Genomic DNA, 63233 nt, shown 5'->3' with positions numbered 1-63233 from the left:
AGTTTTGGTCGCCCTGATGTAAAAAAGACGTTGAGATTCTAGAAAAGAGTGCAGAGAAGAGCAACGAAGAGGATTAGGGGACTGGAGGCTGAAATACAAAGAATGGTTGCTATCTAGCTTAATGAAGAGAAGGACTAGAGGGGAACACGATAGCAGTCTTCCAATATCTCAGGGGCTGCCCCAAAGAAGAGGGAGTCAACTTTCCCCAAGCTTCTGAAGGCAAGGCAAGAAGCAATGGATGGAAACTAATCCAGGAGAGAAGCAACCTAGAACTAAGGAGAAAATTATTGATAGTGAGAACAATTCAGCAGTGGAACGATTTACCTCCAGAAGTTGTGGATGCTCCAGCACTGGAGGTCTTTAAGAAGAGACTGGATAGACATTTGTCTGAAATACGATAAGGGTTCCTGCCTAAGCAGGGGGTTGGACTAGAAGACCTCCAAAGTCCCTTCCAACTCTTCTATTCTGCATTCTATTCTAATCTTTACTTATTCTATTCTTTCCTTGTTCTGTTCTGTTCTATTTTATTCTTCATTCCATTATATATTCTATTCTGTTCTGTTCTATTCTATTCTATTCTATTCTATTCTATTCTATTCTATTCTATTCCATTCCATTCCATTCCCATTCCCATTCCCATTCCCATTCTAATACCATTGCTTATAAACGTCTTATTTGCCAATCCTTCCATTGATTTTTTAAAAAAAATTGTTATGGACTCTTGTCTTCATGATGGTTAAAGAGATTTGCTAGGAGTTCATCAGAAGTGGAGGCCCCAAATTCTCCAGAGCTTTCATCAACGATAGGAGAAAAACAAACAAACAGGAAAACGTTTCCATGATTCCAGAGATGAGACAATTGGTTAACTGTAGGCGTTAACTGCTATTAAACTGGGTTTACTACTTGGAGCAAAGAGAAAATAACTGATCTGCGGAGCTGATACCAACCCAGGCTTGTGACGCTTGGCAGAAATACAAGCTGGGAAATCTCCAGTTAATTTTTTTCCCTCCAGGCAGCTCGCTCTCTTCCCAATGTATTAGTGAGTAATCTGCGGGGGTGTGTGTGAACTGGATGGCTTGGATAGTAAAAAGCATTTACGCTGATCTAGAGAACATGAAAGAAAATCTCCTTGGAGTCAGCTCAATTTCCAGTGATGTTCTAGTTATGCCCCTAGTTATGTTTTCAAGCCAATTATACAAAATAATTACTCATGGTCTATTTTTCAAGAGCGACACCTGGCCTACAATGGCACTGGTATTTTTTTTTTTTTTTTCATGTTCTCCCATCCAAAGAGCCACCAAAGTAAAATCTGCTTAGCTGTTTGAGATCAGCCAAAATGCTGTAGGCTGCTCTGGGTTTGGCCTCTAGTTTGACAAAGAGAAGGACTAGGGAAGACATGCTAACAGTCTTCCAAAATCTCAGGGGCTGCCCCAAAGAAGAGGGAGTCAAGCTATTCTCCAAAGCCCCCGAGGGCAGGACAAGAAGCAATAGGTGGAAATGAATCAAGGAGAGAAGCAACTTAGAACTCAGGAGGAATTTCCTGACAACTAGGACAATTGATCAGTGGAACGACTTGCCTTCAGAAGTTGTGGATGCTCCAACACTGGAAGTTTTTAAGAAGAGATTGGATAACAATTTGTCTGAAGTGGTATAGGGTTTCCTGCCTAAGCAGGGGGTTGGACTAGAAAACCTCCAAGGTCCCTTCCAACTTTTCTATTCTATTCTATTCTATTCTATTCTATTCTATTCTATTCTATTCTATTCTATTCTATGGCAGGTGAGATGGTTAATTCAGTGGGCTTTTATCTCTGTTTTTTGGGGACAAGCCCTACTGTCTCACAAACGCTCAGCTAGGAATCACTATCAACCACATGCTTGCTGGTGGGAAATATTTTTAATATTTTTAATATTTAATATTTTTAATTTTGCTTTTCTGTTGAAGAAAGCACCCGAGGCAGCTGGGAATATTTAATATCTATTTCTGAAAATATTAAATAACACGAGATCAAGATTAAAATCGACAAGGTAAGCATTTGCAAGAGGAGAATGTGTCGGGGGCCTTTCTTTTGTGGGTGGAAAAATCTCAACATCTTGTTCTGTCTTGAATGAAAAGGTGTAAAATTAAATCCTGCCTAAAGCTGCAATCAAGTTTTGGGATTCCATCCATGTAGTTTTTTTCTCTTTCTATTTTTACTTTCTATCCTGGCGGCTGTTCCTGACATTTAATGGGTCTAAGCATTAGCTAGGTCTTTTGATGCTCACTTTTTCCAAATTATGATTTAAAATTGGGCTTTTAAATTATTACTGTCTGGTGACATATTTATTTTATTTATTTGAATTGTCAATCACTTACAAGATAATAGGTATGAATAAATGGGGACAACAGGAGAAGGGACGGTAGGCACAATGGTGCACTTATGCACACCCCTGACAGACCTCTTAGGAATGGGGTGAGGTCAATAGTGGTTAGTTTGAGGTTAAAGGAGTGGGGGTTAGAGGATGTAACAACAGAGTCAGGGAGTGCATTCCAGGCATTGACCACTCAGCTGCTGAAGTCGTACTTTCTGCAATCAAGTTTGGAGCGGTTAACATTGTGTTTGTATCTGTTGCGTGCTCTTGTGTTGTTGCGGTTGAAGCTGAAGTAGTCATTGACTGGTAGGACATTGTAGCAGATAATTTTGTGTGCTATGCTTAAGTCTAACCGTAAGTCTAACTGTAAGTTCAAGGTTGTCCAAGCCCAAAATCTCAAGCTTGGTGATGTAGGGTATTCTGTTGCGAGCATTGAGGCGCTTATTTCTCGCACTTGGATGGATTTGAGAAGCTATGGAATGGCATGAAATGTGGAACAGCATGAAGTGCCCATACAGGTAGCCCTTGATTTCATCACTAATGGCTAAGCGACCGTGGGAGGTCCTAGAAAGAGCACAGGAAGAGCAACTCAGATGGTAAGGAGTCTGGAGGCTAAGCCTTATGATTTATTTAACTAATAATTTATATTCTCTGAGTGATTCAGGGAACTAGGTACGTCTAGTCGAGTTGAGGGAGTCAACGTATTCTTCAAGGCACCAGAAGGCAGGAGAAGAAGAAAGGTGGAAAGGTGGAAGCTCCTTAAATCTCTTCCTTCCTTCCTTTTTGTTTCTTTCCTCCCCTCCCCCTTCCCTTCCTTCCTCCCTCTCTCCCTCCAATTGCTTTCCTCCCTTCACCTCCTCCCTCCCCTCCCCTTTTCATCTCTTTTCTCCCTTCCCTTCCCATTCCTTCCTTCCCTTTTTCATTTTCCTTCCTATCCCATTCTTTCCCCTTCCTTCCTTCCTCCCTTCCTTCCTTCCTTCCCTCATGTTCCCTCCCCAACTCCTGCACTCCTCCCTCCCTCTGTTCTCTCCCTCCCTTCCTTCCTCCCTCTCCTTCCTTCCTCCCCCCTCTCCTTCCTTCCTTCCTTTCACCCTTCCCTCATGTTCCCTCCTCAGCTCCTTCCTTCCTCTCTCTCCTTCCTCCCTCCCTCCCTTCCTTCCTTCCCTCATGTTCCTTCCTTCCTTCCTCCCTCTCCTTCCTTCCTTCCTTCCTTCCTTCCTTCCTTCCTTCCTTCCTTCCCTCCCTCCCTCCCCTCCCTCCCTTTTTCATTTCTTTCCTCCCTTCCCCCTCCCTTCCCATCCCTTCCTTCCTTCCTCCTTCCCTCCCTCTCTCCCAACCTAGAACTAAGGAGAAATTTTCCTACGATGAGGACAATCAATCAGTAGAACAACTTGCTTCCAGAAGTCATGGTTTGCTCCAATTCCCGGAGGTTTTCAAGAAGAGATTGGACAGAATGGAATGGGGTCTTCTCCTTGGGCAGAAAGTTGGAAGTTATTCTGTTCTATTAATCTTCCTATGGTCCATCTCACCAAGCCCAAAGAAAGTCTGGAATGGTGTAGGGATCTCCTACCATGGGCGGGGGGTGGGGGTGGGGTGGGGGGTTGGACTAGAAGACCTCCAAGGTCCCTTCCAGCCCTATTATTCTACACACTGGGAGAGGAATCAGGTTGCTGGCATGCCTCTTTGTTACAAGCCAGTCAGATTGTTTCAGAATACATGGAATTTCCACCTTATTTTTCCTCTTTTAAATTAGCAATAAATAATAACTAAATAATAAATAGATTTGTTGATGCCTTTTTGAATTCTCTTTGCTTTTAGCAAGTATGAATGAAGACTCAACTCGGGAGCTTAGATCTATTCCACCAACTGAGGAAGATAGTCTTGCACAAGTAATTTATTCCTAGGATTAAAATACAGATATCCTTAGGGGAAAACTTATTTATTTACCCTACTTACAAAAGTTGTTGCTAATTCTGTTACAATACTGCTCTCTGCTGGTCAACCCAAAGAATCTTCAAATTTATTTTTTTCTACTCTGTTCTAACTCAGTTAAAAGTATTATATGTAAGCGTGTAAGTGTGGATATATGCTTAACAATGCCCGACTGTTAGAATAGAGCAAGTTCAGAATAGCAAACAAACAGTGGGGGTGCAGAGAATTAAACCTGGCTCTGCTTTTTTATTTCCTTTTTTAAAAGTTGTCTTATTTTTTATTTTTACAAACATTCCATCCTTTCTTTAAACAGTGTGTCGTCTGGGTACCGATATCTTGTGCTACAATATTTATGGTTAATACAGTTTCCTTGCTGTAACAACAAGAATTACATTATGTTCTTATTTTAACTTACTATACATATCTTTATCGTTGTAATCACCCCTTTCCTAATTCCTTCCCCTCTATTTTCATACATTCTTATATGTGTTCTCTCTCTCTCTGTATTCAGCATATATATATATATGTGTGTGTGTATGTGTGTGTATGTATGTATGTATGTATATATATATATATATGGTGTTCAGCTTTGTTCGGGTATTTTCCCACGTCATTATAGTTGTGCTTTTAAAGTTATAACAACATTTTGGCAGAATCTCATCTGCCATCATCAGGCTTCTGTGGCAGATGAGATTCTGCTGAAACGTTGCTACAACTTTAAAAGCACAACTATAATGACGTGGGAAAATACTCAAACAAAGCTGAATACCATACATGTAAGTACCCACAAAAACTTAAGAAAACAAACATATACATACATATATATATGTATGTATGTATGTATGTATCTATTTTCTCAAGTTTTCGCGAGTACTTACATGTATGGCATTCAGCTTTGTTTGGGTATTTTCCCACATCGTTGTAGTTGTGCTTTTAAAGTTGTAGCAACATTTCGGCAGAATCTCATCTGGCATCATCATACAGAAGCCCAAAACGTTGCTACAACTTTAAAAGCACAACTACAATGACATGGGAAAATACCCAAACAAAGCTGAATGCCATACATGTAAGTACCCGCGAAAACTTAAGAATATGAATATATATATACACACACACACACACACATATATATATCTTCTAAGTTCATATATTTAATTTCTAATTTCCATTTTTCTTTTCCAACCATTGATAAAACAATTCCCATATCATACAATATTCAGTTTGTTCTTTTTGTTTATTGCAATGTTAGTCTATTCATTTCTGCACGTTATAATATTTTCCTGATCACATTCTCTTCTATCAGAATCTTTTCAAGCTTTTTTTTTTTTATTTCCGACCCACTTTACTTTTCTCTCGTTGCCTTCCAGATGTTAATTTTCCACCACTGCATGGCTTACAGCTGGAAAATTCTCAAGGTGCAGCAGAGAAGTGACAGATGGACACAGGCTGAAGGAAATCACACACAAAAACACAGACACACCCAGCTGCTTTTTAACTGCAGGGCCAACTTCCACTCATACACGGAGCGAATGCATTGCGGATGGAAAAGGCGCTAATGATTTCCCTGGGCTGAAGAACAGCCAAAGGTGCACAGGAAAGGTCAGAATAGTTAAGGGAATTAATTTTCCAGGAATAAAGTTTTGGCCTTGGAATTGAGGAAAAGCAAAAGGAAGGAGGGGCCAGGAGAGGTTTGTAACTCAAGGTTGAAATGAAGGGTCCCTGGTCTCTCTTGAGCTGGGTGTTTTCCTTGCAGACGTTTCGTGACCCAACTAGGTCACATCATCAGTGCTAGAAGGGAGTGGGGTTTGACGGGAGGAGGAGGAGGAGGGGGGAACTGTGGGGTCCTTGATGCTCACCAAGCCTTGCTCGGCTCAGCTTCCCCACATAGACTTAAAACTTAGAATAACTTATGCGTCCTTTTGAACATCCACTCCTCGGCCTATGTCCACGTGGCATTTCGTGGCGCACAGCACTCCAAGGGTCTCCCCCCCCCTAAGGCACACGGCATAAACATGGCAGAATACATAAATACACAAATCAAATCGATTAAATAAATCAAATCAATTAATTAAACTTAAATAAATAAAATAAAATAAATAAAATAATAGGAATAAAATAATATAAAATAGTAAAATACATTTTATGGGGGGGATAAGCATACAAAAGTATGCTTATTCCCCCCCCCCCATCTATTATATGGGATCTATCTATACATATGGGATCTATTATATGGGGAGGTGGGGCAGGCAGCCACGATGCTCCCGGACCCATCTGTCTGGAATGGTCTAGGGTGCCCTGCTGGAGCAGTGGGCTGGACTAGAAGACCTCTAAGGTCCCCTCCAGCTCCATCCCGGTCGATAGAGGCGATTCGAGCGCTGGGCTGGGATGCTCCTCCGCGGCGGGCGGAGGCAGGCAGGCGGGCGAGGCGGCTCGGCTCGGCCCCTCCAGGCGTGGCCAAAGCGGGCCCCGAGAGGCTTGTTTGCTCGGGCAGCAGGGCGGCGGCGGCGGCGGCGGCTCGCGGAAGACCCCCTCCACCCGTTTCCCGACGGCTTTCGTGCGCCCCCGAGCCGATGGGACGCCGGCCCCAAGCTTGACAAAAAGAAGCCCAGCCAACTTGGCGCAAAGTTGTCCCGTTCCCAGCAGACTGCTCCGGCGGTAAGGCGGGGGGCGGGGGGGGACCGTCTTTCTCCCCTCTTAGGGTCCTCTTTCTTTTGGGGGTCCCCTATCCCGAGTCGGGGGGTCCCTCCATCCTCCGCAGACCCTTCTCTTGAAGGCCAAACCTCTTCCAGGGTGGGGAAAAGGAGCTTCCCTTTGTTCCTCCCAGTCGCGCGATGGAGGGACTTTTTGGGGGGTTGTCCCCGGCTTTGTTCCCCCACCTCCCTTTCCAAGCCGGGACTGCAAGGCCCATGTGGCCCAGCCCATCGCCCGCTGGAAGCCCCCCGCCCCGCTCTTTCTGAAGGGAGCCGGCGGTTGGGAAGATACCTTCCGAAGTGGCCTTTGGGGTGGCGTGGGAACCGGGCTCCGTTTCGAGCCTCGGGTTCGGGTTCGGGTTCGGATCCGTTGCGGGCTCTGGGTTTCTTCTCTCGTTGCGCTCCTTGGCCTCCCCCTTCCCTTCCCTCCCCACCCCTCCCTTTTACCTTCAACAAACCTGAAACTTCCTCTTCCTGGATCCTTTGCTGGCTTGGATCTCTTGGTCGCCTTGTGGATCGTGGGAAAATCCTGCTTCCTTTCCCGCCCCCCCTCCCCCCACCCCTTTGAAGCATTTCCCCATTTCCTGAGTTTCGTCGAAATGTCGACCTGCCCGGTCCTGAACTCTTCCTGAACTCACCTGTTGGGATTCCCCAAGCGACTTTGGGGTAGAATAAAGGAGTTGGGGTTGGCAGAGATCTAAAAGGGACCGTGGCAAGGGTGTGTGTGGCTTCTTGCTCTGTATTTGCCTCTGAAATCCAACCAGTTTCCAGGAGGATCTTTGATCCCTCAACCACCTCCCCAACAAAGAGTAATCCTATGAGTTTGGGGTGGGGCTGAGCCAGAACCTCACAGGTAGGGAGTTCCTGCAACTAGAGTAAAATAACTCAAAACAAAAGGGCATTTTTTTAAAAAAATGTTGTGTTCTGGTCTGGTTCCAATCCGTTCTACGAGACCCTCCTTGGAGCCCCCTGTAAGTAGTAGCAGCAAGCAGCCTTTCTTGGGCTTTTGCTAGGACGCTGTAACGGTGGCTGCCAGGTAGGCTGTTCCTGGATGGGAAGGCTCGAGGGTCTAGGAAACATAGAGCAGCAGCAGCAGCAGCAGCCCCTCCTAGATAGTTAGGGCAGCCCCTTTGATTAGTCCAGGGGTCAGCAACCTGCTGCTCTGGAGCCACATGCGGCTCTTTTGGCCCTCGGCTGCGGCTCCCTGTTGGCTGATCCCACCCCTGACTGTAGGGTTTCCTGCTTGGGCAGGGGGTTGGACTAGATGACCTACAAGGTCCCTTCCAACTCTGGTATTCTGTATTCCAGCGGTGGCTAACCTTTTTAAGCTCCCGTGCTGACCTCTCACATGCCGCCAGAAGTGGCTCTGCATGCCCCATCACGGCTATATTCTATATTCATTCCATAAATCCACTCACTATTTCCGTTGCTGCAGTCGCGTGAGTAAGTCTAGTGGGAATTCGGAGGAGGTGTGTGTGGAGGAGAACGGACTAATTTCTTAGGCTGTGCAAACCCCCCCTCATGTTGGGGGTACTGCGGGGGGGGCTCATCTGCAGAAGTGGGCAAGGCGAAGGACAATGTTGAAGCTGTGTTTGATACGGTTCTGCCTGTTTGACCAGGGAGGGAAACCCTAGAGGGGGAAGACAGACTTGATCCGGGCCCTGGTGGTGGAAAAAGGGCTGTGTTGGCGGTCCTCAAACTTACGACGGCGGTTGATAAGCGACACGGTGTCTGAGTGGACTTTGCTCCAGTTTACTTGCTTCCATCGTTAAGTGAATCTGGCTGCCCGCATGGCCTTCGCTGGCTGGAAGGTTGTAAGAGGGGATCACATGACACCCCACCACCCCACCGGAACCGTCATAACTACGAATCAGTTGCCGAGCGTCTGAATTTTGATGACATGATCGTGGGGATACTGCAGCTAGTGAGAAAAACAGTCTTAAGAGCCATTTTTTCCCCCCAGTGCCATTGTAATCTTGGTCGCTAAATGAGCTGTCGTGAAGTCAAGGACTTCCGGTATTTTACAATTCAGGGAGTCCTCGACTTACAACGGCCGGGGGTGGTGGAAGGCAGGGCCTGCAGTTTCCCTTTTGTTGCAATCAATGCAATTGGGATTATAACAACTGCAGGTCGCTTGAGTTGAGGTCCCTTCATGCAAGTTCTCTGGGTGCCTGAATTAGCTTGAATGGGATCCTATCGGCTAAGATGTTGTGCCGATTCTGCTTGTGGGGTTGTTGTTCTCCTCCTCACAGTCTGCATGAAGGGGTTTTGTGCACATATGTTAAGCAGACAAGCAGATGTTTAATGCATTCATTGCCATCTGTCAGAAATGGTATAGGTAGGGCCTCCTGCTTAGGCGGGGGAGGGGGTTGGACTAGATGACCTGCAAGGTCCCTTCCAACCCTGTGGTTCTGTAAAAAGAAGACTGGGCAGCCACTTTGTCGGAAGTGGTGTAGGGTCTCTTGCTTGAGCAAGGGGTTGGACTAGATGACCAGAAGGTCCCAATAGGATGGGATCCTATTGGCTAAAGTGTTGTGCAGATGCTGCTTGTGGGTTGTTGTTGTTTTTTTCCTCACAGCCTGGACAAAGGGGTTTTGCGAACATACGTTAAACACACGGACATAGGTTTAATGGATTGCCGTTTGTCTGAAACGACACGGGGTCTCCTGCTTGAGCAGGGGTTGGACTGGATGACCTACATGGTCCTTTCCAACTCTGTTATTCTGTGAAAGAACATAGGGCATAAGGCTCCCCTTGAGTCGCGTTAAAAACACCTTGGATTTATCGTGTGGTTTGGGACTGATTATGCAGCCTTAGCACCACAAAATGTTGCGTCTCCTTGTAGATACAAAGCAGTTGTCGTACCGCAGTGTTTTTTTTTCCCCAAACGTGGCAACGTTCGGACTTCAACATCTAGAATTGGCTAGGGAATTCCGGGACCTGAAGTCTATACATCTTAAACTTGCCAACTTCGAAACAAATACTGATGCAGGGCCCTAATAACTCTTCCAGATAACCATAATCTTTGTTGTGGACGTTGTTGGAGAAGAAACAACCTTTCACATCTCTTCAATATCATCTTGTTTATACAGGACAGCACAACCAGAGAATTTCTTGAGCAGAGCTCAACTCCAGGAGATTTCATGGGTGGTCAGTTTATTGAGAATGGTATTGAATTGATGTGATTTTTTAAAAAGGATTTCCAGGCTAAACCGCAGATATGAGATCTCTTGGTGGTCTCCCATCCATGCACAAACCTAGGCCTGGGACTTCTTTTGTTTCATTTCCCAGTCTGGAGGGACTCCCAGCGGGTGCCACCTCATGCAAAGACTTTTGAAAGTTGTGATAACACATCGAGATATATTACCCAGGTTGTTTTTGTGGCGGTTTTTAAGGCATGAAGAGACGTGAATGATGTGGAGGTGACTTGAGCAGACTGGAAAGCAGACACGGGAAAATTTGTTTTCAGCTGAGCCCCAGATAGCAAATGTGTGAAATCTTTAAATTTTGGGTTGTTGAGTCCAGTTTAAATTCAAACTGCTCAAAAAAAAAAAAACCGTTCGGCCCTTTCTAATGTCAACCCCTTTACCCAAGACTCCACCCAACAATAGCAGGTTTGAAGAGGTCCCCCTGTTTACAACGAGAACAAAACATAAAGAACATTATTGTTTGATGTGCTAATTTTGTGCGGCAGGTACAAGGGCTCTGCAATTTGCACGCTTGTGGCTGAGGTTGGGCTTGGCTGGATAACGGCAAAGTTTCAATCCAGAGAAAGTTGCTCTCCATCAACATTTTTAAAGAGCAGAGAGGGAATGCCTTTATGGGTGCAGCGAACCTCTTCATGCATAATTCAGCTCTTTTTCTTCTTCTTTCTTTTCCTGAGATAAATATAGGTTTCATTTTGTGGCATCGTAAAGCATTGATTCGGGTTTTGTTATTTTTTTTTTCCCCGAGGCTAATTTTCCCCAAAGGTGTCTCTTTCGCAGCAGCCTGCTTTGCTAGTTTTCTCAGTTACTCTTAAAATAAATTTCTGCCAGAAATTCATGCCTCAAAATAGGGTAGAAGGCAGCTGCTCTCCTTAATACGAGTTTCACTTTCTGCTCCATTGTTTGGCCTCCAGGTTTGCCTCTGAAAGCCTTCTTCCACGCCATGCAATTCACCTTAGTAGACTTAGCCAAGAAGGTGACAATTCATTTGGGGGGATTTCCTGATGATTTGGCCCATTCAGGCGCTAACCAGCTTCTTGGATCAACCAAGGTTGGTTGGTTGACTTTGATTAGGTGCCACCAAGTCATGGCTGATAGCAATAGCCAGAGCCCTTAGACTTTTTCCCGCTTCACAATGCTTGTAAGGCCCTCTCTAAGCAGTTTGCAGAGTCAGCCACTTGACCCCAACAATCTGGGTCCTCATTTTACCCAGCTTGGAAGGATAGAAGGCTGAGTCAACCTAAGGAGGAAGGAAGGAAGGAAGGAAGGAAGGAAGGAAGGAAGGAAGGAAGGAAGGAAGGAAGGAAGGAAGGAAGGAAGGAAGGAAGGAGGAAGGAAGATAGCAATAGCATTTAGACTTATATACCGCTTTATAGTGCTTTTACAGCCCTCTCTAAGTAGTTTGCAGAGTCAGCCTTGTGCCCCCAATAATTTAGGTCCTCGTTTTACCGACCTCGGAAGGGTGGAAGGCTGAGCCAACCTTGAGCTGGTTAGGATCGAACTCCTGACCGTCAGCAGAATTGGCCTGCAATACTGCAGTCTCACCACTGAACCATCACGGTCCGTCTTTCCTTCTTTTTTTCCTTCCTTCCTTCCTTTTTTCCCCTTCCTTCCTTTCTTTTTTCCTTCCTTCCTTCCTTCCTTCCTTCCTTCCTTCCTTCCTTCCTTCCTTCCTTCCTTCCTTCCTTCCTTCCTTCCTTCCTTCCCAGTTAGCAAGATCACTTAGACTTATATACCACTTCACAAGTGCTTTGCAGCCCTCTCTAAGGGGTTTGCAAAGTCAGCCTCTTGCCCCCAACAATTTTGGCTCCTTATTTTATCCACCTTGGAAGGACGGAAGGCTGAGTCAATTGAGACTGGGTGACTTTGGGCCAGTCACACTGTCTCAGCCCACCACACAGGGTTGTTGTTGAGGGGAAAATAGGTGGAGGAAGTCATGTTGGATACGTTCACCACCTTCTGCTGTTTGTAAAAATAATAAAAATGGGATCCCAATAAATACAGTCAAATCCATCAGTTAGACAGGCAAGGATCCGCTTAAACTGAAATGCGTCTAATACACTTCTGCAAGTTTGCCCCTGAATTTCAACCTTTGGCAGGGAGCAATCGTTTATTGGCCTCTACTTATAAAAAGGTCAAAATCACTCGGGATTCCTTTGGAGAAATTCATATTGCTCAGTGTGAGTAATCCACTTCATTAATCAGTTTGAAAATTATGGAGAAAGAACAGTGCGCATTGAAATTTCTTGGAATTTGCTGTGTTCTGCTTGATTGGTGTTTCTAATATCTTCTGTCTGTTTTGTGGCTTTTTTTGTCTTGATTGCCTGGCAACATTGTGTTTCCTGTATTGGAGGCTTTTAGTGCGGCTTGGCTCCAAGTAAATGGACGGCTGTCATTTATTAGGAAGCTAGGTTTCATCTGGGTGCCTGGTTGGGGTGTGTTTGAGCTGGAGGTATCAGCGGGGAACTGTTTGTGCCCACGTGTTTGCCTGGCTTGTGATGTGGTGATTTTTTTGTTTGTGAGTGCAGGCTTCCAAATAATTGACAGTCTGGTGGAATCATCTCTTCTATTCATGCTTTCTGGTCTTTTTTCAATCTCTATGGCTTCTTTGATAATTCTGTGGCTGGGGTTTTCTATAGTGGCTAGGGTTTTATTATGCAAAAGTCAGAAATGTCTAGTGTATATTACTATTCAAAACATTGAGGTTTTGTGTTATCCTATTCTACTGCACCAAAGGAAGCTGGAAGTCAATGCTTTCCCCCACTTTATCCCTTCTATTGTACACTTTTCTCTCTATCTCTCCTCTTCCCCTCCCTTATTTTACCATTATTTTCATTTTTTTTCATTGTATTTTTGCATTTCATATTCATACTTCGACAAATGAATGAAAGCACATTTGAAATTTTAAAAAATGCAGTCAAAGGACAACTCAAACTGTATTGGAGAAGGAAATTGAAAGTAATGTAGTTAGCTGTGAAATTTCGACAAGAATATAACCAAAGGGCGAAAACTTAGATGATGAATTTCGGGAGATAAGCCTGAACATTCCTGCCTCGAAAGAGTTCTCACCACATCTGTGAATCATGACTTGATACTGACATTTCTGGGGAATAGTCATGCGTTTATTTCAGTGGCTCATCTTGTATTCAGGGCTGAAGGTTGACAATAGGCCGGAAGGGATGTGAGATTCCATAGGTGCTGCCATGGGCTTGGCTTCATTCGAGGCCTCGTTATCAGTGGTGGGCTTCAAAAATTTTATCAAGGGGTTCTCTGCCTGGTTGCTGGGTGGGTGTGGCCTAGTTGGCCTCCTGCAGTATGGTGTGTGGGGGTGTTTCTGCCCTCCCTGGGCTCTGGAGGCTTTCCTTGAGCCTCCAGGAGGGCAAAAATGGCCTCCCCGGGCTCCAGAGGCTCACTGGAAGCCAGAAAGGGGCCCATTTCTGGCCTTCCTGAACTCCTGGGAGGTCTGTTTTTCACCCTCCGTCAGCCTCTGTGCACGCCCTGCACTTACTTGCATCCAAAATGGGCTGCGTGGGGACTCCCGAGGTGGGTGGGGCCAGACAGGAGTGGGATTTAGGGGGTTCTCCAAAGTGCACAGAATCTCAGCTAGGGGCTCTCCTGAACCCCTGCGAGCCCCCAAGCAGCCCAGCCCTGTTCCTTATGGACTGGGATTACCCAAAAGTCCAAACTCTACAAGTAGTCCTTTGACTTAAGCACCACAATTGGCAACTGGAGCTTCCAATTGCTAAGCGGTGGGGTCATTAAGTGAGTTGCGTCTGATTTTATGACCTTTTTTTTTTTTTGGCTGACTTTGCTTCTTGCAAGCGCCCTGGTGGTTTTTTTGTGCGTTTGTGTGTTTGTGATAAATGGGGATTGTGTGTACCCAAGGATGCTGCAATGGTCATAAATAAATGCCAAAATTTTGATTCCCCCGACCGTGAAGATGCTGCGACAGTTGTAAGCCATGAGGACCAGACATATGTCTTTTTTGTTTTCAGCGCCATCATAACTTTGGTCATTAAATGAATGGTCGTAAGACAAGGACTGCCTTGCATGGCTTGCAAATCCCAGCAGCTGTGTTATGACTAAGAGAACCAGTGGGTGAGCGTTTGTTCTTTTGTTAGTAGCCTTTGGCGTTTTTTTCCTAAATTTGGGGCAGGTGCTGAGATAAGGACTTGAGCATCCAGAGCAATTCCCATGCTACAAGTCTAACCTGTGTTGAATACTTACTTTTAATTTCAGTTTCAAGAGAATGGCTCCATGGAGAGCAATGGGTAAGAGCTCTCGTATTCTTATTGTTGAAGGAGAACTTTCCGTTAGGTGCTTACATGCTTTTGGGGTTAGACTTCCGGTGAGTCTTTCCTAAAGATAATCCAAAGAACAGGTCATCCTCAACTTTTCCAAAAAGTCTGCCGGTGGTAGGCTATGCTTTAGGCCAGGGGTGTCCAACCTTGGCAAGATTTGTGGACTTCAATCCCAGAATTCCCCGGCCAGTGTATTGAAGTCCATGTTGGTCTTAAAGTTGCCAAGGTTGGGCACCGCTGCTCTAGGGGTGAAAAGGACAGGCGAATCCATCGAATTTGGCCATGTCTTCCTTCCTATATGTCCCCAATGCAGTAGACCTAAAGTTCACAGAAGGAAATTCTGAAGGAAACTCGGCAACGAAACTTCTGAAGGAAACTTTATAAGCTGGTTATTATTTGCATGATCTCTACTGGGCCTTTGGCTGTGGAGATTCTCCATCATCCAAGTCATAGTTGTCTCAAAGATGGTTTTTTTTTTCCTCCACAAAGGCAACTGGACTTTATTGGTTTTGTTCTCTGGAAACGTTTCACTTCTCATCCAAGAAGCTTCTTCAGGTTCTGAACTGAAGCAGCTTCTTATATGAGAAGTGAAATGTTTTCAAAGAAAGAAAAAAAATCCCCCAAGAAACTCCAGTTGCCTTTTTTGGGGGGAAAAACACCCCCATCTTTGGGATAGATTGGTTCTTCCCCAACCTGTTCTACTGATGAAGTGTTGGGAGCTGCTCTCCAAATGTATCGGGCTGAACCTTCCATCCACATCTTGTGTTCAGGTGTGTTGCTTAAGGAAGATGAATCAGTCCAAGAGTGGCGGAGCCTTATCTCTATTACAGCCCTTCCCTTGCAGCTTCACTACTCAGATAGCACAAGCATTGGGAGAACTTCAGTTGACTTGGCTGATCTCCAGAAGCCAAAAGCCAGGCTGAGAAAAGTCGTTGGACGCCATCAAAACCCAAGAACCAAAAACTGGGTTGGAAAGACAAGAAGACATCCCAGAAGAAGTCAGGGGCACAGCATTTATGCAGTGCTACCAGGACAATCGCATGGCTGTGTCCATGAAGTCCAGCTTCATTTGAAAGACCCTTTTGATGTTTGCCCACAAGGATCTAAAACTTGTTATGCTTCTCAGACTCCCAAAACTCTTTTCTTTGGAATTATGATGAAACCAACATCTATGTGGATCCTCACACTGTTTGGCTTTCTCTAGACCGGCCAATGTTTGTATGCTCAGTGTCTTAGCAGCTGCACAACTGTGTTTTAGATGGTATGGTGCCCTCCAATATCACACTGTGTATTTTTGTGTAAAAAAAAATCCTTTGTGGTCTAGCTCTACTCTGAAGTTAAATTCCTTAAATGAGGAGCTGCGTGTTGGCATGCTTTGACCAACCACAATTGGTGGACGACTTGAAGATTATCTATTTGTCTGCTCCCATTTTCATTGTCTCAGAGACTGTTAGGGATACACCCTAGCAGAATCTGCACGGCAGTCAGGCAGGCAGGCAAAATATGTGAGATAAACGTTTTTGTAGCTTACACTCAGTAAAAACAGATACACAGTGCTAGTTAAATAGTTTATTCCAGTAAGAGTTATAGCATAGTCAAACAGTCCATATATCATTCACTAGTTCAGTCCGTCCGGGGATTATTCAGTTGCAAATTCCAGTGTCAAAAAAGAGAGGTCAGTAAACTTACAAATATCAGTCCAGTAATATATCTCCTCGCAGTAGAGATATGAAGAAGTCAAAACTCCTCTCTTCCTTCAGCAACTCAGCAGTAGGGAAAACACGCAGTTAACAAACCATCAATCCATCAAACCAGTAATCGTCAGGAATCGTCAGCAATTGAGCAGGTTCTCTTGCTCCTTCTTATGGCGGTTTCACACTGCACCCAAAATTACAAGCTTTGCAGTTTAAAGTGACACACACTTAAACTTACTATCATAGTTTATATATATTATTTTACCCAAACTACGTTAGGTAACCTTGTTATTCCTAACAGAGACCATGCACCGAGTGGGAGAATTAGCAAGAACTTATCTGTGAACTTACATAAGGTTTCGAGAGGCACTTTCACAAGGTAGGGTTCATTTTAGAACTTCTTCTTCACATCCTTCAATTCTGTGAGTATTAAAGGGGAGTAGCATGGTCTGATCAACAGAATAACAGAGTTGGATCTTGGAGGATCTCGGAAGGGATTGGACTAGATGAAGAATTCTAAGACCTCTGTCTTCTACTCCAACCGCCCTGCTCAGGCAGGAGCCTGTACCATTTCAGACAAATAGTTATCCAATCTCTTCTTTAAAAACTTCCCATGTTGGAGCATTCACAACTTCTGGAGGAAAGTTCATTCCACTGATTGACTGTTCTTACTCTCAGGAAATTCCTCCTTACTTTTAGGTTGCTTCTTTCTTTGATGAGTTTCCATCCATGGCTTCTTGTCCTGCCTTCAGGGGCTTTGGACACTAGCTTGATCCCCTCCTCTTCTATGTGGCAACCTCTCAAATATTGGAACCCTGCTATCATGTCACCCCTAGTCCTTCCTTTCAATAAAGTAGACATAGCCAATTCCTCATTAACTCCCATTGACCCTAATTTTCCCTTACAACAATCCCTCAAAACCATATTGGTTTAACCAGGTTTCATTCCAGCTTCATACACATTAGAGGGACTGAATTAAATTGCAGTCTGTATGTCTGAATTGTGATACAGATAGCTTTATTCTATCAAGTTTATATAGCTTTGGGTTAAAAATCCAAATCGGACACATTTTTGTCATTTTCTTGCAGTCCTTAAAAACGTTCGTTTTGCCTGCAAATGCCTTTTTGTATCTCTTGCAAATACTTGGGCAGAGTGAAAGACCGAGAGCAAATCATACCGTTGTTGCTGGAATTACTAAAAATAATACTCTTGCAAACTGTGTTTTGGGACGAGTGGTGGAAGGTTATAATTTGGAGGCTCCGTTCAAAAAAAAAATTAAAAAAATCCTGCTGAACTCTTTAAGTCTAGCTAACAGATCAGGGGAGGGATGTGGAGTTCACCATGGCTCAAAGTTATGACAAAACACACACATTCGTGAAGTGTTCCATGTTTTTGAGAAGAGCAACGAAGAGGGGTAGCAGGCTGGAGGCTAAAACAAAACATGAACGGTTGCAAGAACTGGGTGTGTCTAGTCTAGAGAAAAGGGGGATTATGGGTGACATGATAGCAATATTCCAGTATTTGAGGAGCTGCCCCAAAGAAGAGAGAGTCAAATTATTCTCCAAAGCTCTGGAGGGCAGGACAAGAAACAAGGGATGGGAATTAATCAAGGAGAAGAGAACCAACCTGGAATTGAGGAGGAACTTCTGAGCAGCGAGGACAATTAACCAGCAATCAACCCATCAATCAGAATGGAGCTGGAAGGGGCCTTGGAGGTCTTCTAGTCCACCCCCCTGCTCAAGCAGGAGGCCCTATACCATTTCAGCAGAAGGGCTTCCCTCTTCATCACTGGAGGTTTTCAAGAAGAAACGAGGCAGCCATTTGTCCACCATAGTATAAGTTCTTCTGCTTGAGCAAAGGTGTTGGACTAGAAACAGGGTTGTCAAACTCGATTTCATTGAGGGCTTGTGTTTGATCTCGGGGGTGGGGTGGGTGGCCAGGGTGGGTGTGGCCAACTCAATGTCATTCATGTTTGGTGGAGCACTTATGGTGGCCAAGTGCTAAGGCAGGGTTCCCCTCAGACCCTTCCTCCCTCATTATAACCAACCTTCCTTCCTTCCTTCCTTCCTTCCTTCCTTCCTTCCTTCCTTCCTTCCTTCCTTCCTTCCTTCCTTCCCTCCTTCCTTCCTTTTTTTCTTTTTCTTTCCCTCTTCATTCTCCTTTCTTCCTTCCTCCCTTTCTTTCCTTTTTGCTCTCTTCCCCTCTTCCCTTCTTTTTCTTTCCTCTCTTCCTTTCTCCTTTCCTGTCCCTTCTTGCATGCTCAAATGCCAAAGAGGAAACATTTCTCCTTTGGTTTGGTTTGGTTGTTAGTTTGTTTTGCTGAGCCCTCTGCCTGGTGGGGATGCGCATGCCCTCCCTGAGCTCTGTTTTCTGCTGGCAGAGGCACCGGGGCTGATCCTTTAATGATTCCAGGGTGGCCCCACAGGCCAGATCTAACCAGTTCCGGCCCTTGGAGTCTTAAGTTTAACCTGGACTTGAAGAGCTCCGAGGTCCCTTCCAACCCTATTTATGCTACGTTTCATGAGAGGAATCCAGTTGCTGGCATGCACATTGGTTACAAGCCAGTCAGAATGTTACAGAATACGTGGAATGCTTGACTGAGGGTTGGACTAGAAGACCTCCAAGGTCCCCTCCAATTCTGTTATCCTGTTAAGTCATAATTAAAGTAGGCTTTGTAAACTTCAAGTTTTGGTGAACTTGTTAAGGCCAGCCAGTCTTTGTAGTCAATGCAAGACACGGTTGCAACACCAAGTGAGTCTAAGGATTGCATGTTATGCCTGGTTTTGCACATGAGTTCAATTCCTGTAAGTAGGGTACATCTCAATGAGATCATCATTTCTAGTCATGAGCTTCTAGTTCTTCTAGTAATCTTTCTTATTTGTTGCATTTCGGTCTTGAACATTTCTTTAACTTTATCAACCCTAATTATTTTTCCCCATCCAAGGTTCACATTTCGTGTCTAAAATATGCAAGTTCTTGATGCCTTTTGTGCACTCAGTAATGATTTGATACAGGACTAATTCATTCGTCGTTCTTCTCCAGTCCATGGTGTCTTTCAATCACCACCTCACAATATATAATAGAAAATTGCCTATTTTGTTTTCTTGTTTTTACAACAGAAAAGTTAAGCGATGGTCATTTCAATGGTAACTGAAGGCCGAGCTTCAGCTATCTTTAATTTGGATGAAACGCCATTGTGGATTTTCTGTGTGCTTCACTGGTTATTTTTTTGACATGCAATTCTTGACATGATATCTGAAACAAGGATTGTTCTCTCAGCCTGGCGAGAAAAATGTAACAAAAACCCTCTGATATACTGCATGCTTTTACATGTGCAAGCTACTTTGGGAGGCCAGACTGGTGAGGCCTTAGCACAGCTCATAATTTATTGTGGCAACATTCATGCAAGACTTTCTTTCATGTGAGCTGACTCAGCCCATGGATTAGTATTGTTCAGAAAATAGCCATACAGTGTGCTTTCGCCACTTAACCCCTTAGAGTGGATAGACTATAGCTTCTCTTTTTAAACTGAAGATGTTTTAGCCATTGTTTTGCAGAATAGTCCTGGAAGGGGTCTTGGAGGTCATCTAGTCTAGCCCCCTGCTCAAGCAGGAGACACTGTTATTCCAGACAAATTGTTGTCCAATCTCTTCTTAAAAACCTCCAGTGTTAGAGTACCTACAACTTCTGGAGGCAAACTGTTCCACTGGTTAATTGTCCTCACTGTTAGAAAGTTTCTCCTTAATTCCAGGTTGCTTCTCTCTTTGTTCAGTTTCCATCCATTGCTTCTTGTCCTGCTTTGGAGAATAATTTGACTCCCTCTTCTTTGGGGCAGTCCCTCAAATACTGGAAGACTGCTATCAAGTCACCCCTAGTCCTTCTTTTCTCTAAACTAGCCATACCCAGTTCCTGCAACCATTCTTCATATGTTTTAGTCTCTAGGCTATTGGTTTTAATCATCCTGGTTGCTCTTTTTCAAAGTCTCAACATCTTCTTTTTGGTAATGTGGTGACTAAAATTGGTTGCAGTATTCCAGGTGTGGCCTTATTAAGGTTTTATAAAGTGTTACTCATACTTCATGCGATTTTGATTCTATGCCTCTGTTTATGCAACCCAGGGTTGCACTGGCTTTGTTGGCTGCTGCCTCACATGGCTGGCTCATGTTTAAGGGATCGTCCACTAGGACTCCAAGCTCTCTTCATCTCCACTGCTTTGCAATGTTTACAATGATTCCAACATCTCCACTGCTGTTTTAAGGGCGGGGGAATGAATTGCACGAAATGGGGGAGGGAACCGGATGTTCACCTTGTTTATTGTGTGTTCTTGGATTTCTTTAAGGAGGAAGTGGAGGAAACGAGAGTGTGCGTAGACTTACAGGTCTATTAAAACTTTTACAGTGAGGAAATACAAGAATAGCCTCCACAGAAACCAAATTCTTTTGTGAGAATCCAGAGATTCTCACCTCCAAGGGCTGCCAACCATGGGTAAATTCGGGATAAATTCCTGATTCCCTCCGGTTCGTGGGTACATTTTGGTCCTGTACTATTTAAAAAGTACACAAAGCCATGGCAAGAGAGCCATTTGGAGATCAGGGGTGTGTTGCTGCAATTGCCTGAAGTTCTTCTTTTGGCAAGTTACAGTTCATTGAACACCCTTTTTACTCACAGGCTGGAAAAAAAAAAGACGATGTGGTTTGAAGGTGGTGAAGAGGCAAAACCACAGTGCGTTCTTTTCAAGCGGGCTCAACCCAGCAAACACTGAACAGGAAAACAGCAGCTCAGAGAGAAGGAAACGTCCCAGCCCTTCTATATGAAAAGAGTCGTGTGCACCTTTGCCCTGCCTACATTCCTTACAGCCTAAATCAGGGGCGTCAAACTGGATTTCCTCCAAGGCCGGATCAGCATTGTAGTTCTCCTTGGGTGGGTGGATGGATGGGGAGACAGGATATTTCCTGCAGCGCCCTGCTGGCCAAAATGGGGCATGGGGGGACTCACATGCACCCCCTTGCATTCCGTTTTTGTCCTGGACAGCCTCCTGCAGCACCCTGCTGGCCGAACCAGGCCCCGCTTTTCCAGAGGCACCGTGGGCTGATCTTTTGCTATTTCCAGTCCGGCCCTGTGGGCCAGATTGAAGCATCCAATGGGCCAGATCTGGCTCAGGGACCTTGAGTTGACACCCCCCACATCCTAAATCGATAGACCAGTCATCACAAAGATAGGTTTCCAAAAAGCAGCTGGACTTTTTTTGTTTGTTTGTTTTCCCCCTTGAAAACATTTCGCTTCTCATCCGAGAAGCTGCTGCTTCCCTTCTGAAGAAGCCTCTTGGACAAGAATGTTGAGACTCTGGAAAGAGTGCAGAGAAGAGCAACCAAGAGGATTAGAGGACTGTAGGTCCCCATATGAAGAACAGGTTGCAGGAACCAGGCATAGCTAGTCTAGGGGAGAGAAGGACTAAGGGAGACGTGATAGCAACCTTCCAATGTTTGAGGGGCTGCTACAGAGAGGAGGAGGGGGTCAAGCTATTCTCCAGAGCACCTGAAAGGCAGGACAAGAAGCAATGGGTGGAAACTAATCAAGGAAAGAAGCAATTTAGAACTAAGGAGGAATTTCTTGACTGTTAGAGCAATTAATCAGAGGAACAGCTTCCCTCCAGAAGTTGTGGGTGCTCCATGACTGGAGGTTTTAAAGAAGAGATTGGACAGCCATTTGTCTGAAGTGATGTAGGGTTTCCTGCCTAGTCAGGGGGTTAGTCTAGAAGATCTCCAAAGTCCCTTCCAACTCTGTTATTCTATTCCAGGGGCCTTCAAACATGTCAGCTTTAAGACTTGTGGACTTTAACTCCCAGAATTCCTCCTCCAGTCATGTTAGCTCAGGAATTCTGGGAGTTGAAATCCACAAGTCTTAAGCTTGCCAAGTTTGAAGACCCTTGGTCTATGAGACCATCTGCAGAAAGGATGAGTTCTTTGTGTGTCCAGCCACACTTGGCCAATAAAGAATTCTATTTCTATTTCTATTATATTTCTTCATTCCAATATCCTATCCTATCCTATCCTATCCTATCCTATCCTATCCTATTCTATGGAGCAAAACCTTTTCAAGGAAAAAAAAATCCAAGAAAAGTCCAGTTGCCTTTGGGGAAAACACTCTTGGGACTACCATGACCTGAATGATGGAGAATCTCTGTAGAACAATAGCCCAGTATTTCCTTAACCTTGGCCTGCTTTGAAGATGGGTGGACTTCAGTTCCTAGCAGGCTAGCTGGGGAATTCTGGGAGTTGAAGTCCACCTCATCTTCAAGCAGGCCAAGGTTTGATTGAGCGTTTTCGTGAAGATTTTGCTCAGGTTGGGACCGCTTCCACTCGTCGTGAAAAGCTGAGCTGCGTCTGAAACCCTACAACAGGAGAACCTAGAAGACAACTGTGAAAAAAACAACTTGCATATTATTGCCTAGAAAAAAATATGCAGATGGGCTATGAAGTTTCCCAAGGCTGACTTTGATCAGTTAAAACGCTTAGAGTCCTTGGGGAAAAAAATGCAGGAACTCAAGGCCCCAAATCACTGTTTATGTTTAAATGCTCTTTTTTTTCTTTTTTTTAATCTCCAAAGGCTGCCGCCGCCGCCTCCTCCTCCTCCTCCTTACTTACAGATAGAGGGCTTCTGATACGGAGGTGCAAAATAGGATTGCTATATTCCCTGGAACGCTCTTATTTTCAAAACCTTGGTGGATGGAGTGTCCCTTTTGGGAAATCTGTTTTCCCAAAGAGCTTCTTGCCATCCCATAAATTTGTGTCCACAGTGTAACGCGCCATATCTGGATTTGGAAGCTGCACTTCTGAAGGTGACCAAAGTTCTTGTCCAAAGGAGAAACAGAACGTCCTTAAAAGAGACAGTTTTATTTTGCTTGGAACTCTTTCCCAGCCCTTCGTCGTAAATCGGCTCCTAGGAGGAACACAAGAGGAAAAAAGGCAGAACTGCAAATCTTCAGCTTTATGGCTCCCAAAGCGCTTCCATGCATGCAACCTTGTTTAAAATATCTCTTTAAATCTAGACATGGTTGCAACCAAACCCACTCCAGCTGAACCTTTCATTTCTCCCCGAATATTTTTTTTGGAAATATTGTCTCTGGCTTCCAGACCCTCACTCCCTTCCTGTTTTAGATCAGTCCCAACTGTTTCCCACTGAGAATTCTTCTTACTTAAACTGGGAATAGTGTCTCAGTGAGTAATCGTTTATTTTTTTTAAAAAAAAAAAAACGTCTAAAACCTTTTTTTAAAAACACATGCTTCTCTTTTTGTCAGCTTTTTGTCTTATGAGAACCTTTGCATGACTTCAGCTGAGTGTTTTGACACCATTGCACATCTGACTTTCCAGATCTAGCTGTCTTCCTTGCTCAACTGCTCCATTGCAAAATATTTTCTTTTTTTTTTTCAAAGAGAAGGAAACAGGAACAACCTGCTGGGTTTGATCTGATAGCAGCAGCTTCCATAATGTGTTATGTCTTTGCTCTTCAGAGTAGAGTAGTGTAGAGTAGAGTAGAATAAAAAAATAGGTATCAAATAATATTGATACTATCTTTATAAAATTCTATTAAGATAGACTTGGTATGACTTTATGATTTGCTATAAAATAAATCAAGTAAACTATAGTTATCTCATTAAAGTATGAACTAACAAAATTATAGTCAAATGATTGTTTAATAATGATATCAGGCTATATAATTGTTGACTGATAATATGAGTTATTATGTAATATAACTACAATGGAGACTATGAAATGGATGCACAAAAAAAGTGGTAAACCAACCGACACACTGTCTGTAAACTTATGAAGGAAAGGATGATATTTTTATGTTTTATGTGTTTTTGTTTGTTGTTAAAATTAATAAAACTGTTTTTTTTTTGAAAAATAGGAATAGAATAGAATAAAAAATAGGAATAGAAGAGAAGAGAGGAGAATGTAGAATAGAATAGAATAGAATAGAATAGAATAGAATAGAATAGAATAGAACAAAAAAGAATAGAATAACATGAATACCATGCCACTTTGTGGCAATCCCAGATTCCCAATTATCAAATTATCAATGCTGGTGAAATTTGCTATTATTAAGGATCTCTGCAGATTTTCCCTAAGAGATATGAGCAGATGACGGCACCTTACATATCTCCATTTAATTGTACATTCTGCAAGCATAACGGATGCCTAAAAGAGCTGAAATGGATAATTTATTAAGAGGGGAAATTAATGAACTACCCTTAATTTGGTTTAAATTCACAACTTTTAATGTTCCTAATTGGTGTACTTACCAATGGCTTGAACCACAATTTAATTTCACACAGTTTCTAAATTGTTCAGAATGATTTAACTCTTCATGTTTGAAAAACCCTCTGCATGGGCACATCCATATATAATTACTAGGGAGGATTGCTAATTACGTTTATTTTACCATTGAATAATAATCCAGACTTATATTTTGCCCTATTATTGTATTCCTTCCTGACGTGACCAATTAATTCTACGATGTCACCCATTTCTTTAACAAATTACAGCATAGAAAAAAAGAGTGATATTTTTTTTTTACTCCACTCACTTCCTGGATGAAGAAAATACCAAAGCAGAATAATTGCAAGCTCTTGTTTTATGACTTCTGCCGAGCTGTTTGTGCTCACCATAACAGCTGTGGTTGCAAAAAAAAGAAAAGAAAAGAAAGCGAGAGAGAAGAAAAGGCTCTTGTTCTAGGTCATCTTGCTGTCATTCCTTCTTGGGTCACCAACATATGTTACTCCTGTATTCCTAGCAGGAGCAAGTTACTTTACTATTGCAGTGTGGGTGGCCTCATATTGAAGCTGATCCTACATCCCTTTGGAGTGGGGGGTTTCTAAGATATATATGTGTACCCACGTAGAAAAGAAAGTTGGCTTATGCTTGCGATTCCATCTTGAATTGCCATCTTCTCCCGTGGGACGTCAGTGGGCAGCCATCAGCAGATCATTATGAGATTCCTGAAACCCAAGAGCTCCAAAGCCAGGGGAAGCTTCAAACTTGACAGCTTGAAGGCTTGTGGACTTCAACTCCCAGAATTCCTGAGCTAACATGACTGCAGGAGGAATTCTGGGAGTTGAAGTCCACACGTCTTAAAGCCGTCAAGTTTGAAGCCTCCTGTCCTAAGCTGTTTTGCTTGGGGCTACAGGAGGCTTCAGATGGGTCGCAGAGAGTGAAAAGGAAGTTCACCGAGTAGAGGAAATTCGCTCAGACAAGATGCGAAGTGATCAGCAGAACAGGATGCGTGCTTGTCGACCAGATGTGCGTGCAAGGAATCACGAATCAAGGTTGTTCCAAATGAGTATGGGTTGAATCCATGCTAACTCACTACAAGAATCTGAGCTACTAATGGTCAAACCAAACTGGTGGTAGATAGGAGTCAACGGAAGGGGAGGCGGTGGCTCAGTGGCTAAGATGCCGAGCTTGTCTTGGCAGTTCAGCAGTTTGAATCCCTAGCGCCGCATAATGGAGTGAGCTCCCGTTCTTTGTCCCAGCTTCCACCAACCTAGCAGTTCAAAAGCACATAAAAAATGCAAGTCAAAAACCCTTTGGTGGGAAAGTCACAGCATTCTGTGTGCCTTCAGTGTTTAATCCTGCCGGCCACATGACCACGGATACGTTTTCGGACAGCGCTGGCTCTTTGGCTTTGTAATGGAGATGAGCACTAGCGCCTTAGAGCCAGAAATGACTAGCACATTTGTGCAAGGGGAACCTTTATCTTTATCTTTAAGAGTCAATGGAATTCAAGGTGGGATGGGCTTAGATCTCTTGTGGGCACGCAGGGACTCGAGACTGATGATGCATTTCACTCTTCCCTCAGGCTCAGCCTGGTCACCTCTGACACCTGATTGGGCAGTGCAAAATATCACAACTCAGCAGTCATACTGTTTGGGAGGTTCCAAGCCAAATCATGTTCATTTGATATCCCAGTTCCCAACTGGCCAAGCTTGAGGCAAGAATACTCAACGTATACTCTAGAATTGTGAATTTGGGGGAGAAATTTTAGTCCAGTTAGAATTAAAGGGGTCCAGTTTTAGGGAAAATGTCATTGAAAAAGTAGAGAGTATCTCAGAGCAGGGTGTTTTATTTTTAGTTGTTGTAGACCCTGCCTGCCAATTATGCACAGTCAAAGAGTGCTGAGTGTGTGTGTTTCTCTTTCTCTTTCTCTTTCTCTCTCTCTCTCTCTGTCTGTATTCTAAATCAGTGAAATAAGGAAAAAAATGTAAATGCCATTTGGAAATGTAGCCAATTTTTTCTCTATTGGAAATCTGCCAGATATTTAATTTTTATTCTCAAGAGAGGATAACAGAATGACAGAATTGGAAGGGACCTTGGAGGTCTTCTAGTCCAGCCTGCTGCTCAAGTAGGAGACCCCATAGCATTTCAGACAAGTGGCTGTCCAATCTCCTCTTAAAACCTCCTGCCTTGAAGCATCCACAACTTTTAGCTGCTTCAATGCAAGTTGTTCCACTGGTTTATTGTGCATTCTGTTTATTAAATTCCTCCTTAGTTTCCAGGTTGCTTCTCTCCTTGATCTGCCCTCAGGTGCTTTGGAGAATAGCTTGACTCTCTCTCATTTTTGGGGCAGCCCCTCAAATATTGGAAGACTGCTATCATGTCACCCACAGTCCCTTTTGTTTCTTCAAGCCAGAAGTGGAACTACCTTTCACTCCATGGTCCCACCTGCCTTCTCAATTGGAGGAAGTCACTTTATGCCATTCGTTGCCGGGAAAGTGAGGCCCGATTCTGTTTTGTCTTTTGGGCAGCTTCCTTTCTCATCGACACAATTTCATCATTCTACACGAATTGTGTCTGGTTCATTCCAAACCTTTATTGTCAGAGTACAACCTGTGTACAATGAGGTTGGCTGAGCCTCCCTTCGTGCACCCCCCACCAACACAATACAACTCACAGTGGAAGACAGAAAACCCCTAACCCAGTGAATCCTACTAACAAACACACCATCCCATTGCACCATGTGAAGTTATCGCATGCAAGTCAATCGTACTATGTTGTTGTCAGGGTAGTTTCCATTCAGGAGTCTGACAGCCCACGGGTAGAAACTGTTCTGCAGCTTGTTGGTGCAGCTGGCTATGTTTCTGTATCTCCTTCCCAATGGTAGAAGAATAAAGAAGGGCTGACCAGAGTATGAGTTGTCCCTGAGGATTTTCCTCACTCTTCTAAGGCAATGAGTCTTAGCGAGGTCATCTAGTGGTGTCAGGGGACAGCCCACAATGTTTTGTGCTATGCTCACCACCCTCTGTAATGTCCTTCTATCTGCGGCTGACAAGCCAGCATACCACACCGTATTGCAGTAAGTGGGGATGCTTTCTGTTACAGGAACCGGGCCTGGCTAGTTTAGTGAAGAGAAGGACCAGGGGAGACATGATAGGAGTCTTCCAATATCTGAGGGGCTACCACAGAGAGGAGGAGGGGGTCAAGCTATTTTCCAAGGCATCTGAAAGCCAGACAAGAAACAATGGATGAAAACTGATCAAGGAGAGATTCAACCTGGAAATAAGGAGAAACTTTCTGACAGTGAGAACAATCAACCAATGGAGCAGAAGTTTCCTTTGGAAGTTGTGGGAGTTTTATCACTGGAAGCTTTGAAGAAGAGACTAGAATGCCATCTGTCAGAAATGGTGTAGGATCTCCTGCTTGGGCAGGAGGGGGGTTGGAGTAGATGACCTACAAGGTCCCTTCCAACTCTGATTATCTTATTATGCTTTCTATTGTGGACCGGTAAAAGGAGGTGATCAGTTGTTGTTCCATTCTGTTTTTTCTCTGGTTGCCCCTAAGCGGGTGTGTGTGTGTGTGTAAAACAGCCAGAGAAGGGAGAAGGGAGTCAGCAAGGAAACATGTGTAAGGAAGGGCGAGGAGATGGCCGCAGTGTGACCTGATGCAATTTGGCTGAACTCAAAGAAAGTAGATTATCAGGAAACATAGCTAGGATGCAAACATCTGAAGAGGAAGAAGGAAAATAAGATTTAGTGCTTGCGTGATATATAACCACGTTGTGAAAGCACATTGACTTCCCGAGTTCTGGGAGTTGCCAGTTGCGTTTTATATCATTCTTTAGAAGCAGGACATCTGATCCTCGACTCACAACAGTTCATTCACTGACTGTTCGGCACTGAAAAAAGGTGACTTACGACCATTTTTCATGCTTACGGCCATTGCCGCATTCCCGTGTGATCAAAATTCAAACACTGACTCATATTTATGATGGTTGTAGCATCCTGAGGGGTCACTTTTGTGACCTTCTTGACAAGCCAAGTCAAACGGGGGAAGCCAGATTCACTGAACAGTCACATTCCTCACAGTAACAACTGCAGTGATTTCACTTAACAGTGGCAAGAAAAGCTGTAAAATGGGGCCAAACTCATGGAACAAATGTCTCACCTGGCAACAGACATTTGGGGCTGAATTGTCATCTTGGTGAAGGATGATTTGTGCTTTAAGGTCCAGGAGATCTTGCCAGCTGGCAGTTTGGGAGTTGGGATGTGCGCGCACAAAAATAGGCCTTTTACTTCTTTCCTGTTTTGAAAACAACTGCAGTCTGGGCCTTTATAACGGGACACAGTGGCTCAGTGGCTAAGATGCTGAGCTTGTCGATCAGAAAGGTTGGCAGTTCAACGGTTCGAATCCCTAGCGCCGCGCAATGGAGTGAGCTACCATCACTTGTCCCAGCTTCTGCCAAACTAGCAGTTTGAAAGCATATAAAAATGCAAGTAGAAGAATAGGGACCACTTTGGTGGGAAGGTCACAGCGCTTCGAAGGCATTTAGTCATGCCAGCTACATGACCGTGGAGACATCTTCGGACAGCGCTGGCTCTTCAGCTTAGAAACGGAGATGAGCACTGCCCCCCTGGAGCCGGACACGACTAGCATGGGTGTGCCAGGGGAACCTTCACCTTTAGGCCTTTATAAATCAAGGAGGAAAATGGTTCCTTCAACACTTGGGTGTGATCAGAAGTTGAGTGGGAGAACTTGGCTGCTGTGCCATTCCTTCCTCAGCCTTAGCTTGGAGGTCCTGAAGGACTGAGTGATGTTGTACAGATTCTTCTGAAATATTCAAAAGGCCATTGTGTCCCCAAAAGACTATAGTTTCTCTCCCCCCTTGACCTTTATCTCCCCTTGAATGGCTTCATTGATGGCTAAGCTTTGGATAATGTTTCCCTAAATATTTAGGTGGGAGTTATTCTTTTTTTCTGACGCGCTTAAATGTCTGATTTGGCTCTCAGTGGCACTCCAGAATGGAATTTGTATTTTGGGGGGGAGGGTACGTGTCTTAGGGAAAATTTGATTTCCTTTCTATAGCTGCCCATCTCAGCAAAAGACTCCGGGAGGCTCAAAATTCAAAGCTCACAATACAACTAACATTTTAAAAACATTTTAAAACAATAAAAAACAGGCAATATGCACCAAAGACAAAGACAAGTTCCCTGTGTGTCCAATTGCACTTGCCCAATAAAGAATATTCTATTCTATTCTATTCTATTCTATTCTATTCTATTCTATTCTATTCTATTCTATTCTATTTTCTATATTCTATTTTCTATATTCTAGTCTATTTCTATTCTATATTCTATTCTATTCTATATTCTGTTCTATTCTGTTCTATTCTGTTCTATTTTGTTCTATATTCTATTCTGTTTTATAAAGCATCAAAACAGTAAAAAACAACAGCATTAAAACTCCTAGTTGCAAGAGTCTAGAATGGACACTTTAGTCATAGTCTTGCAAGTTTATACTCCGTGTCCTAAGGCAGGGGCCCCCAATTCCCCGGTCCATGGACTGGCCTGAGGCCATGACTTACCCCAACCAGGCCACACAAACAAGTGAAGCCCCACCCATGGGATGCAGGCAGCATGTGAAAGCACACACACACCCCTTCGGTCCACAGAAAAATCTCTGTCCACGGACCCGGTTCCTGGTGTCCCAAAAGATTGAGGGCCACTGTCCTTAGGGATTGGATTCCAACATGCTACATACTCCACACACATCCTTTCTCTCTCCTCTTTGGAGGGGGATCCTATGAGCTTTTAAAAAGGATTTATAGTTTGCTCTTGAGGCTAAGACCGACTCCCACAAATTAAAATAATGTCCAAGAGAAGAAGAAGAAAAAAAACATGATTTAGAGATGAGTCACAAAAGGATCCAGAAACGCAGAGTTGTAGCCTTCAACTTCAAGCACAATCAAGCCCATCATCTCTGTTGCTAACTCAAGACCATTGTTCAGTGGGTGTTGCTTCGTTTTGTGACCTTTCTTGCCACAGTGAAGTGTTAAGTGAATGACCACAGTTGTTATGTGAGTCATATGGTTGTGGAGATCTTCCCCATTGACTTTGCTCATCGGAAGGTCATAAGAGCTGGTCGCATGACCCTGGGATGCTACAACTACCCTGTTTCTCCAACAATACGGCCTCCCCCAGTAGGAAGTCCCAACATTGAAATGAAATTAAGCCCCTCCCCCCAAAAAATTAAGGCCTATATTAAAACATGCAAAAGGGGGGGGGAATGGTGGGGGGGCTTGCCATTAGGAAGTACTTTTCTTGCACACCCGGATATGGTGCTGCCTGTGTTGACCCTGATATGAAGTGCCCCACCAATGCCAAGGTCAACATCCAAGCCGTCACCGCCCACCCGCCCAAAGATGCATGGGGGGGGGGGTATTAAGTCACCCCCAAAAAGACGGCCTAGCCATTTTTTCGGGGCTCAAAAAAAATAAGACCCGGCCTTATTATATGAGAAACACGGTAGTTGCCATGCAACTGAATTTTGATCATGTGATAAGTCAATAAGTCAAGGACTAACTAAAGAGTTAGAAGGTCCTTTCTCACTTGTGAGGTTTTTTTTTTTTAAAAAGTTTCTGATAGGAAACAAATTCCCCGCTGAATTAGTTTGACCAAGGACAGCCATTTAAGAGAAACATCAAAGGGACTGTATCTCTCTGTGTGTTTACATTCCCTGGTCATCTGTCGCCACTGATGGAATCCTGGCCACGACAGCCATTTTCTTGGCACCTAACTGTCAGCTGTTTACTCAGTGGCTGGTGACAGTTGTCAGGAAGGGAAACTCAGACGCGACTGTGAGTTGACTATCCTCAATTCTGCTCCCTCTTTATACAGATTTCCTCCTCCTCCTCTTCTTCATCTTCTTCATCTTCATCTTCTTCTTCATCTTTTCCTCCTTCCCTTCCCCTTCTTCCCCCCCTCCTCCTACTCTTCTTCTTTTTCATCTTCTTCATTTTCATCTTCTCCTCCTTCCCTTCTCCTCCTCCTCCTTCTCCTCCTCCTCCTCCTCCTCCTCTTCTCCTTCTCTTCTTCTTTTCCTTCTTCTTCATCTTTGTCTTCATCATCTTCTCTTCCTCCCCTTCCCCTTCCCCTTCTCCTTCTCTTCCTGGTAGTAGTTGGTTTCTACGTCTGCTAGGAAGCAAGCGGGGCAAGGTGCTTACTTCCCCTTTTTCTAGATCTTCTTCTTAGCGTATTCAGGGTCCGCTTTCCCCTTTTTCTAGATCTTCTTCTTAGCGTATTCAGGGTCCGCTTTGCCCTTTTTCTAGAGTTGTAACTTCCAACCATCACTATTTGTTTAGTGACTGTTGGAAGTTAACAATGGCACTGGGAAAAAAAAGTGACTTATGATCTTGCACTTATGACAGACAAAGCATCTCTAGGATCACGTGATCAAAATCCGTGCGCTTGGCAATTGGCACATGTCGATGATGGTTGCAACATCCTGGGGTCATGTGATCACCATTTGCAACTTTGCCAGACAATTGTCAACAGATAAGAAGGATAACTGTAGGATACTAGCTCCTTGGAAAAGTCTCCAATGCTGAGAAAGGTAAAAGTAAGAAAGAAGATGATGTGTAGGAGATGACCAAGCTGAGCCTGAAGGAAGGGGTCAAGCATCTCATTAGTTTTGAGTTCCTCTGTGCCCACAAGAGATCTAAGTCCAGCCCACCTTGAATTCAGTTGACTCTTATCTACCACCAATTTGCTTTGACTGTTAGTGGTGCAGATTCTTGTAGGGAATGTTTGCATGCAACAAACATGCATTCATTTGAACCATCTTGGCTCCTAATTTCCTGCTCTTGATCCAGTGGTGGTATTCAGCTGGTTCGCACCAGTTCAAGCGAACCGGTAGCAAGGATTTGGCATGGGTTGCCAAACCGGTAGTAACTTCTGGCTGGGCCGTGCCAACCCAGTCACCAGATGCTTGCTCACCCTGCCCACCTGACACTTACCCGGCCCAGTCACTCCTTAAGGTATTTCTTTTCTTCCTCCCTCCTGACAAACAGCTGTTCCTACGATCAGCTGTGCAGGGATTCCCCTCGTTTACTTACTGCTTCACCAAAGAGGTTTCCCTAAGGCCCAGAAGGCAAAAATTGGGGGCGGCGCAGCCCTTCCTGCTCCATTTTTTTCCTTCCTGGGCTCCAGGAAGCTTTCTGGGAGCAAAAATGCCCCCTCGGTGGCTTGTCTGAGACCCAGAAGGCCCCAAAATGGGGGGTGCTGCAAAAAAACCCCATGCCCACCCAGTCACATGGCTACGCCCACCTAGCCAGGCCCACAGAACTGATAGTAAAAAAATAAATAAATCCCACCACTGGCTTGATCTTAATTAACTATGTGCCCCTCCAATAACATCACCACTCAATGTGATTCAGCACGTAAAATAAAAACGCACAGGAATTCAGGCAGGAAATATGGTGAACTTTAAAAGCAAGGAAGCCATAAAAAAACCCTGATCTTTCAACCATGGCTGGAAGCCCTTGCGTATGTATGGCAGACGATTTATTTATTAACTTCCCACAGCTGCGTGTGCCACTAGGAGATAAGCGAGCAGAAACGTTTGCAAGGTGAGCCAATCAACTGGGCTACCATTTTAGTTCGTTACTAGACAACTGGTGACCTCTTGAGTCATCCTTTCAGAGATATTTCCTTATCAGAGTCTTCAAGGCCTTCTCTCGAAAAGCTGGAGTACATTCAGGGAGGTCGCTGCCTCAAAAATGCTGAGGTCAAACTACCAAACATCATCACAGAGAACATTTTAGAACATTTTGTCCATCATGATTGTGGACAAGCCCAGTTTGTTGTGAAATGCTGGGTAACGTTTGCCACATTTCAATTCCACGCGTCCGAATTTTGAGGCCATTCTGTAAGTTGGCCCAGTTGAAAGTTCAAAATATTTTGCCTAATGATGCATAGTTATGCCTACAAAGGTTCCAGGAATCAGTTTTAATAGTATGTAGGTATTTTTTTGAGAAAAGCTATTGGCTTGTCCTTTCCATCTGGAATTGGGCAAGAGAAAGCAAGGCAGATGCGGTTGCAAGTAGGGGAAATGATAACAGCTGAAGTTTGATAATATTGCCCATAATTCTTAATTATCAGAAACATTTGCAATCTCAGTCTTTAGTTTCCTTACATTCTGGAGGAAGAAACCGAATTGAAGACTGCATTAACTCTGACCTTACAGTCATGTTTGCTTGCCAGTATTTGTTACCTGGGGACAGATAACAGCAAAATTGTTTTAATCTATACTGCTGTTAACCAAAGCCATGTCTTTATTCTAAGATATTTATTCTTTATTTTATTTTATGTTTTTGTTTCATTAGGGCAGGGAATGATTGTTGCAATCTTGACAAAAGAGGAAAAAGTACATGGTGTTGGGTTTTGTGCAATAAATTTCAATTAGGGTAGTGAATAATTACAGTTATTTAAAAAAAGAGCTTAACAGCTGGTGTTGTCCGAGTCATGTTTATTCCTAGGTTTCTGTTTCACCACTTCAGGTTTTCTTTTCTTTTCTTTTCTTTTCTTTTCTTTTCTTTTCTTTCTAATGTCTTCATATAGGAGGATATAGGTTCTCCCGTCCACCCAAAAATGTAGAATGAAGGCAAAAAGGTCTCTGGTGCACCATTCAAACTTCATATATAAATTTGACCCCCTGGAATTTGCTTTCGACTGCAGTGCTCTAAAGATTTCTTTGGGGCACATGCTACTAATTTGAACCTTTTTGGATAGCTACATAAAACATCCTTTTATGGCCCCATAAACCTTAATCTGGGATAGAGTCAAGTACACTGGATGTATCTGAGCATTTACTAACCAGCTGCCCTTCCTGACACCTACCTGAAGTTCACAGCAGATATTTTTTCTTCACATCTAGGGAAGAAATATCTGCTGCTACCTCGAATTGAACTCTCAACCTTCCGAGTGGGGAAGCGAGCATTTTCACCACTAGGCCACTGCACTGCTCTTATTTGGATAGCTGTCAAGGTTCCAAGTAATATGTCCCCAGAATAAAAATCAAAGGCGTCCATTTTTCATCAAAGTCTGTTTATTAGAAGCATATAAAATTAGCAAGGTCTTGGTGCGACTCCAACTCTGACCAGAGCCCAAAATTACACCCAGTAAAAGCAAAAGTTTGAAACTTCCCCCCCAGAGTCACATTCTCCAATCAGCACACCGTCCATCAGTCCAATGACTCCCAAGCGTCATCTTCCACCAGCTTCAGGCACCTTCTCAGTTCCCATGGGAAGGAATGCCAACTAGTTACAACATCCTCCCTTATCTCTACAACCCCCCTTCCTGCTGCTAGAAGGTAGTGAGCCTGAAGCACCCTTAAATCCCTTTGCAGGAACCCCAAAGAAAGTTAAGAAGAATAGACAGAGGCTACAATAAAACATAAGGGTGACTCAGTGGCTAAGACGTCGAGTTTGTCGGTCAGAGAAGTCGGCAGTTCAGTGGTTCGAATCCCTAGCGCCGCATCACGGAGTGAGCTCCCGTTATTTGTCCCAGCTTCTGCCAACCTAGCAGTTCGAAAGCACATAAAAAATGCAAATAGAAAAATAGGGACCACTTTGGTAGGAAAGCAACAGAGTTCTGTGCGCCTTCGAAGGTGTTTAGTCATGCCGGCCACATGACCACAGAGATGTCTTTGGACAGCGCTGGCTCTTCTTCGGCTTGGTAACAGAGATGGGCACCACCCCCTAGAGCCGGAAATGACTAGCACACATGTGCGAGGGGAACCTTTAGCTTTACAATAACACATGGCTACACATATGTCAGCTTCACAGTCAACTGTAGCTACATTAGCTGAATCCAATGACTTCTGTCTTGCTAACCAGCAATTCTCTTGCCCTGCTTCTGCACAGTTGCTGCCCTCTAAAAGATGCACTATTACCGGTACCCTTCTGCTGAAATCAGCTGTTGGTATAAATATCTCCTCTTCAGCTACAACATCATCTTCTGGGTAAGTCCCTACTTTGTCTGTCTGTCTGTCTGTCCGCGTTTGTGTGTGTGTGTGTTTCACCTTAGCCACTGAGAAAGTAAAGACTCACCTAACCTGAGCTTGCCTCCTTATGATTTCATGGAGATGTTGTTTTCATTTTATCAGCCATGGTTGGCCTTGCCTTCTTGCGAGATCATCCGCAGGAAGTTCTGAATTCCAATAAGCTTCTTGGTATGAGAAGCGAAATGTTTTCAAGGAAAAAAACAAAACCTCTCAATCTGACTTCCAGCCCTGGGATTTGCTAGCTGGTGCTTTATCCAAATATGAACCATCTCTGGCTTTCCTTTACTTCTTGGACCAGAGGTGGTCAACCATCTGAAGTCCCTACTCAGATGCTTCATCATTACAATGTATGATTTCCAGTATATTTCGGTCCTGGGTGTTATTATTTTTATAGCTTGTTCCTAGTAAACAAATGTGAATAGGATCTTGTGCTCAGTTTTTATAGCAAGGAATTTGAATCTTATTGTAGCATGTTAAAACAATAACAACTTTTTAAAGTCAAATTTGACTCCAAGTGATTCATACTCCTGGTATTTTTTTTTTTAAATCCAGTCTTGCTTACAACTCTGGTATTTCCATGTACTAAGCAGAGCTGACTCCACTTAGCTTTTTTGAAATCATCTGAGGTTGGTCAACTGTGTTACTATGGTTCCGTGATAAATGCCTGAACTTGCAAGAACATTGTTCTGAAATCATATTATTATCGCTCTCATTATTCTGCGGACATGGAAAAAGATGCACTCAACCAAGAAATAACTCTTGCCATGGTCCTAGCTAGTGGTTGTCTTCATGAATACAAATGCTTTACGGATTGCATTGAATTTTTCTTCTTTTTTAAGGTGGTTGCAGAAATATATAATCTTTGGTGGCAACTCTCTTGGGTCCATCAAAATAATTTACTGAGATGCAGTTAAGAAGATAATGGTGTTTCGGAGATGTTAGTCATAGATTCTAATTAATAGTGTTCTGTCCTCACTACACATTAATCTGTGTGCAGCTCAACATACAGCCAAACCCACCTATCCTCCAATAAAACAGACTGTGTGCATAGATCTGAATGCTTTATTGGAAGAACAGGATATGGTGAAACTGGGGAAAATAGGGATACATACAATGAGAACCAAATATAAGATAGACAGTATTGAGTTACTGCTGAACATAACAATTAATAAATATAAGCAATTTAAATCTCACCAGCGATGTTTTGTGTGTGGGATGTGGGTTTGTCCTTGGGTGACCATATGCCACAGATTAGGATGCTCCCTGAGATCCTTGTAGCTCCCACCATGATAGTTCATCATGTCAAGCCCAGGAAATCAGGAGTCGGGCAGTTCAGATGAATATATAGGTTGATTGCTAACTTAAGCTCTGTATAAGAATCTGAATTACTAATGCTCAAAGCAAATAGATGGTAGACAAGAGTCCATGGAATTCAAAGTGGACTGGACTTAGATCTCTTGTGTGCATGAAGAGATTCAAGACTGATTATGCATTTGACCCCTCCCTCAGGCTAAGTCTAGTCATTTCCTATATATGATCTTTCTTACTTTTACCTTTCTCAGCATTGGAGGCTTTTCCAAAAAGCTAGAATCCACATAATGTATCCAAAATATGTTGTTAAAACCATACCTCTAAAGGAATTTTGCTCTACTGTTTATATATATATATATGCAGTGCACCAAGTGAAGGATGGATCTTGTTCCCTTGGTACTTTACAAGGCTTGTTCAACTCCTAAGCAGAAAGCACAAGTTGCGGCCATTGGATTTGGATCCCATCCTTTCATCCACCTCTTTGAGCAATTCCAGCTTGCTTCCACTTTTATGAGCATGCCGATCTACAGTTACTTCCTGCCTCCCAAGTGCAGCAGTCTAGCCTGTATGAACAGCTACTTGATTTCCGTAGAGAGAGTTCAAAGGTTTATGGCATTGTTCTTTGTTCTTTGATTTTCAGAAGGATACACTTTAGTCTTTGTCTGTGCAATAAGAGACACTTCAGATCTGGTGTTTCAGACTCAGCTGAAGTCTCTTCTGTGTGTGTCATCAATAGCACTGAGGACACCAGAATGGGACCACTTGCCACAGCCAACTCATCGCAGGCCAACTCATCGTGAGCCAACTGGCCACGGTGTAATTTCACAATTCATTTATTTAAAATAAATAAATAATAATTTAATTTCTGTCCCTTCCTTTTGCATCCTTTCTTTAATGATTCTACTCCATAATTTCTTTGATATTAGTGCAACTCTTGTCCTGCAGCAAGTTGTTCTGCTGTGGCAAGTTCTCTCGCAGTGAGTTGGCCGCAGCAAGTTGACCATTGTGAGTTGTCCATGGCAAATTGTCGTAGACCCCTGAGACACAGCTTCTGAAGGAAAGCCACACAAGTCACAGTTGTGTGTTTGAAGAAGAAGGAAGGAGCTGTTAAAAGCAGAAGTTTTTGGGTGGGCAGGTGCTAAGAGGAAACAATGGAATAATAAATACCCAGCCATTGAATGGTGGGAATGTTTCTTTCTTTCTTTGCAATATTTATAAATACTCCAATTGAATGAGACTTGGTGGCATGCCATAACTTGATTGGTTGGTTGGTTGTGCTCTTATCGTGTCAGATCATTCGTGGTGATCACACAGATGGATCTTCTCCAGGATGATCTGTTCTGGACCTGGTCCTTCAAGTGTTCCAAAGGTGTTCCTATCAACTTCTGTAATGGAGTCCATCCATCTTGCTGCTGGTCATCATCATCACCTCTTTCCTTCCATCTTTCCCAGTATTACAGACTTCTCAAGAAAGTTAGATCTCCCCCATAATATGCCGTAAAGATGCTATTTGGAGCTCTGCCATTGGTGTACAGGAAATCCCTTCCACATTGTTCTAAGAATCCTGCATGGATGGGTTTATGGATCCACCACAAGTCAAACTCGGCTCAAAGAATTTTTGTTATGTTGGGACAAGAATTAGAATTAAGATTATGCCCTTAAGCAACCACCTAGTCCCATTTTCTCTATGATGACCTGTTCCTAACTCCATCTTTCAGGTCTTCCAATGATGCACACATTGCTACTGTAACCAAGTCTATCCATCTTGTTGGGCTCATCCTCTTCTTCTCTTGCCTAATCCTGGGAATAAGAGAAAGGGGAGGCATGAAAAGGAGAGAAGTATTTGGTGAAAAGGTTTCTGGGTAACGCAGCGCGTGTCAACAAATCTGTTTGCTGACCTATTGTCATTTCAGTGTAGCTGTGAAAACGTTTGTCACTGTTAGGAAAATTCAGTTCAGTTCCTAGTGAAGGTGGCTGCCACAGTAGCTGTCTAAATCATTTAAATAACCTCTGCTTTGTGAAGCATTTTAAAGTCTTGGTTCAGGTGCAACCTCAGATGTAAAAATTGGGTGATCAATTATTGCAGCAGATGTTTGTGGTTTATCAGGGAGCAATTGCTGAATGATTTTAAAAAAGTCTCTTATAAACCCACACCAATTTAGTAAAGTTAACCTTCTGTTGGCCTAAATATCTTCCAGTGCCTTGATCTGACTAAATTCGTTGCCTTTAATCCCCATTCGTGGAACTTGATTAAGGATATCCAGAGGAATAGACTGTCTTCTGCACATCTCACTATAGTTTTAAGATTTAATGCTGGAACTTGGTCCTTATCTTCAAGCCAGTCTGTAATCGGAAAAGATAAACTTATGTGCATAACCTTGGGTCTTCAGCCTACATTGCTGTCATCTTCAAATTGCTTCATTTTTTTGTTCTTTTGAGTGTTGGCTGTTGCATTCTGTTGATCCCGCTCTAGTTTCTGTGGGGGTCTCTCAAGGGAATCCCAGTGTAGAGTGCATTGCAATAGTTGAAGGGGATCAGGGCATGAGTGATTCAATGATGGGCTCCTGATCCAGGAAATTGTACCGTTGGTGCACCAAATAAAGTTATGCAAAGATGTCATCTGCTGATTGAGCATGAACTGTGAGTCCTGGAAGTCTTTCTCAGGTTATGCACCTTGAATGAAAAATTGGAACCCCATCCAAGGTTAAAGATGGAATATTGAATGCCATAATATTTACACCCACTCAGCCCTGATAAGATTAAGGCCTTCACCGCCTCCGAGACAGAATATTGACAGCCTCATTGGCTGGTCTGGATTGATGGATATATTGGGCGTCATTGGAAGTATTGATGATACCAACCTTACACTTGGGGATGACCTCTCTCCTACTTGAATAATCAGACAGCAGGTGATCAGAAAGACTTTTGAGAACAAATTGTTGTCACTCTAGATCAGCCAAGAATCTGATCAAATGTGAGATCTATTGCACTGGGAGACAGAAGCAGGTTTTCCTGTCCCTCTGTAACTAGGTAGGGCTGGATGGATGGCTTTTTATGTCTCTGTGAACCAGCTTCATGATTTACATCATTGAGCTGCATAAAAGGAGAAGTGGAGAACTTCATTATTTTCAAGTGCCTTACTGAAACATCCAAAACTCCCAGACCAAGGTGCACGATTTGAACAGAGCTCTGTAGGGAAGGGTTGCTCCATCCTTTCAAAAAAATTTCTATCCTTAAAAAAATGGCTGAGGCACGCAACATTGTCCATGTATGAATCACAAACATTTGAGTTGGCTATGGGTTTGATTCAGCAATGAACCTTTTTCTGCCATTCAATAACCTGGAAGGTCCTCCTGAAGACATCTCAGAGACTTCAGGACAGAACGAGATGCAGAATTGCAGAATTGGAAGGGACCTTGGAAGTCTTCTAGTCCAGCTTTGGCTCAAGCCAGGAGACCATATACCATTTCTGACAAGTGGCTGTCCAGCTCCAGTGATGGAGCACCCACAACTTCTGAAGGCAACTTCTGTTCCATTGGTTCTTACTGTTCTTACTGTCAGAAAATTCCTCCTTATTTCCAGGTTGAATTTCTCCTTGATCAGTTTCCATCCATTGTTCCTTGTCTGGCCTTCAGGTGCCTTGGATAATAGCCTGACCCACTCCTCTCTGTGGCAGCCCCTCAAATATTAGAAGGCTGCTATCATGTCACCTGCTAGTCCTTCTTTTCATTAAGCTAGACGTACCCAGTTCCAGCAACCGTTCTTCATATGTTTTATCCTCCCGGCCCCTAATCATCCTGGTTGCTCTTCTCTGCACTCTTTCTAGAGCCTCATCATCTTCTTTATAGTGTGGTGACCCAAACTGGATGCAGTACTCTAGGTGCATCTAGACAGAATAGGAAGAATGTGGTTATCTTCACAGGCGAAGCAAAACCAAACGATTATGCATGTATTCTCAAGAAACAACTGTTAGCAGGAAAACAGCAGCCGTATCCATTTGATGAAGCAGAAAGATTGAATGCATTCTGGTCCTCAGCCAGTTGGATCTTGAGAAGGCATCCTTTCAGCTGATGAGAAACTATAATTAGACTTTAAAAAAAGAGCCAGAAATTATTGTACCCTATCTTGTCACATTTCTCTCTTGGCAATAAATAGAAAATTTGATTTCCTTGCTTGGAAAGGAAATTAGAATTCTATTCTTTTCTTTCTTCCACATGTTCACGATGTCCTAAACTAAAGTACTCTTCAGAGCTAAAATAAAAATCGGTTCCATTTCTAGACATGCTTGCTCAAAACGGAGAAACGAATAGAAGGTAAAAAAATCTTGCAGAGCAGCAGGATGGCTTTTAAGGGTCATTTTGTCATGCTTATAACATAAAACATAAAGTGATAGAATTAGAAGGGTCCTCTGAGGTCTTCTAGTCCAACCCCTCTTCTCAAGCAGAAGCTCCTATCTGATTCCAAGGCTGTCCACCAATCTCTTCTTGAAAGCCTTCAGTGATGGAACACCTCACAACTTCTGAAGGCAAGCTATCCCATGGGTTATGGTGGCTTCTTCCCTGGCTTAATTTCTATCCATTGTTATCTTATATAGAAACTCAATAGGAACATAAAAAACTGGCATTTAATTTAATTTATGACGGTCTTCCTCTGGAGCATTGTCTCTGATTCCAAAATAGCCACAATAATGCTTCATCATTTTAATACTCGATTCGACCCCGAATTTCCCTAATCTTAGCTCCAATTCTGAATCTCTCTCTCCCTCTCCCTCCCCTCTCTCTGAAATTAGTGTTAAATATTTTTTCACATGGAAACTCTGTTTTCCTCTCTGAATTTATGCAACAGCGAATTAGCAGAAATGGTGCCCAGCTGTGCTGATTGTTTTTGAGCTCAAAATAAACTTCCTTTGAACAGACAGGGGGGTGGAACATGTACCAGTGTGATGGAAAAATAAAAGATGGACTGCATCTACTCTGGTTAGCAGGGGAAATAGGTTTTAATGCAAGAGTTTGCAGTCCTATCTGAAGGTACATCTGTCTGTGTGGTTGGTTGTTTGTCCGTCTGCCTGTCTGCCTACCTATCTACTCACCTACCTATCATCTGTCTGTATTATTCCCTCTCCCTCTCTCTCTCCCCCTCCCTTCCTCCCCCCTCTCTTTTTCCACATTTGCTGTTTTCTATTGTGTTGCTTTCCCTTCGGTAGACTCTTATGTTTATTCCTCTTATATGGCGGAATAGATAAGAAAATTCTCTTCTACAGAAAACAAGGATGTGAGGTAGAATGGTTTAATTTAACACACTCCTCAACAAATTGATTTTGGAATCAAAGGATGTATTTTTATTATTTTTTGCGGCGGGGGTAAAAGTATAGATTACTTCTTCGACTGGTCCACACAATTTTGCCATCAGCTACTCAAATTTTTCTCTTCATATTCTGGATTAATATGTTCCTCTTTTTCGTCACCCTTCAAAAAAAGTGATTCCTGGAGAAAGGACAAAAGAAGTCCTCTGTTGGGGTTTCCAGGACATGTTGACCTTGGAGTATTCAAGCTTGATTTAGTTGCTTCCATGAAGTGTTCCAACATTTCCAGAAATGTTCTTAGCTTGGGAGAGTCTTTGGGGTGGGGGTGAGGGTGGCGGGGCTCAAGGAATATTTGTTTTTTGAAGTTGAAAGAGTTGCTTGAGTCTCAGAAGACTTTGGGAATGTTGAGATGGTATCTGAATGCTTTCAACTGTTTTAGCACACCCCTAGACCTCTGTCTTATCATTTTTTCTCCATTGTATTGCTCCAGAGAATTGTAGCTGAAGATTAAGCCTTCATGCAGTCAGCTTGACCAGATGTAGGCTTGGACAAGCCATGCTGATAGCTTCCCTGCAGAGTTTCTCTTTCCCAATAGTCTTGTGGAGTCAGCAAGTAAGAGGGCTCAGGAAGGCCATGTGAACTTGCTAGCTCAGCTGTCTCCCCAGCCTTTGGAAAGTGAGAATGGTCTTTGTTAAACAACAACAACAACAAAAGATAGCAGACGAATTGACTCGGGAGGATCTGTTATCTCATCCCAGAGACTTCCCTCTCTTCCTGTGCCTTCAGCTACCAGATGGAGTCCTTGTTCTCCTTCATTTTTTTTTTTTTAGCTGATCTGATGTTTCTTTTTTTAATGTCACCATTTCCTTGCACGACTCTCATTTGGTGCAAAAAAACCTTGCCCATCTTCCTTCCTTCCCACATATTTGCAATTAGCAAGCTTCACTCTCCTTTTGGATAGAATTAGAATTAGAATATTCTTTATTGGCCAAGTGTGATTGGGCACACAAGGAGTTTGATTCCATGCAGAAGCTCCTGGTGTACATGCAAGCAGCAAAGCGATAAACCATAAGATACCAATATTGTAGAAGAAAGTAATAGGAAAGACGAGAAGGATAATAGTAATACAGCCCTGCTACTCGCTTCTCTTGCTTCTCTTCTTTTGTTTCACTTCTTTTGTTTCACTTCTCTTCTTTTGTTTCACTTCTCTTGCTTTTCTTCTCTTGCTTCACTTCTGTTGCTTCTCTTCTCTTGCTTGTTTTCATACAGCTGAGTAGCCTTTCTGAGATTGGTTGCCAAGAATATCCCACACTTTGTACAATTTTTATAACATGGGTGAGTTTTATTTACGTCCTTTTCCTTCTAACCCCCAGTATGGATATTGGTTATTTGTCACCACTGTTGGAAATGGACATGTTTGAGCCAAGTTATCCAGCACGCAATGGTTGCATTAGCTCTTTATTAGACAACTCATATCCAGCATGGATCTTGTTTGTGCAAATTTGCTAAGGCACATTCTTCCCCAACAACATGCATCATAGACCTAAAACGTTTACAGAAAAATCACACGGAGAAGCTTTTTACACATGAATTTGCTGATTCTTCTGTATCTGGTGTTTTCTGACTGTTCTGTATTGGTTGCACAAATTAATATCTATGCTTTTCTTTTTCTTTTTCAGTTAGCTGGTGTTGCATTTCTTGGAGCTGGTCTTTGGGCATGGAGTGAAAAAGTAAGCAGATGAGTTCCTTCGTAGGATCTAATCTCTTCCCAGTACAGAAAGATGACCTGTCTATCTTTAGAGAGCTAGATTACAAAGACTAGTAAATGAAGGAACACATAACAAAATGTATCTCCATGTGGATTTTATTCATTGGTGTGAAATCACTTCTACATTCAGGAATGAAGAGTTTAGTCTTAACTCTATAAATGTCTCAAAAAGAAGCCCAGCTAAGTTCAGGAGTAGCTACTCTTAAGGGTTTGAACTTCATGTTTTCCTAGAAGTGGGTTTCATTAAACACGGCCTCTGAGTAAGCCAGAGTAGGCTCATGTTTTCAAGCCCACATTCTTTGCACATATAACTTCTAACTTCAGTTATTCTACCCTCCATTAAATTCAGAAGCATGTTTTTCGTGCCAATTTGTGTCCTTTGTTGAACCACTGCATTCACAAAGGATACCTATTGTGATGTGATCTGAAGCCAACAGAATGTAAATTAGAGTGCCTTGGCTGAAGTACTTCGTAGGCACTGAAGATAGTTTTTCAAAAATATTTTCAAACCATCCATTTGAAAAATAGATAGGTATTTCAGCATCTCGGGAATGCCAAAGAGCCATTACTTTATACTGAAGTCCAAGGAAACTATATCTACTGTTCCCCCGATCCTTTAATTCAATCACTTCATCAAAGAGGCAATAAAAGTCTGGCATAATCAGTGGAACAGTTTGACTTCTGGAGTTTTGGATGTTCCATCACAGAATTCCATGCGTGCTTAGGTTTGACTGTGCAATTCCCATTTCCTTTTTCCTTTGCCAGCACTTTCCCCTGATTTTATAGCTGGTGCAATTATTTAAACAAACAAACAAACAAACAATGATGACAACAAAGAAACCACCAGTTGCCAAGAGTATGTCCTTCATGATTAACTTTCCTACAAAGCCGTTAAACAATTTTTAGGGTCTTCGGCTTTCACCTGGACGCTGCATTATACTTTCTTCCAAAGTTTGTTGATGTTAGCAAGTGAATAAATACATTTCTGAATGTTCTCTGGGGGTTGTGTGTAGGCCAGTATAGAGTGGCTGGGTGTCTAGTCACACCTTCCAAGATGTGAAAGTGGAAGAAAAACCAGTGAAGGTTCAGAGACGAAGAAAGACAGTTTGGTTCATCAAGAGGACTAGAAACCAACTTCTCTAAAGATACACATGAGTTGGGAATGCTTAGCCTTGAGAAGACTAAGGAAGAACATGGTCATGGTCTTCAATCACTTGAAATGGCATATACAGAAGAAGGTGACTCCACTTGGGTGGTACCAAAAGCTTCTCAGGTGTAGTCTCTATTCACTGGGTGTGTTCAAGCTGAGAGTTGACTAGGGTGACTAACTTTGTCTAGGCTGTTTCCTGTACCAAGTAGTTTTTGCAATGAGTAGTGTGCTCAAACACTACTTATTCTTTTATGCACACAGACACATGTACACACACAGATGGATAAATACACAAAGTTAAAAGATCAACATGAAAATATAGAAAAGGAAGGAAGGGAGTGGGGAAGGAAGGAGTTGAAAACAATAGAAAATGAAGCAAAAGAAAAGAAACTTCAAAAAGTTAACAGATCAACATGAAACTATAGAATGGGAAGGGAAGGAAAGGAAAGAAGGAAGGAGTTGAAAACAATAGAAAATGAAGCGAAAGAAAAGAAACTTCAAAAAGTTAACAGATCAACATGAAACTATAGAATAGGAAGGGAAGGGAAGGAAAGAAGGAAGGAGTTGAAAACAATAGAAAATGAAGCGAAAGAAAAGAAACTTCAAAAAGTTAACAGATCAACATGAAACTATAGAATGGGAAGGGAAGGAAAGGAAAGAAGGAAGGAGTTGAAAACAATAGAAAATGAAGCGAAAGAAAAGAAACTTAAAGTGACTTTTTATCTTCTTTGGAATATATATATATATATATATATATATATATATATATATATATTCATATATATTATATATATATGAATCTGTTTCTTCACTTCTAAATAATATAACACGGTTCCCTTCTCCTCATATGTGATCATTATTAATCAGTAAATTCAGAAATTGATTCATATCCCTTTTCAGCAGAAACTCCACAAAAGGTTTCCAGTCCTTTACAAAAGTAAGTTGTGTCCCCCTCTCCATATCAAACAAGTCAGTTCATTTCCGCCATTCTGCCGCCTTCACCATCCTTCCCTCGGTTGTTTCTGCAGTCTTAGCTTAACCAGCTCTTTCTAACTGAGGGGTTTTATGATTGCTTTTGATGGTGTCTAAAAACAAAGAAGCCCCTCTAGAGAACTGATGGCTTCTTTGTTGAAAAGTGCTAGTTAATAAACAGCCGTCAAGTAAGTGAACAGCTATTTTGGCTTTGTTGTCATGGAAGCAGGAAACTGGCTGCAGCAACCACCAGCAAACCCTGCCCCAAACAGCCATAAAGCCACTCTGTGCCATTTTCAGCTCGTTTGTTCCATCTAGTGGAGGCGTCTTCTATTTCCTCCTCCTCAGATGGTCTGGCCTTTCAGAGGCTCCTTGGCCAGTGATACCCCTTGGTTTGTCCTCAAGGATACACTGATCGAAAAGCTGAAGCCCTGTTTGAGCTCTCTGGGATTTATTAGTGGAACCCAATTCCCAGTAAATTTGCTTCTGGGAAAACATCATTGTGCAGAATTTAGAGAATTATGTGAGAGAATTTCTCTTTTTTGTGTGTGTGTCTTTTTGGAAAGTGATGTTGTGACCTAGGCTTCCCCAACAGCACGAAGCCGACTCCTCATCCCAATAAAACCCCTTTTATTTAGGTTAAATTGAATTCCTCTCCGCAAAGTCCCAGCCAACGGTCTTTCAAGAGATTTCACAACTACAGACCTTTATCAGGCTTGGAGAAGTTGCCAGGCTGATATCTTCCAAACACCATGCTGTAGTAGCAATTACTTGGCAAGAAGTCAGGAGCAGATTGTCTCCTGCAAACCACACTCCCCTTTCACTCCTCTTTATTCCCTATGGGAGGGGCCATTCCCTGTCCACCTGAGCCTTTACTCCTAAACTAACCCTTGTTCCTTAACTGTTCCCTTCTTCCAGGGGTGGGATTCTACCAGTTTGCACCTATTCGCTAGAACCGGTTGTTAACATTCTAAGCAGTTTGGAGAACCGGTTGTTAGAAGAAATTACTGGCCTAATCCTGTAAGGAAGGCAGGAAGGAAACATTCTGGTGTTGCTTACAGAAACTGCCTCTCTGTTAACCCTTATTACATTCTGGGCAGGACTAGACTTCCTGTCTCAGGACCATCTCTGGAGTTTTTTCCCCCTCCTTTGCTGGTACTTTGCTTGTGTGGAGTGACCATTCCAAGTTACAAGGGCACTGAATAAAGTGACTTATGACCTTTTTTCACACTTACGACTGTTGCAGCATCCCACAGTCTTGAGATGCCAGGCAAGGAGATGCATGCCTTGATGTGAGTGATATTGAGTTGGCCACACCCAGCCAATAACATGACCACCAAGCCATGTCCACCCAGTCACATGACCACCAAGCCACACCCACTACCTAAGCCACACCCACAGAACCGGTTGTTAAAAACATTGAATCCCACCCCTGCTTTCTTCTGGCAACTCTGCACATGCGCACCCTGGGAACAGGCTCCAGCTGTTCTTCTGCCCCACTGATCTCCAACTCTGAAGGCAGCTGATAGCTGTCGGATGGCCCTGGCCCCATCTCTGCCTCGGATGCAGAGCCCTTGTCAGATCCTTCTCCAGACTCCAGGACTGGCTCATGTTCCTCCCCAACCTCCTCACTGTCTGAATCTGTGGCCAGCTCTGCTGACCACTGGTGGGCCACAAGAAGTGACTGAAAAGATTTTTTTTAAATAAAAATCTCAATGGAAATAGAATTGCACTGTGGTTTTTAAAGGGTGCATGGCGAATAATTATTACCAGTTAAAATCCCACTTCAAAATCCAAAGTAAATTTTAAATTGTGTTGTGTTGGACCAAAGGTTTAAAATATTGAAGCGAATAGGATCTGCCCGCTTGCCTAAGGAAAGTGTTCAAACGCATTCCTTTTGGGAACAGCATCTTGGCAAGTGGCGCTTTCTTTTTCTCTCTTTGTTTATTCTGAAAATCCATTTGCCCATTTAAAAATCTCACATTAGCCCTTCATTGGAGCGTTCTTAGTCAGATTTTCTATTTGTCCATTACAGAATTAGATTCATTTGCAAGCCAACAGTAAAATGGGCATCGGTAAGCCCAGAGTTGCTTTGGGAGAGATGGATGGCTATAGAAATTTGTTTAATAAATACAAATGAACTTTTTAGTGTAATAAGAATTCTGTCATACCCCTAATACAATCCCAGAAAGGGAAAAGTTTCCTTGGATTTGCAACGGTAGTTTGCTAAGAAATGTTGTTTGTGAAATGGATGATGGAAGAGGAGGAACAAGAGGAGGAGGAGGAAAAAAGGGAAGGAAGGAAGGAAGGAAGGAAGGAAGGAAGGAAGGAAGGAAGGAAGGAAGGAAAATTTCAATTGGTCTTTTCTGAGGTTGACTTACGGTCAGAATGAAAGACCGTATACACAAATATCCTTTTATTTTTTAGCCTAGTAGTTCAGTATTTGAGATTCAAACTGGTTTCTCCAGAAAGGTCACCTACCACCTTCTTAGTCTGATTCCACCATTTTTTTATTCCCAACTAACCAAATTCTCAACAAGCTATTTCCTAGCTAGTGTGAATTCTGACATTGAAATAGAAGGTATCTGCAGACTGTTTGATTATACAAAGCTGATACATGTTGCAAAGAGATTGGTGATTTTTTTGAAGGGGGCAATTCATAGGATTGATGGTGGATTGATTGATTGATTGATTCGTTCATTCAACTATACAATTTTTGGCCACCCATCCTGCCATTTTCCCCCTTCATTTTGCATCCTCTGCTATATCCTCATAAACCTATTTAAGGAGAGTAAATGAAGTGAGGCTCTTGGAAAATAGGACTTTGCACTTGTGGTCAAAAGGATAAACATTTTCTGTACTTTTGTAGAACCCTGGCATACTCATGGTACTTTGGACTCTTGTTGGGAATGTCTGCATTTTTTGAAACCCATGAAGCTTCAGCAGGACTTCATCCTCGTTCGTTTGTGTTCCATTTTAGGGTGTGCTGTCTGACCTGTCAAAGATGACACGCTTGCATGGCTTTGATCCTGTGGTCCTTATCTTGTTCGTCGGAGGGGTGATGTTCGTTCTAGGGTTTGCTGGCTGCGTGGGAGCCCTGCGTGAAAATATTTGCCTTTTGAAATTTGTAAGTTGCTGGATTCTGGTATATTTCTGTCGGGGGAAGAACCGTTTAGGCAGAAACTGGACTACCTATCCAAAAATCCAAACCAGCATCAGATGGGAGCAACATTCCTACCATCTAGTGGCCATTTATTTCTTTGCATCCCAGTTCTAACAGCGTTACTGAAAGGCTGTCACTTAATTGGAAAATTCAGAACAGCGCATTAGAAAATTCACATTTTCATTGCCTTTCATTGAACACGACTTTCTCAAAGTAGTTTCCAGACTACTCAGCTTTGGGTCATGCTTTTGGGAATACTGTGGGTTGTAATCCCAATGCAATATCAAAACAATATTGCCTCTTTGGGATTCACATGAATTGCTGAGGAACCGCTAGGTAGAAGAAACAAACAAACAAACAAAAAGAATGGTAAGGAGCTTCAAAGGGTCAGTTTATCTCTTTGTTTGTCTTGTGGCTCAAATCAATCTGACATACCGTATTTCCCCATGTATAAGCACCCCCTTTGTATAAGCCACCCCCCAATTTTTGGACTGTGAAGTTTTGAAAAAAATATTTTATTAGAGAAACAAGTTATGAAGAAAGAAAATTTACAAAGAAACAAAATTCGACGTCTAGATCTACAACTTCGGTCATGACGCGAAAGCGGTGCGGGCGACGCTAGCAATCTACACATCGGAACGAGAGTAGGAACGAAGCATTCAGGCCGATGCCTAGCGTATGCATTTCTATCGCGTACTCGCACTCGTAATCGTATCATCACGTACAATTTTTACAAAAAAGTATAGCATGCTGCTGGAAAACCAGTTTATTCCTACTTTATTATTTTATGCATTTTTCACGTATAAAAAGTGTACCTGCTTTGTATATGCCACCCCCCTACTTTTTGAGCTTGAAAATTTTGGAAAAAAGGGGTGGCTTATACATGGGGAAATACGGTAAGTGATATTGCTAACCACTGTTCTCCTGCTCCCATTTTTTTCAAAGAAACCATTTTCTCTATCCAGCTTTCCTTGTTCGTTGTCAAAGGCTGCAAATTACGGCACAGTATCTTAATAGAATTTGAACATTGCTACAAGCAAAGCCTGTGATGTTGGTTGATGCCACCATCCAGGAGGTTTTGCTGGGGTGCGGGGGTCATGGCGAATTTTTATTTTCCTTGTGAAAATAGGCAGACACCTTTTTTCTGCAGGAAAAGTCTTGACCTGTTTCAAGGATTTTCAGACTTTCTGACTTTGGGGGAGCCTTTTCCATCTATAACATCAGGAGCCAAACTCAAAAGTTCTCTTGGATAATCATGGGGAACAGCCAGATAGATCACAGTTGGGAATTATCTACATTATCTCATGTAATTGGAGCAGTTGGTGTTTTCTATGCGGTTGGCCAATTCCATGGAATAATCTTCCAGTTAAATTGTTGATGACCTCCTAAACCTAAAAGATCAGCTTGCATTCCCTGGAGCACTGTTGAAAACCAACTGGATTCTCAATAAAGGAGAATATTTGTAGTTTAGAGTTGAAATGAGGGATCCTTGGAGCTCTCTGAGCTTGCTTGTCTTCTTGTGGACATTTCATGACCCCAACTAGGTAAACTAGGTTGATATTCATGATAATGACTAGTCCTGATGATGTTACTAGTTTGAGCAATGAAACATCTGCAATCAAGTTGAGAGAGCACTGAGGATCCCTCAACAGAAAGGCTTTCTTCTGTTTTTGATGGAAGCATTCTTCTTCTTCCTAAAATTAGTTGTTTCTCTCTTTCTCTCTCTCCATCCCTCCCTCCCTCCCTCCCCCCTCTCCATCCCTTCTTCCTTTGCTGTAGTTCTGTGGGACCATTGTGCTCATTTTCATTCTGGAGTTGGCCTTGGCTGTTCTGGCGTTCTTATTCCAGGACTGGGTGAAAGACCGAGTAGAGACTTTCTTCAAAAACAACATTAAGGCCTACAGAGATGACATTGACTTGCAGAACCTCATTGATTCATTGCAAAAAATGGTAAGTTGTTGAGTTAAATATGGCTGATCTAAACCATGTTTTGTTTTAAATTATGGAGCCAGGAATGAATGCTCTCCCTTTTCTTTCTTTCTTTTCCTCTCTCTCTTTTTCTTTCTTTCCCCCTCTTTCTCCCTCCTCCCTCCCCTCTTCCTTCCTTCCTTCCTTCCTTCCTTCCTTCCTTCCTTCCTTCCTTCCTTCCTTCCTTCCTTCCTTCCTTCCTTCCTTCCTTCCTTCCTTCCTCCCTTCCCTTCCCTTCCCTTCCCTTCCCTTCCCTTCCCTTCCCTTCCCTTCCTTCCTTCCTACCTTCCTTCCTTTTATTTTTTACCAAAGATAAAAATACGAAATACAGAATTTTAAAAAGAATTTATTTATTTATTTTATTTATTGAATTTATCCATCTATTCACCCATAGCAACTTATTACAAAACAAGACACAAAAAAGGAAAACAAAACAACCCTGTATATTACAAATATAAAATTAACAATACATATATATCCAGGGGTGGGATGCTGCTGGTATAACAACTGGTTCAGATGCTCAAATGCCTTTTTTTGTTCTCTCTCTTGCAGAACCAATGCTGTGGTGCTCAGGGTCCAAATGATTGGAACCTCAACATTTATTTCAACTGTAGCAGTGTGAGCAAAAGTCGGGAAAGATGTGGAGTCCCCTTTTCCTGTTGTATCCAGGATCCTGCGGTGAGCTACTTCTTGTCTCCTTATCCCAACTTACTCTCCAAAGCCCCTGAGGGCAGGACAAGAAACAACGGGTGGAAACTAATCAAGGAGAGAAGCAACCTAGAACTAAGGAGGAATTTCCTGATAGTGAGGACAATTAACTAGTGGAACAACTTGCCTCCAGAGGTTGTGGATGCTCTAACACTGGAAGTTTTAAGGTGAGACTGGGCAACCATTTGTCCAGAATGATATAGGGTCTCCTGCCTGAGCAGGGGATTGGATTAAAAGACCGTGAAGGTTCTACTCCAACTGTCTACTCAAGCAGGAGACCCTATACATTTTTCAGACAGGTAGCTGTCCAGTCTTTTCTTAAAAACCTCCAGTGTTGGAGCACCTAACAACTTCTGAAGGCAACTTCTGTTCCACTGGTTAATTGTCCCCACTGTTAGGAAGTTCCTCCTTAATTCCAGGTTGCTACTCTCCTTGATGAGTTTCCATCCATTGCTTCTTGTCCTGCCTTCAGGGGCTTTGGAGAATAGCTTGACTCGCTCTTCTCTGTGACAACCCCTCACATATTGGAGCACTGTTATCCAAAATTAGGACAATTTTGGTCTGGTCACTGTATCCAACAATCACAGGATGATTGCTCTGTCAGAAAATGGGAGCAAAAAGGGTGTCATGGAGAATCTTTGGTGGAAAGGCAAAATAGATTTCTCCCCAAAAGTGTTATGAAAAGTTACATCAACTCCTTTTCTTCTCTCTCTTTAGCAAAATGTGGTGAACACCCAGTGTGGCTACGACATCAGAAATATGGTGAGTGTTTCCTCATTCTCCCTTCCCTCATTGCTCACATCCTTTCATCATCGCCGGGTTCTTTAGAACAGTGGCCCCCCAAATGTTTGGGTGCCGGGGACCAGTTCTGTAGAGTGGAGGTTTTTCTGTGGACTGGGAGGAGCATGGTTTCATGTGCTGCCTGCATCCCACCAATGGGGCTTTGCTTATTTGAGTGGACCAGCATGCCATGGACCAGGGCCGGTCTATGGACCAGGGATTGAGGACCTCTGCTGTAGAAGATAGAAGATCTTGGGGGGAAAAAAGAATAAAGCAAATGATTAGCCAATGAAACATGTTAATTCCCCTGTAGGAAAGGCGTTGATTTGATATCTGCAGTTCCATTTTAGTAGACTTTCCCAAATCACCAACACCTTGGCCAATGGGTAGATCTTTCAGTCATTTGGCTTCAGCACAGACTTAAGGTTTACAGAGTTAGCCTCTTGCCCCCAACAATCTGGGTTCTCATTTTACTGACCTTGGAAGGACGGAAGGCTGAGTCAACCTTGAGCCCGGTGAGATTCAAACCACCGAATTACAGGCAGCCAGCAGGCAGCAGAAGTAGCCTGCAGTACTGCACTCTAACTACTGTGCCACCGCGGCTCTAAAGTATGGAAGACTCTTTACCTCCATGCTGGTGTCGGGTGGTTTCTTTGTGCTTTTAACAGATTTGTTCCTTGAATTTGTGATTCTCAGAACTGGGATAAATCCCCATTTTGTTTAGAGCTTTGGATGCCCTGTAAGGATCAAGCTATCTTTCAGATCACTCCCTACCAACCAACCTACTTGCCTACCAACTAACCAATTAACCTACCTACCAATCAACCAACCAACCAACCCACCCACCAACCAACCAACTAAACTACCAATCAATTAACCTACCAACCTACCTACCAACCAACCAACTAACCTACCAATCAACCAACCCACCCACCAACCAACTAAACTACCAATCAACTAACCTACCAACCAACTAACTAACCTACCAACCAACTAACCTACCAACTAACCTACCAAACAACCAAAAAACAAAAATAATCTAAATAAATACAATTAAAAACTTCTCATGTTCTGGAATATTGTCTGGTGGGTCTCCATCCAAGTCTTGATCTTGTTTTGGGTCCTGTATCTCACCCATCTCCATTTCTTTTTCTAGTCTTTATCGAATTGGGAGGAACGAATCTATACGAGGGGCTGCATCGCTGCCCTGGAAGCCTGGCTACCCAGAAATATTTATATCATCGCAGGCGCCTTCATTGCGATTTCACTATTGCAGGTGAGCGACTGCAGGCTACATATTTAATTTATGCATTTCCCGACTTGCCAAGGATCGTCCACCATCCCCATTATCTGCAAGAGATGGTCTGCAACACATTTAGTTACAAATGAGTTTGAGCTGTAAACTTCACAGCGTGTCCTGTTTTGTAGGCCAAATGGGCTTTGGGGTTTTCTCACATTTTTTTGAGCATAAAAGATGCCTTGGAAAGAGAACAGGATGTGAAGTTTTGCTCTGAATGCAGCTTGAAGCCTGATAATTTGAGCACCACTACGATTTGTGTATTTCCTACTATGGGGACACCAAGTTAGAGCATTTTAATGGTGTCATTCAAAGAGGCTGAGTTTTATCTAAAGTGGAGTAGAATGTAGAATGAGGAAATATACAGCTCTTCTTTTTTTATATACTGCCCTGTTTTGCTACTGATGAATTCTTGGCCACAGTAAAGGCCAGATTATAAAAAATGAGCTGCCTGCTGCTTTGGAAAACTTCCATATATTAGGCCGCAAAACCATTTCTAGAGGTAGAGAGTCTGTGAAAATCCACAGATTTCAATCATTTCAACAGCAGAAGAGGTTCCCTTTTATAGCTTCTGGGTAGCTGAGCTTTCGGTTTATATTTTTGTTTTTAAATATCTCAGCATTCCCAGACAAAGACTGCAGAGAGTTAGTTCGCTGAATCCCACTGTTAGGAGTTACCCATAAATTGTGAAGGTTTGTCATGTGGGTGAGACTGAAGTCCCATCCTCTCTCTAAAACTGGGATTGCAAAAGTTTGCAGGGAAGTAGAATTGTAGCATAGAAATTGACAAAGCTATTCTATAAATTTTTGAGCAATATATCCATTTATTAAGAGACAGTTATTAAAACAGTGGTTGTGTCAGTGCTCCAACTAACCAACTCCAAACCATTAAATTCCGAGACAAACAATCCCTCAAATTTCCATTTTATTTGAGTTGTCATATTGGCACATCTGGAAAAACCCAAATCTGAGAGTTCTGGGTTTTCCCTTCTCAAAAGAAAAATCAAAGATCCATCTCCTGCACCCATCAGTCCTTCACGTGGCCCAATCAGATCTTCGTCCCAACTGGAGACTTTTCTCCAGACACTCCTCTCTGGGTGCAGGGAAACATGTCCTTGACTCTCTGAGAAAAGAATGTTGCCGTTTAGTCTTCCAACACTCTATGAATTCCCCCCTCCCAAATTCCCAGGCATTTAATGTGGCAGCCTCTGAGCTTCCAAATAAAATATGGCTTCCAAGGCTGAGAGTGGGTGATGGGAGTTCACCCCTCCAAGCAATAGGGGTGAACTCTACTGGGTCTTGAACCAGGCTTGCTAACCTCCAACCCAGTGTCGTAACCTTGTGAGCCAACATGTTCCTGTTTCTCTGGGTATAATGACTTTTACCTGGTTGACTGATCCTCTGTATATGTTTCTTCTTCCACGATACTTCTAGGTTTTCCCCCCTCCCAAATTCCCAGGCACTTAATGTGGCAGCCTCTGAGCTTCTGAGCGAAAAATGGCTTCCAAGGCTGACAGATTGTTTAAACACCTGCCATTTTCCTTACCTGTTCCTACTTTGCTTTTCACAGCTTATTTAAATGGTTCCCTCAACCATAATAATTGACCAAATCTCCCTTTAATATTCCGTTATTGAACACAGAGAAGGTTTCAAGGTTTTTCTGATTTTACTAGGAGTGTTTTGAGCTCAGAATACTCCTGGTGGAGTAAGAAAACTGCTGGAGGTTTTCTGCTTGAGGTTGGAAAACAGGCTATTCTTGATTCTTCTTCATACCTAGCACAGTCCCTCCTTTCACCTTTAAAAGCTTGAGAAGAAGACAGTGGAGGAGTATGGAAACACCACCATCTCGTTCAAAGTTGGAGAGATATCACCAGTTTCAGAAATACCAGGGCAGAGGTTCAGCCAGATGCCTTTTTTTAGAACCTGGTCCCAAAGGTGCTTTTTTCCCCTGAAAAAAGCAACTGGACTTTCTTGGTTCCTTTGAAAATGTTTCGCTTCCCATCCAAGAAGTTTCTTCAATTCTCAGGAAGCTTCTTGGATGACGAGTGAAATGTTTTAAAAAGTGGAAAATCAAATTGTTTTGGGGAAAAAAGTCCAGTGGGACAACCATGAAGAATATCCATAGATCTTTTACTTTCTATTTTTGTGGGGCATTTGAAAGTGGAGCATTTTGAATTCAAAACATTTTATGTGCCATGAAACAACATGAAATATTAATTATGTGCCATCAAATACATGTTGACTGTTAGCAACAACATAGATAAATTGGCAGCCTCCAAACGTTTGGGTAGCAGGACCAGTTCCATGGAGAGACGATGGGGTTATGCTTGTTTGCATGGACTGGTTTCTGGCATGCCATGGACCAGTTCTTTCTCCTTCCTACCTCCTCCTCCTCTTCCTTTTTCTTTCCTTCCTTCCTTCCTTCCTTCCTTCCTTCCTTCCTTCCTTCCTTCCTTCCTTCCTTCCTTCCTTCCTTCCTTCCTTCCTTCCTTCCTTCCGATCAGTTCTTTCTCCTTCCTTCCTCCTCCTCCTCTTCCTTTTTCTTTCCTTCCTTCCTTCCTTCCTTCCTTCCTTCCTTCCTTCCTTCCTTCCTTCCTTCCTTCCTTCCTTCCTTCCTTCCTTCCTTCCTTCCTTCCTTCCTTCCTTCCTCTCTTCTTCTCTCTCTCTCTCTCTTTCTCCTCCTCCTCCTCCTCCTCCTCCTCCTCCTCCTCCTCCTCCTCCTCCTCCTCCTCCTCCTCCTCCTCCTCCTCCTCTTCTTCTTCTTCTTCTTCTTCTTTCTCCTCCTCCTCCTCCTCCTCCTCTTTCCTGTTCCTCTTCCTCCTTCCATCTTTCCAAGCACCAGCGCCTTCTCCAGAGAACTAGGTCTTTGCCTAATATCTCCAAGGTAGTATAATTTTAGCATGGTCATTTGTGCCTTGTAGACATGAAAAGAGGCAACAAGATAATATTCATTTCTATTGTTATTAGGGAAAATCTGTGAAATCAGTTATCTATTATAAATTGGATTCCTCCCTCCCCCCCCCCCTCTCTCATTCTCATTCTCACTCTCACTCTCTCCCCTGTTTTTCATTAGATATTTGGGATTTTCCTGGCTAAGACACTGATTTCTGATATTGATGCAGTGAAGTCCGGCTTTTATTTCCCAAGATAAAAACTAAAAACAGCGAAGACCAATCGATCTTCATTCTTTGTACCAAGATTGTGAAGGGAAACAAAAGGAACTCTGAGACTTAGAAAACATGGAATGTATCTAGGACATAAAGCCTCTATATGCCTTTGGTTAAAATGCCAAATGGCCTCCTGCTTTAATTTTTGTGAATTGTTTTTTCGACATTGTTTTGTTTGAAGGAGACATATTCACCTCCAGCCTTCTTCTGCATGCTGATGGGTGAAGAGCAGGGCATGCAACACCAACCTCCTCTTAGTGATGTCCGCATCAAGACCACTGTCTCTGTTTTCTGTTTTGCTCCTTCCTTTAGTTTTCTTTACAGTATTTCGAACTTAGAATGTACATTCCAAATGTAGATCAGTGACTAGAAGAAGAAGAAGAAGAAAAAAGAAGTCACACGATGCCAAATAATTATACCTGAAGGGTGGGGAAATGGGAGACAAAGGCCTGGAAACATTGATGCTGGAAACACGTTCAGGGAATGTTGTGCATGTTGACAAGTATATTGTTTGTGAGTTTTTACAACACAAGCCATGTTTGTAGAGTTGCATGGATGGATGGGTGAAGGATTCCTGCTCTTCTTTAGTCCTTTAGTCGGACCTCATGCGTACAGAAGATGGACATTTTTCCCCTGTGGAACAGATCCAATGCATCCATTTGAGATGCTACGAGATCTGGAGGGGACACTGGCTTTGCTTCAAAAGGAGTTTTCATCCAATGGGAAATCTTTACGTAAATGGATTTATATATATATAAAAAACAGAAACAAATGTTGTTCTTTTCATTCACTGGTGTCGAGGCTGCATTGTCAAGTTTTTTCTTTATTTTAGACTTTTGTAACATTGGTCTTGTTATTTACAGAAGTTTGGACAAGGGAATGTGTTGTCCTACAGCAGGGGTCTTCAAACTTGACAGCTTTAAGACTTGTGGGCTTCAACTCAGCTTGCCTTTGGAAGTTGTGGGAGCGTCATCAGTTGAGACTTTCAAGAAGAGATTGGACTGCCATTTGTCAAAAATGGTGTAGGGTCTCTGTTGAGGTAATTTCCCGTTAGTAGAATGAGCGCGTACAGGGAGACGTAGTGAGAGAAGTGTTTGAATAATACACATACAGCACACAGATACACTGTACAGTAAATGTAGGTTTTTACTTCCCTAAACATTTGAGCAAAGTTCAAACACAGTCCAAAGTCATTCACAGGTAAGGCAGTCAATTTTCAGTCCAGGGATAATCCAAATATCAAATTCCAGTATCAAAAACAGTTCAGTAACAGACTTATATCACATCCAAGAATAGCAGTCAATTAGGAAAAATGGAGGAACGGCAAAACTCTCCAGCAGAAGGAAACAGAGACTCACTGAGACACACTCTCTTCTGAGACTAAGACTAAACAACCCAGGTTTCTGGCTCCATTGTATGGCCATTTGAGAAACCACACCCAATTATACTTTTAGCATTCCCTTAAAGAGACAGTATTAAAATGTCTATTCTGGTTTATATATTTTCCAACCCAAATAACTGTTAGGTGACTCATATTCCTAACAGTCTCCCACTTGGGCAGGGGGTTGGACTAGATGATCTATAAGGTCCTTTCCGACTCTGATTATCTGTTAACTCCCAGAATTCCTCCTCCAGTCATGTTTGCTCAAGAATTCTGTGAACTGAACTCCACAAGTCTTAAACTTGCCAAGTTTGAAGACCCTTGTCCTAAAGCATCGCTAACGTTGCAGGAAGTGGTTACACCTGATACAGAATAACTTTCAGTGATGGACATGGCTAAATAGGGTGAAGTATATTTCTCAAAACAATAGTTCACAAGTTTCTCTAAAGCACATTCTATTTCCCTCCCTCTCTATGGTAGCAATTAGTTTTCATAAATCAGGGGTCAGCAACCCGTTGCTCTGGAGCCGCATGTCGCTTTTTCATCATGTGCTGCGGCTCCTTGTCTCTTAAAATATGCATCACAATCGCCAATGTGCGACACACAATTTATTGGGCTTTTTTACCCCCAGTAGCCAACCATGGATAAATCCAAGAAAAGAGAAGTTACAGAAGAAAACAGAATGTTTAATTCAACTACATAGGCTAGTTTTGTGGCCACTCAGGAAATAGACAGGCACGGGAAGGGTTTTTATGGCTCCTGGTGTTTTCTGTGGGAAACTGATCCACATGGCTCTTTGAGTGTTTAAGGTTGCCAACCCCTGTCCTAAACATAAAAGAACAATTGGATGCATTTAATCACGCAAATCCACTGACAGGAGAAAACAACGGAATGCCTTATTTGTATAGTCCACTTTTCTTCTGTGGATAGTTGGAGAACTTAGACTTATTGGACATTAGCTCCACCTGAAAAAGGGTCTACAACATGTCTTTGGAACTTGGAACCATGCAGGATACCTTCAACAGTTTGTGTAATCTCATATTTACTGCTTCTGTGAAAGCTGAATTACCCATAAAGACTGGTATGGAAGCCAAGTGTCATCCTTCCCAGTCTATTGTAAATTAAACAGGAGTTTAATTTTCGGTGGCCTTTCAGGTCTTACTGAACTAGCTTCTCCAACAGCTTTGGAGAAGGTAGCCAAGTGGGGTTTGTAGCTCAACAATGAGGCATCTTCCAATTGTGTTGAAAGCCCCTAGGCTGGAAATTTTCAGGGCTTGCAGGTCCAAAGATGGAGGGCAGATCCAACTTAGAAGACAATGCTCTGGCATGTACCCGACAAAAGTTTTGTTTTCTGAAAAGGTGAAGAATACAGTCAAGTGTTTGTCTTATGGAACCTGCACTCCCCACCCCCAGGAAACTAATCTGTGATTGTCATGGGAATTGATGGCCGTAGCCTTCATACCTTAGAGGGTTGGTCATTATTTTCAGTTTGTATTCCTCTAAAATGCAGCTTTGGGACAATGTAGTCAATTATGTATTTCAGGGATTATGAGAATAATTTCACAGTACGTCATTTAGCCAAATGTTCTAATCCTATGTACACTTACTTTGGAGAAAATCTTATTAACTAGACCTATTTCCATATAGGTATTTAGAGGATTACAGTGGACATGAAATATTTTGAATACTTTAAGAAAATGTCTAAGCATTAAAGCTGAATAGTTACAATTGGACTCAAATTTTCAAATTGGTTCAGGTTTCCAATTCAATTTAGAAAACTGAGTTACATTTATTATTAGATGTAGTCTGTTAAATCTGGATCTGGTCCTGATTTGGAGGCATTTGATTCAACCATTTACCTTGCCTTTCCAATTTAATTTGATCACCAGAGACTATCAAATCCACTATAAGGTTTTAAAAAGCCTTAGTAAGACCACACGTAGAATACTGCAGTTCTGGTCACCATAATATAAAAACAGATGTTGAGACTCTGGATAGAGTGCAGAGAAGAGTAACAATAATGATTAGGAGGCTGGAGGCTAAATCATACAAAGGATGGTTGCAGGAATTGGGTATAGCTAATCTAATGAAAAGTACAAACATCTCTCTCACGTCAACACCAGAACTGTTTGTACATTCATCCCTAAATTTTAACAAGCATCAACGATTCTGAATGAATTTGTGATACACTAATATCTTTTGTATCCAACATTCTGATTTCTCCAATTCGGCGAAGGGTGATCCTGGTTATCATTACAACCTTAATAGTAATTCAAGATGAGAATGCATGAAACATACCAAGAATGATTGCAGGAACTGGGTATATGTAGTTTAGTGAAAAGAAGGAGCAGGGGTGACATGGTAGCAGTGTTTCAATACTTGAAGACCTGCCACAAGGAAGAGGAGGCCAACTTATTTACCAAAGCACCTGAAGGCAGGACAAGAAGCAATGGATGGAAACTAATCAAGGAGAGAAGCAACTTAGAACTAAGGAGAAATTTCCTGACAGCAATCAATCAGCGCAAAGCTTGCCTTCAGAAGTTATGAATACTCCAACATTGGAAGTTTTTAAGTAGAGATTGGACAACCATTTCTCTGAAATGGTATAACATCTCCTGCTTGAGCACGGGGTTGGACTAGAAGACCTCCAATGTCCCTTCCAACTCTATTATTCTGTGTTCTATTTTTGTGTAAATCTCCATGTTGAGTATTTGTGCACCACTACAAAAATGCATGTTTGAGTGTCCCTTGAAAATTAGCAGGGTGCTTAACTGGGCTTGAGTTTTACAGCTCTTTATTCTGGCTGGTTTTTCAGGACTGCAACTTTCATAATCTCTTCTGACACCATGCGAAGCTTGAATTTGTATAATTTTATACATTTTTAAAAGCTTTTTTCAGTTCCATAAAAATGCACCCTGCTTATATAATTCTCTTGTCTAAAATAAATCTTTTCTCTGCTAGGGACACTGGGTGCTACTGTTTTATGTAAGGTTGGTTTTAAAACACATGCTCCTCTGAGAATTCGCTGACCTATTTTCATAGACTAATGAAACATGTTTCCAAGGTGAGGGAAAAAAGGTTCTTGCAATGTGTTAGATGCTTCTCCGCTGGATACAAACCATTTTGGGTTGTGTTTCCTGAATATCCCTGACCAGAGGACAGCTATGGACATGTGGGTTGGTGAAAGATGTTTCATGATGGTAATTGGGGATGGCCATCATTTCATGGTGCATGGTTGAAACTAGAATTAGAAGTGTTGAATAGAATAGAAATTAGAATAGAATAGAATAGAATAGAATTCTTTATTGGCCAAGTGTGATTGGACATACAAGGAATTTGTCTTTGGTGCAAATGTTCTCAGTGTACATAAAGAAAAAATAAAATATATTTATGAAGAATCATATGATACAACACTTAGTGATAGTCATAGCTTATTTATAAGCAATAACATCATACTAGGAAAACAAAACAATATAAATTGTAAAGATACAAGCAACACAGTTATAGTCATAAGTGGGAAGAGATAGGTAATAGGAAGGATGAGAAGTAATAGTAATTCAGTCTTACTAAGTAATTTGACAGTGTTATGGGAATTAGTTGTTTAGCAGAGTGGTTGCATTTAGGAAAAAACGGTCCTTGTGTCTATTGTTCTGGTATACAGAGCCCAATTGAGGGTAAAAATTGAACAATTTATGTCCAGAATGTGAGGGGTCTGTAGATATTTTCAAAGATATTTTTGAGAGCTTGCGGTACTGAATCACAAGTGTGTTCTGAGCATCTCCATTTCTGGGACAATTAGGCTGAGAATGACATATTGGTCTTCAGCCATTGGCCCCTTGACATAGCTCTTCTGTCAACTCAAATTTCTGAAAACGCCCACTTGCCAGTGTCTATTTACCATAATCGATTACAGAACACTAAGAAAAAGGAAAGCTATCTCATTCTGAAGTCCGTCAAAGTCCCTTCCAAGTCTTATTATTCTATGTTCTCTACTTTTAGGAAACCCAGTTAATGTTTAATGTTGCCACAATGCAGAAAAGGTGCCGAGACCTTAGAAAGCGTGCAGAGAAGAACAAGCTGAACAAGTTGCACTCGTGTCAATGATGCTTCCAGGTTGAAAGGATTAGCCGATGATATCACCATTGCCTAGGGAACACTTGGCTTGAGGCTTTTTTCATTTCCCTGGAAGGAGATGGAGCGAAGGACGGGAGCTCACCCCACCCCACCCCACAGCATCACTTGGGTCTTGAACACAGGCTTGCTAACCTCCAACCCAGCATCCTAACCATGCGAGCCATCTTATCTTCTACAAAGATGATAAAGGATCTAGAGTGTAAAGGCATATGATGTAGGGCTGAGGGAGCTACCATAGGTAGGTCTACACTCTCAAAGAGAAGGATTTAGGGAGATATGAGAAATGTCTTCTTGTACTCGAGGGGCTGTCACAGAGAAGACTTATCTCCAAAGCACCTGAGGGCAGATCAAAAAGCAATGGGTGGAAGGTCTTCGGAGGGACATCCAACCTGGAAAGAAGGAGGAATTTCCTGGCGGCGAGAACAATTTATCAGTGAAACCATTTGCCTCCTGGAGTTGTGGGTGCTCCATCACTGCAGGTTTTCAAAAATAGACCAGATGATCATTTGACTGGGATGGTAAGGTCTCCTGCTTTGAGCAGGGGATTGGACTAGAAGACCTCTGAGGTCCCTTCCAGCTTTAGGATGCTATGTTCTGTTGGTGAGGCAACCATCCAACCAACCAGCT

At 42.7% G+C, this 63233-nt stretch overlaps 1 protein-coding gene across 4 annotated transcripts; it reads left to right on the top strand.

Annotated features, from left to right (window-relative positions):
* The first annotated feature begins 6651 nt into the window (after nt 1-6651).
* Nucleotides 6652-57863, top strand: TSPAN14 (tetraspanin 14). Of its 4 annotated transcripts, none has more exons than XM_026714504.2 (9): nt 6728-6936; nt 35367-35464; nt 43799-43849; nt 48990-49136; nt 50952-51122; nt 51693-51818; nt 52566-52610; nt 53785-53904; nt 56998-57863. In XM_026714504.2, the coding sequence occupies exons 2-9, from the start codon at nt 35384-35386 to the stop codon at nt 57073-57075; spliced, it is 819 nt and encodes a 272-aa protein (XP_026570289.1). In that variant the 5' UTR covers nt 6728-6936; nt 35367-35383; the 3' UTR covers nt 57076-57863. The 4 variants fall into 4 exon arrangements, with proteins under 4 accessions (XP_087788284.1, XP_026570289.1, XP_087788285.1 ...); XM_087932159.1 differs by lacking the exon at nt 6728-6936 and adding an exon at nt 31080-31301; XM_087932158.1 differs by lacking the exon at nt 35367-35464 and having other exon boundaries at nt 6652-6936.
* The last annotated feature ends 5370 nt before the right edge of the window (nt 57864-63233 follow it).

Source organism: Pseudonaja textilis, chromosome 4 (assembly GCF_049901715.1).
Source record: "Pseudonaja textilis isolate UNSWEBS1 chromosome 4, rPseTex1.2, whole genome shotgun sequence".
Taxonomy (NCBI): Eukaryota; Metazoa; Chordata; class Lepidosauria; order Squamata; family Elapidae; genus Pseudonaja; species Pseudonaja textilis.
Note: the sequence above shows the minus strand (reverse complement) of the source record. Positions and strands in the feature narration are given on the sequence as shown.

Bases quoted from the DNA above. Each gene is read 5' to 3' on its own strand.
- TSPAN14 (XM_087932158.1), top strand. From the start codon at position 6,667: ATGCTCCTCCGCGGCGGGCGGAGGCAGGCAGGCGGGCGAGGCGGCTCG. The intron at 43,850-48,989 runs GTAAGCAGATGA...GTTCCATTTTAG, and splicing joins TTTGGGCATGGAGTGAAAAA to GGTGTGCTGTCTGACCTGTC. The intron at 53,905-56,997 runs GTGAGCGACTGC...GTTTTTCATTAG, and splicing joins TTGCGATTTCACTATTGCAG to ATATTTGGGATTTTCCTGGC.